Source organism: Sceloporus occidentalis, unplaced genomic scaffold (genome assembly GCF_023333645.1).
Source record: "Sceloporus occidentalis isolate IW3139 unplaced genomic scaffold, rSceOcc1.0.p SCAF_97, whole genome shotgun sequence".
Classification (NCBI taxonomy): Eukaryota; Metazoa; Chordata; class Lepidosauria; order Squamata; family Phrynosomatidae; genus Sceloporus; species Sceloporus occidentalis.
The window spans coordinates 3,049,351-3,121,439 of NW_028317077.1; the positions used below are offsets into that span (position 1 = coordinate 3,049,351).

The 72,089-nt window shown below is 40.7% G+C and overlaps 1 protein-coding gene across 1 annotated transcript; it reads left to right on the forward strand.

The window, feature by feature from the left end:
- The first annotated feature begins 28,200 nt into the window (after positions 1-28,200).
- Positions 28,201-59,317, forward strand: LOC149284233 (mucosa-associated lymphoid tissue lymphoma translocation protein 1-like). The gene is given in 18 exon segments (XM_089497006.1): positions 28,201-28,352; positions 33,999-34,165; positions 35,950-36,071; positions 37,404-37,548; positions 39,239-39,405; positions 39,944-40,057; positions 42,236-42,254; positions 44,115-44,144; positions 44,589-44,600; positions 45,902-45,916; positions 46,157-46,360; positions 54,881-55,058; positions 55,320-55,394; positions 56,149-56,276; positions 57,029-57,178; positions 57,707-57,864; positions 58,247-58,372; positions 58,958-59,317. Coding segments are annotated over 18 exon segments (2,322 nt in total).
- Positions 59,318-72,089: the final 12,772 nt, after the last annotated feature.

A 72,089-nucleotide genomic window follows, 5' to 3' on the forward strand; every position in this document is an offset into this window, starting at 1 on the left:
ATTTCTCCGGTGATTAATATGGATTTATATTCTGTTTAGTCACAGCTGTGGTTTATGGTCACCTTGCCAGGCCACCTTGCCTAAGAGGACCATATGGTGTCCACAACTGCGGAAATTGTGAGAGACCGAGCCAGCGTGGGCTGATGATACTGGTTTGAAGCTCTTGGTGTATCTGTTGGGTGTAACTGCTTGAGTTGCTAAATCAGCCATCAGCTGACAGGTGGCTAATGTCCTCAAGTTGGCCTGGCAGTGAATACGTGTTCAATAAAGCTGTGGCGAAGCCCTTGCCCACATATTTGTGTCTGATGTCTTATTGGGGAAGAGTAAAGTTATTCTACTGATATCTGTATGGATGCTATAGGCCTAAGCAGTCATGACATATTCAGAGACACCTTTGGAATAACCATTAACTAATAACCATTAGGATAGACACGAGAGGACAGAGGCCCCTTGAATCAATTGGGCCTAATTCTGGCCCAACCGTTATTACTGATCTTTGGGGATTCCTTCAGCTCAGGCATAGTTCCATTAGATTGGCGCAAGGCAGATGTTGTGCCCATATTTAAAAAAGGGATCAAAATCTCAACCGGGCAATTACAGGCCAGTAAGCTTAACATCGGTAGGTATACATTCAAGATCATATCTCGATTCAGAATCCAATTAGTAGAAGTAAACATGGATTTGTGAAAGACCGGTCTTGTCAAACCAACCTATTAGGATTCTATGAAGAAGTTAGTAAAAATATACGGTTCCGCATAAAAGGCTACTCTATAAATTTATAGAAATATGTTCAGGGTCAAATTTTTATCGAAAATTGGCTAAAAGATAGAATGGAGAGAGTTGTTGTGCATGGATGTTTCTGGTGGGGACTGGGCATACAAGTGGCAGATGAGGTTCAACATAGATAAATGCAAAGTTATGCATTACGGTAAAAGTAATAAAAATGCAACCTATACTATGAATGGAATATCCTTGCCGGAAACTACCAATGAGAAGGACTTAGGAATAATGGTAGACAACAGACTTGACAACAGTGGGAGGAGGATATTATCTTGCCTCTTTACAGGTCTATGGTAAGACCTCACCTTGAATACGCGGTACAATTCTGGGCACCGGTCCTTAAAAAAACATCATGGAACTAGAAAAAGTACAAAGGTGGGCTGCAAAATTAATACGGGATTGGGGCATACCACTGTAGTTATGAAGAGAGACTAAAAAAGTTTAAATTATATACACTGGAAAAACGACGTCTCAGAGGGGATATGATAACATTATATAAATATATGCAGGGCTAATATAAAGAACTCTTCAGTGACCTGTTCATTAACAGAAATATACAAAGAACAAGAGGTCACCCTCTGAGACTGGAAGAGCGCAGGTTTCATAGACGACAAAGGAAGGGATTCTTTAAAGTGAGGACAATAAAGGTATGGAATTCACTGCCGAGGGAGGTGGTGTTATCAAATACAGTAGGTGCCTTCAAAAGGGGTCTGGATAGTATTTTAGAAAGGCATGACATAGAATTTATATTTTAGAGCTTCTTGATCCAAGGGGAAATCCGATTGCCTTTTGGAGTCAAGAAGGAATTTTTCCCCAATGGCAGAATTCGAAGTAGCTTAATTAGGGGTCTTTTTTCAACCTTTTGTACTATGTAACTAAGTAACGCGGGTCCCTTCTCAGACCTGTTGTGGACTTTTCGGGTGTTCAGGCTTTTTGTTTACTGTTTTTGCCTGCATCTTTTTTTAAGACTGGATGTAAGTGTATTTGAATTTACAAGCGGATGGGAGGAGGAATCCTGCATGGAAAGCCTTACGGATACTTACTTTACATTATAAATTCAAGTTATGGAGCTGCATGAATAATACAGCTAATATTTATTTTAGGTATTATAAATTCAGGGGTGCCCTGTCTCTGCCTGCTTGTAAATGTAACACTGCTTGTGTTAAACTGTAATTTTTTATATCCGATTACATTTTTTTTTATTTATTTAGCAAATCAGGCTTAGGCACAGATCCGTTGGATGCACTTCCCAAATGTTTGTATCCATTGTATCGCTTTGTCATGTGAACAAAGTGATTGCTGGGATTGGTTATTACAGGGTAACATGACACAGAGCACTTCTGAATTGTTCCTGTGGGTCTGCCTCAGTTCAAAAGCAGCCAATCAAATCTACATTTTTAAGCTTTACAAATATGTATTAATTTTTAATTTTATTAATTTGAGGGTTAAACAATTATTTTATAGTTTTCCTCTTTACGCAGAAGGTGTTGTATTGAATTTAGGCTTTCATCTGGACCTCTTTATGTCCCAGAGAATGCTGAGCCTTTGGCCACGTGAGAGGTCTTTGGATGGTCAAAGTGTCTGACTGTGTCTGATTGGGGCATTTAGCAGGGCCTTGGAGAGAACATGGAACGTCGTAGCATAACATTGAGCCACTGATGGACCCACTCTCACTTCTCTCACGTGCATGTGCTGGAGATTTGTAGACTATGGAGTTAAAACAAATAAGAGGATAATGCTTTACGCACCAAAACTGTGAACAGCTTTAGCTTCTTTTTTAAGATATAATAGGTATATTGGAAATGGAAAATGTCAAATGCTGTCACTCTCCTAATTTCTCATCTCACCTTTTACTCTTATCTTCTCTCCTTTTCTCTTCTTTTCTTTCTCTTTTCTATCACTTCTCTCTCATCCTTTTTCTCTTTTCACTCTCTTCCCCTTCAATCTTTTTTCTCTATCTTTTTTCTTTTCTGTTCTCTCCATTGCGTTTTCTCTCCCTTCTCTTTCCTTCTGTTTTTTTTCTCTCTCATTTCATTATTTCTTTGTTTCCTCTTATATCCTCTCTAATCTCATTTCCATTTACTTTTCTGTCCTTGCTCTTTTCCATCCAGCCCCTTTCCTTTATCTCTCTCTCCTCTTTTTTCTCTTTCCTGCTTCTTTTCTCTTCTTTCACTCCTTTCTTGATTCTTCTCCTTCCTTCCTCTACTAAAGCTGTCATTTGTAAACCAAAGGCACATTTCTTTATAATCTCATGTGTATTCTTATTAATTTACATGTTGTGAATGAGGTCACTACTCTCCTAGCCCTAATGCCATAACATTTAGCAACAGGACATAATGGGATCCATCAGTGGACAGTGTAATATAATTTCATTTGCATAGAAGGGTACTAAAATAACATTTGGTTGTTGGATGAGCACTGCCTGGTATTATTCTGTAACAGAAACTCATACATATATCTTTTCATTGAATTTGCAAGTTGGGCAGTTTTTTCGAATGCACCTTATGTGTGTAGTATGGGAGCAGCCATCTTTACTTCCTGTTTTTATGATTTGCCTGATTTATTCCTCCCCATTATTTAGTTTTATGGGCGCACTAGATGGGCGGAAATATTCTTATCTGCCATCAAATTGTATGTAATCGGGTGCTCAGGGCAGGAAATTGATCAGTTAATTAATAGATCTCAGCTTCTAGGAAGTCATCTGTTAAATGAATTAACTCCAAAACAATGATGCCGACTGTCAAACAAATAGCACGAGCTATATGTACTTTTAATAAATCAATTGATTTATACTAAAGTCTACATTACACGTAACCTGTGCCCTTCTAATTACCGGCATGATTCTCTTGGCGGCAACTTGGCGGTTTTTATCCTTGCATGCTGGGAAACTTTTTTGGATCTGGCCATTGAAGAGTTACAACTGCTAGCAGTAGCTGCGCCTGTCTAAGCTTTCCAAGCCAGAGATGCCAAGGCGAATGTAAAGCGATATGCGGCGTCCTTTGTCTCCATAACTTCCTCGCGGGGACACTGTGAGTCTGCATGGTGGGGAAAGCATAAGGCGTAGGGATTCTAAGGACAAGTCAGCGTAACTGCAATCAACAACTAAGTCATATCCATATGTATAACGAATCTACCTTTAGAAATGCGCTGTTTGCCCCTTACCTCTGAAAGGGTTAAATACTATTGCAGTGACGGATACAGATGATGAGGCTTAGAGTTAATCCAATGGCATAGGAAGCATGCGTTCGCATGTCTGCATATTACACACACAGACACATTCCTGTTCTCCATGGCACAGGGAAGGGGCGCTGTATCCGATAACAAGGCTCTGAACATTAGAATACATGCCAGCTGCCCCAAATTTCTTCAGGCAGTCCCTAGCTTTGGGTCCGTGTCTTAGTATCTAACTCGTGATTTAAAAATTGTTGGTTTTTTTTGTGCAGCGCTTACTGAGTTGTGTATTTATCATAAAATAGTCAACCGATTGTAAAATCCATGGAGTGTGTGTTAACTAAATGCCAGATCCTGATTTCTCCCACTACTGCCGAGTTGTTTGTGGAATTTTGAGGAGGAAGGTACAAAGTTCTTATCTCAAGTAGCTTTTGCTTTAAATCAGTAGCTTCCCTGGTGCTGAGGTCAGGTTCATGTGAAGAGTCTTATTATTCATATAATGAGTCTTATTATTATAGATGATCGGACCCCTGCATCAGCTCAGCACCATCTCCAGACCATCCCCAAAAAAGTAGTGTTTTAGTGATTTGATTCACCAAAACCTTCTCAAAAGGTACATCCATAATCTTCATTGATGAAACCAAAATGCATCATTTTCATCAACTAACCAATTAAAACCAAACTAAATGTTCTCTATAGTGCCAGTCTTCGAGCAACGCCTTTTGAAGTCCAATTAAACCAAATAAGAGGAGTATCAATGAGGCTTAAGGAAGAGAAGAGATTGAGAGTTTACCTAGATTTGGGATAGCAATGGAACCTTATTCCCTGTTCCTCATGTTCAATTATGATTCCCATAACTATTCCTAACAAACACATCATTCAGTTCATCAAACAACTTCTTGAAATGTATCCAATTTCAGAATTTCAGCAAACAAGTTGACATTTCTAGAGCTACTACCATCAACAATATGGGCCACACATTTTGACCATAATGCTTGATCAATGATTAATGTCAATACCCCAGAGAAAATCTCGATCACCTGAACAAACACAGTTATTGTCTGGGATTCTCAAGAAACGTAGCAGAGATCAAACCAGCAATTACCAAACGCGAAAACAGTAGTGATTTCTGTTACGCTCTAGCAATCTGTCTTACTCAACGCAATTCAATGCAATCTTCCTATAAGTTGGCATTTTAGTATCCAAACAGACCATATACTGGATCCATCCACAAACAAACACTTAAAGACATCTCCTGCCATGAAACTTGCATTGTTGGTGGTACGTAAATTATGGGTTAGACATGAACTTGTCCGCCTTTGCCTTCAGAGGAAGCCCCTATGCCGTAATAGACATCATACTGCTTATGAATGACACTTCTGCATCTCCAAAGTTCAAAAGTTTTGAACAAAGTGATGTTTATACATACCTTGCATCTGATCAGTAGTTGATAAAAGACTCTGATGGAGGATACAACCTTTAATGCTTTCCCTGGATCTATTTTTATCTATTTGCCAAGTAAATGTAACTGACACCTTTAACATGCGTGCTTCTCGGTGTACACTTACACTGAAAATTATTTCAACGCCCGATGGATTTTAATCTTCATGGTACTAAATATTTAAAAAGATAGTCAGCTTTTATCAATATGTTAAAGTATTTTGGGGTTTTGCAGAACACAGCAATTCGGGGTGATAAAATGTCAATACATTGCAGTCGGAATTTTTTTTATTTTTAAGAAAGGAAAGAAAATGCGGCTCTTCCAAAAAACGTAAATGAAGAAAATATATCTAAATAAAAATGTGAAATAATTTTTTTCCATTTCAAGACTTTAGGATTGCGTAATTTTCACTTATTGGGCATTATCATATTTATATTATGTATTATATTTATAATAATAAGTACAGTAGTCATTTTGATTGGGGCACAATAGTTATGAATACATTAGGAGTCTGAAACTATTTTTGGACACTAATGGTTGAAACACATATAAAGAATGATGCATGAAGGGATGGATCAAAGAATACAGAAACCAACTTCATAATCAGTGCACGCAACAGGGCACCCTCTGACACATTTCACCCGTAAAGATGACCTCATAAACCATGATGAACAAAACTTCATTATTACTGAATCAATAAAGTGGACCTTTTATAATAGTGGTCTCTGTATTTTGTGATCCATCCCCTGGATGCTGTCTTCTTGCTTTAGGTCGGCTTTATTGATGAAGTCAGGGTTCTGGGACATTGACCGCACATGAGCACCAAGGGTTAGCCTAACAAGCTTAGTGCTGACGTATGCCTACATTAGATGGCATGTGCATTTAAAACAATCGTATGTCCTTATGTATTTAGAAAACTGAAATCATGGTATCTACATTTAAGGCACATCAAGATACTGAGAATTATTAACAGAGTTCATGTGAGCGGACAGGAAACATTTTGTCTAATGATCGTGTTCCTTTCCAAAAGAAGCTTTCAGTTTGAGTTTCTTTTATGTGTGGTCCGATTTCAAGGCAATATCGGATTCTGTGATACATAAAGTCGATGGTAATGTTTGTGCAGTTGTCTAGCGGCGAAACAGTAGGATCTTTTGTAAATGAAATGTAAGAAGGGGAGATGACCATGTTTATGTGTATTTTAATACTTGTGTTGTCACACAATCTCACACAAGAATACAAAAATGCACGTATGTATGATGTGTCCTTGTATCCTTCACTCTTTATTCTTATGTTTTCAGAGCAACTGACATACAGTACAAGAACACCGAATGGCAGGAAGGATGAAACCATAATCAAAGCCGTCATAGAACCAACAATGCTGAGAATGCTTGATAAGGAAGGCTTCCTGAATTGAGTTGTGTCTTGGGGTCTCAAATTAAAATAGATAGCTGGCCTATGATACCCTAAAAGCATCTATACATAGCTCAGCAGTCTAAAATATATACAGAAACTGCTTTGTATGCAAATTCGGGTTTACAGAATACACAGAATAGGGTTGTCAAACATGAGCCCCCTCATACAGACCCACGGCACTGAGTTGGTGGACATCCATGCCTGTGTGAAGAAGAAAGTCTGCTTTTTATCATGGCGCACGGTGAGGATGCGTGACTGTAACTGTGTGAGATGTGTGACTGCAAGTGCTGTGAGTTCAAGTGAGTGTTGAGTTATTTTGAGTGATGTGAGCTGTGTCCTTGAGTGAGTGCATACAAATGATTGAGTGAGTGCATGCCTGTGAGAAGGCCCTGACCGACCATCTGGCACACCAGACAAATGTCCATTGGGCTGGTGGCTGATAGGGCCAGATACTTACTGATACACATATGTCATTTGGTGGCTGCTGGCCCTAAAGTGCCAGCCCTGGCTGTAAGCTATATTCTTGCATTCCTCCGTTTTTCTTCTGTTGGTGATGGAAGCTTTAAGAAATAAGGTGAAGGTGAGGTTAACGGGAATCTTAATGTCAATGTAGATATCAACAATAGGAAAAACATTAAAAACATAGCCATTATAGAAGTCCAAGTGTTCATATATCAATTAATTTACAATAATCACCCGACTAGAGTCTCACGTTCCAAAAAATAAAGGAGGCTTGGGCATCCTCCTCTTCACCGTTTACTCTAAAGCCACGGCATTACCAACCTAAGTAGACTCATTTTTGGCGGTACCTTACGGACATTCAAGAAAAGGATGGGCTTCCAACGTCAAGCCTGACCTTTAACACTATTAAGTGTTCCACTTGATGGAAACAACTTTCTCAATGCATAAAATCCTATATTACTGCTTAAACGTAGATAAGACACAAAAATCACTGTCTTGTTGTTACAACCTCCTCACACAATGTACCATATGACTGTATGGGAAGAAGATTTGGGTAAAAACCCTTCATGCAGTTTCAGTGGAAGTCAGCTTTGGAAAATGCGACTTCCTTTTCACACTGTTGGAGTCCCATCGAACTGCAAAGAAAAGATTATACTCCGTTGGTATGTTTTCCTCTCTCTCTTATCGCACATGTTTCCAGGAGTGACTTGCTTTTGTTCTAGAAACCGTGGCCAGACCAGCACATTTGGTGGACATGTCCATTATTAGCTTAATTCTGGAAACAAACCTTTTGGCTTATCACCAAAACAACTTATACAAGAATACCTGGCACCCCGGCGAAAGCCCTTCTGCACAACCCAACAACCAACATTCCTAAAACATTTTTTTTTTATTAAGCCATATACTTATTGCAGCTAAAATTTAACTCGCAGGGCAGTGGAAATCGGTTGGCTTAGCTTCATTATCAGCCAGAAGATGTATTTCTATATGAAACACTAATGTTTATACTGTATCTTATTACATCCCCTCCTATATGAAACTAACAGTCCAGTTACACCCCTAAGAGGACATAATTAACAAGCGGTACTGTGAAAATATGATAACGTATCACCATTGTAATTAGCATTTCTATACAGTCATTAAACACATACATATACAATGTGTCTCCCATAAAAACAACATGACACCCCATAGGATAAGCCATAGTTTGTAACATAATAATAATAATAATGATAATAATAATAAAAAGGTTACAAGTACTAATGGTCACAAATGTATCCACACTCCATTCTGTAGTGACAGTCGTGGCTGGCTGCCATATGTCTAAAAGTAATTTCACACTTTGAAAAAATCTTTAATTACCCAATGTTAGGACTGACTAATACATATAAGAAGATATTAGTTTTCATACAGATGAGGTAGTAGACCAAGATACCCTAGTTAGTCATTCACTTTATGCCCATCCCATGAGTGTGGCACTTACCTAAAAGGCAAGGGTATCCATCTCAAGTACATCACAGGGAATAATGAAGTGTAAGAAAGACGCAAACTGGTGAGGACACAAAATCTGGAGACAAATTTACATTTTGTGTCAGGTTTTCTTCACTTTGGTTCTCCAGCTCTGCACTACGACAACTTGTGGTTTCCCCCATCATTGGGCTCTTCATCACCAGGTTCCGGTGAATCTTCTTACCTGGCTTTGCTAGTAAAATAAGTTTACCAGAAGGCTTATTCTCACATTGAGAGGCCACAAAAGCTTTAGTGAAAGAAGAAGCCGTTAGTAGGTTTGGTGACCAGGATCGGAGTCCTGCTACAGGTGAGGAGGACGCTGCTGGTGTTTGTGAAGACGAACCATTGAATCCAAGAAATACACACCATCAGAAGAATAACAGCCCTGCTACAAAAGTAACATTAACATGATTCAAATATTTAGTCCTAGAAGGAATTGGACCCTGATGCTCCCTGGACATCTATAACATATAACAAAAAGCAGAGAGACAAAAAGAAATGTGTTTACTCCCCTACTCTAATCAGTAACTTTTATCTTTGGACATTTAAATTGTTTTAGTGACTAAAATTGTTTAGAAAATATAAAATTTTTAATTCATTTGTAAAGCTAGGTTTAATCGTCCAGTTCTTGGTTTGAGAAGGGGAAAGACTAGGGTTGGGTGGAGATTTGTCCAGCCTATACCTCCAGATACTGTGACTGCTTGGACTTAGTAGCTCTATTCTAAGGGGTAGTAGAAGTATTATTAAAGACTCATCTACAGACACCAGACAAGCCAGAAGGCTTGTTTTTCCCTCAACCACAACCATAAGCATGCAAATAAGGCTAACAATTTCACCTTTGCCTCTATATCCACTTTATACATGGATCCCTTGAAAGTAATTGCCCGCTGTACAAGACAAAACTCGGGAAGAGGTGCAATAGCCAGATCACCATCACCTTTACCCACCATAACTTATGTAATGGTATTTCTTGGGTACCCCAAGCCTCAAGTATTAAGCCAGTATCACAACCTCGCGCTGACGAGTCCCATTAAGGATGAAACAGCTGTCCGTGAGCGGTGATTTGGCTATTGCACCTCTTCCCGCGTGGTGAATTGGGAGATACTCCAAACTCTTCTATAAAAGTGGGGACCTCAACATGGGGCTCAGATGGTCACCAGCTGGTTAATCAATTCTACTTCTTTGGTAAAACAATGTTATCATCTCTGCTGTGATACATTAAAGCCACCAGAGGTCGCATACATACAGGGAACTGTGAAATTGGAGTTGAGCATTGAGTCATTTCAAAGAAGCGTGACTGCTGAGCTGACATTCTATGCAAGTAGCCCCATAACCATACCAAGAAATGTCACAGCTTCTATTAACAATTAAAGCTACCATTAAAATCTGCTTATTCATGAAACCGTCCTGCATATTTATGATCATTTCTTACCAATTTATTTTTTATCATGGTCTGAAAACATAATTGTGTGTGTTCCAGAGTGAGCAGTCCTTGTTCTAGAACCAAAGGAAGCTGGCTAGGGTCAACCCCTAGGCCAAAGGTAATATAAATGGGAAAAAGGTTAGAAGAGGTAAGGGTGGGTGAGAGGATTTACAAATGTATTACATACTAATTCAAGATTTATTACATAGTGGATTACAATATTAATCTGATCCTATTAATTTAAGGGAAAGACCTACTAAGTAGTGCACGTTAAAGAACTTTTTCTTTATAGAGAAGCTGCAGTTCCCTTTCTCTGTGGCTGGAAATCTCTCTGCGCCCAGCGCTATGGGAGGATTTTTTTTATGGGAGGATTCTGCAGAATCCTTGGGACCACCAAGGAAATTTTAAGGGACCTCTCAGCTCTCCTATGGATTAAAGTTCATATGGTGACCTTTAACAACGAACTAAGAAACTTACTAATAACAGACCCAAAATAAAAGAGCCAAGAGATTAGCGTGTAAAAAACAGCATGTTCCAAAACCGTGGATAAACAAACTGATATGTAGGGATGACAAAGCTAAAACAAACCTCAAAAACAAGCGGTAACTTGCCGACAGAAAGGATGACAATGGCCAGAAAATATTCTAATCTAAAACCGCACAAAGGTGAGGATAAGAGAACATGTTTATCTAGATTCTGTAGTGATAATCATGATCTGTAGAAACAGCAGATGCTGTTACACTGCCCAATTTGTCAGCACAACTAGAAGCCACAGGACCCTGGTGCGAAAATTGCCCTGGAGCCCACCAACTTCAACAGCTGGTCTGTGGTATCATTGCCACTTGCCCCTCCCTTTCCAACATACACTCACTCATACTCACTAACATACACATTCATTCCAACACATAGTCCATCTCACGCTACTTACAGTGAGGCGGCTCAAGTGTATGCAGGTAAAATTTAGTACTGGATGGACAGATCCAGAGACCTGTAGAGGTAAACTGCAGGCTGGAGACCCAGAAGGGTTCGGTAGACTAAACGAGTAGTCATGCAAGCCAGAGGTTGGTTCACAGAGCAGGTAGTCAGACAAGACAGGTATGGCAATACAGGAACAGAGTCACTAGGCAGAAGAGTAGTCAGGCAACCCAAGGTTCAATAACAGCAAATTTTGATCTCCAACACAGCAAATGCACTAGCAGGACCACATTGGGGTATCTGCTGAGCAGGTAGACATTTTTAAATCCGGCACTACCAGCCACACGTCGCAGGCGCACCCTGCCGGCAGGGACGCACAGATGACAATGATCAAACAGCCAGCCGGGACTAGGTAATTACACGTCACTCTGGACCTCCATGCTGGCTGGCAGCAGCCTGTCTACCGGCAGCGGGTCCCGGTGGCGTGACACCCAGACACACATCCTAACATAACCACACAAACCCAGACACACACACACAAACCCAGACACACACAAATCTACACACAAGCTAACATACCCAGACACACCACTAAACATTTAACACTTACACACATGTCCAAATGCTAACACAGGTTTCTAAATTCAGAGTCTGAGGAAAGAACCACAACTAAGTGACTTTGAATGTCAAAACCCTTCTTTGCAAAATCTCATTTTACATTGTGGTTTGAAGTTGTAACAGCTGAGCTCAGGTGCCAAATTCAACCTAAATAAATGTTAGTAAAATCCCCAAGATTTTCAGAAAGAAACCCCATACCATAGGCTAGTAAAGAACAAATACAGCGTGGTTTCCTGGCTATACGTGTGGGTTCAGCGGCTTTAACTCTTTTTTAATATATCACAAGACAAAGGAATAAGGGAAGTGGGAAAGACGTCTATCACATATACCATAAAAGCTTACAACATAAAGCTTACAACATCTCACGGTTTGCATTCATTCATTTAAAGAGTTTCTTACTGAAGGTCAACAGAAGCAGAAAGTCAACAAGAACACCAAGGGGACTTTATCTGATACAAACACTGAAACGTTCCTCACGGGGAATAGGATATGATGCAGAAATACAGCCAAAAAGTGTGTGCGTCAGGACACAACGGTTCCATTACATTTATTTATAGAGTGTCAGTAGATCCCGTAGCGATATTAACAATAGCGAGAGAATGAAAATGATCATTAACATAAAAACGGACAATAATTTGAACACGTGTTAAGATATACTGGGGAACCTGGGAACATAGCTGCTCCAGTTCTCCTAGTCGACACCCGAGTCCTCCAGGTTACAGGAGCGGGGTCCTGACACACACCACTCCCTGCCCAATTCCCCCTTCAATCGGGGGGTGTCCCGCAACATCAGCAGTAACGCACTCTGACGAAGGGAGCGCCCACTGACGTCAGCGGGTAGTCCTGGCCACATCCTGCAAGGGTAGGCTCCGGGAAGCCAGAGCCCAAAAATTGCCAGGTATGTATACTGGTACAGAAGAGGAACAGGTCCCTGCTCTTACCAGCTTACAATATTTATCCCTGTAGAATACTGGATTCTCTATAAATTATTGTTGGAAATGCACAATATGGCCGAGGTTATATCTTCTTTCCATAACCTGAGCTCGGATCTATTACCTCTGCAGCCAACGGTGTCTGTTAAAATTCTTCTGAAATGTTAGTTAGCTATTCAGATTCTTGTACTTGGCCAGTGATCTCCAAGTGTCCACTCAGTAGATCTACTTATGATTAATTATTTTATACCAAAAGCTACTAAAAAAATGCATTTCAAAAGGTTTCATAAGGAAACGGCCGTATGTGTGCTATATACATGGATCCGCCATAACATTATGAGTGGGTGGGATACATTAGGCAGCAAGTGAACATGTTGTCCTCAAATGATGTGTTAGAAGCAGGCAATGGGCAAGTGGAAGGGACTTTGACAAGGGCCAAATTGTGATGGCTAGATTATCGGGAAGGAAAAGCAATGAACCGGCAGCAAGGTCATGAGCAGCCAAGGCTCATTGATGCGTCACTTACCTGGAGAACGTAGTAGAAAGTGGCACACACCTCATTGTATCTCTCTGGTCACACCTCATTGTATTTGTGCAAAGTTTAAGAGGCCCCACACTGAGCAGGATATAGACATTTTAGAGAGAGTACAGAGAAAGCCTATTAAAATGGTGAATTATTTGTAGGATAAAAATTATAAGGAAAGACTAAGATTTCTGTAGCCTTAAAGTGCCAGGGACGCCTCATCACCACCAGTCTGGCCCAGCACACGATACGTTCTCAGCCAACATAGTCTTGGCTTTTGGTTTTCTTTGGAATACAATGGCATGTTATACATCCATGCGCACACTCTCTTGTGGAAGTTTAACTTGGGTTGATTTATAAAATGTAAACTAGGTACCAAAAATGTGATAGATGCTGTGTTTGTAGATTAATGGTATTTTAGAAAGGTAATTATCATCCTTATACATATTTCTGTTGTGGAACTGAAGCAAATGCTTTGGATGTGACAGTTAATTGTTTTACTTGTGATTTTTGCCAAAAAACCCCAGACAAATCCTTAAATGTGGTGAATTCATCATCTGATGACATGCTTGTGCACTTTTCTACTTTTTCTGTTCTGCATTCTGGAAATTGTTTACTTTGCATGTTTTCCCCCAGTTTTCATGTCTGTAATACAGATCACTTCCTTTATATGATTTACTGTAATGCACATATGAGTTTAGTTATTATTTATTAAAGTGTCATTCAGATAATTCCTTGAGGTTGTATGATATAAAATGCATTTTAGGAAATGAAAAAAATCAGCTGCAATTTTTTTTTATTTTTACAATTTATGCAAAATTTAGTTTTGCTTAATATAGAAAAACTATTTAAACCTGGAAATGGTGTTCCTAAACAGAATCTTCTGTTACGTCTTCGTTAAATTACCTGGAGCAATTTAGATTTAAGAACCTTTTGAAAGTTTCTTAGCTAAATTAGGAGGCAAAATAAATTAGAGCAGCAGAAAGGCTCCGCAACAAAATTTTACTGTAAAATAAGGTTATTCTATTTCTGATGCAACTTCATTTAGCAGAAACAATTTTGCTAAGTCAAAGTTCATTCCCGCTATCACTCTATAGATACATATACTTTAATATACATTACTCTCTCTCTTGGCCATAATAATTACATTATTAATAATATTTATTATTATTACATCCTACATGGCCCTGTACTTACTGCTGAGCCCACTGATATGGCAGTCCAGGTTGGACTCTTCCTTTGGGGGGGGGCAAATATGGCACAAACAGGCTGTTTGAGGGGCAACGATGGCACAGGCGGGCTGATTGGAGGGTAACGCTGGCACAGACAATCTGGGGCACTGACAAGGTGTTTGGTGGCAAAGATGGCACATGCAAGCTGGATGAATTGACAAGCTATTTTGGGGACAAACATGCCACAGACAAGCTGTTTGTGGGTACTGACAAACTGCTTGGGGGCAAAGATGTCACAGGCAGGCTGTTTACTGGTACTGACAAGCTGTTTGGGGCAAAGATGACACAGACATGCTGTTCGAGGGGTAAGATGACACCAATAAGCTGTTTTGGGGCAAAAGGTGGCACTATGGGACATGTTGCTTGTGAAGTTGTGGTCTCTAGTTATGCCCCTGTGTGAAATTGTATGAACTAATGAAAGTGAATGTCGAACTTTGTATGGATGTGAAAATGGCATACTAAATGAAGGGTATTAAAATAACGTGGGTATAGAGATGGTGAGAAGTTATGTTAAGGAGCATGAAGATGGAGGGGGATGATTTTGGTGCAATATGGAGTAAAAATGGTAGGGGATGTAAATGATGGTGGGGAGGAGTATGATGATAGGGGTATGAATATGGTGGTTGGGGAATAATGATTGCGGTTGGGTATTGGTATGATATAGAATGTGTTTAGGTTATGATGATGGTCAGGGGCAACTCTACACTAAAACATACATACATACAGCCACTCTAACACCATAAACATACATACACACAGAGAAAAATGTTGGTGCGCTAAGCTAGTCTCAGGCTCAAATAATAAAACTGTATAATACGAGGCCTACCAAACAGTGTGAGCATGCTGCAAATACAGAGTATTGGCTGTACAATGTATACAAAAAATGAAAACTACGCTTCTCACCCTAATAAAGTTGGCAACAAATATACCGTATTTGCCCGAATATAGGCCGCACTCCCCCCCCACACTTTAAAGTGGGGGTGCGGCCTATATTCGGGGTTTAGCGCAGGAATGCGCAATTCGTATCGCCCGACGCCCGGGACATACAGTTCCGGGCGCCGGGCAGGCAGCGGGGTTAGGATACAGATCCCCCGCAGCGGTGCAGGGGACCTACATCCTACTCTCCGATACACTGAGACAGCCTCCCCTGCCAGCATTTCCCACAGGAATGGTGGGGAGGAAAAAAACACCTAACTTTTAGGGTGTGGCCTATAGTCGGGTGTCGCCTATACTCGAGCCAATACGGTATAAACATAATATAAATGAGAGGTTTGGGTAGGCCTCATTTTACACATTTGTATTATTTGAGCCTGAGACTAGCTTAGCGCACGGGTGTTTTTTCTTTTCCCTGTTTGCACATATTTGAGGTTGTTGGCTCCTCATCAGTCTGGTTGCAGCTTGCTGTCCAGGGGTTAAATGGGAGGAGGTTTAATTGCACCTCCCCCAACACATTAATCTGGTTTTGGTAGCCGTATAAAATGACCTAATACCGTCTGTGTCCGACTGGAAAGCCCCAACTTATGAACTTTCATTTAAACATTTTGTGGGTAATTTTAAGCATAACGAAGGCTGCACATAAAGTATAGTTATCTAAAAACATACACAAGGACTCAATGAATCATAGAAGCACTGGAACCTGTCCATAAGGGGAACGAAACGGTGAAGAGGGTGCAGGTGTATCCTAAAATAGGTTATGATCCCGAAACATAGATTGCACGCTAAGTCTTTAAAGTGGGGGTGCGGCCTATATTCGGGGTTTAGCGCAGGAATGCGCAATTCGTATCGCCCGATGCCCGGGACATACAGTTCCGGGCGTCGGGCCGGCAGCGGGGTTAGGATACAGATCCCCCACAGCGGTGCAGGGGACCTACATCCTACTCTCCGATACACTGAGACAGCCTCCCCTGCCAGCATTTCCCACAGGGGGAGTCCCGGCAAGGGAGATTGTTAGAGCACATCGTGCAGATGTGCCTGCTTGCCGGTGAACGTCTGCGCAATAAGCTTTAACAATCTTTAACAATCTTCCTTGCCGGCACATATCTATTACACTTTAAATTAAAATTTTTCTTTAAAAAAAACACCTAACTTTTAGGGTGTGGCCTATACTCGGGTGTCGCCTATACTCAAGGCCAATACGGTATAAACATAATATAAATGAGAGGTTTTGGTAGGCCTCATTTTACACATTTGTATTATTTGAGCCTGAGACTAGCTTAGCGCACCGGTGTTTTTTCTTTTCCCTGTTTGCACATATTAGAGGTGGTTGGCTCCTCATCAGTCTGGTTGCAGCTTGCTGTCCAGGGGTTAAATGGGAGGAGGTTTAATTGCACCTCCCCCAACACATTAATCTGGTTTTGGTAGCCGTATAAACTGCTTTGTGTGCCCACTATGTAGGAGGTGAGAGTAGGTTCTCACCCTACCCTTACGAAAAAATTACTGCCGTTTTTCTGAAGTAATACTGCAGTTTTTTGGACATGAAAAAACTGCAATACTGCACTTTTACTGCATTTGTACTTCACTGTACTGAAGCCCACGGGGGCCAGAATGGACTAGAGTGGGCCCTGACAGAGTGCTGAGCAGGGCTAGGCGAAGGCAGGAATTGTGGATTTTAGGGGAGGAGTTTTGGTAGGAGGATATTTAAGTTTGGTGGTCACAGGGGTAAGGATCCATTTTGTTTAACCTTACCTGGTGGTGTTTGTCCCACCCACCCTCCCCTTATGTGGTTGAGTTTGTGAAGTGGTGTTGCTGCATTAGTCACAGTCGTGGGCGGTAGCTTGCCAGGTATCCAAGGGGTTAATGTGGTGGTATGATCATTGGTGGTCATAACCGGTGGGAGGTTCCTTGCAAGGAGTGGTGCTCGGAACCTCAGGTCCGGGTTGGGGCATCCTGGTATGTCCCCTCCCAAAATTGGTGTGTGGTTTGGTACCTGGATAACTTGGCAAGCTAGGTTGGTTTTGGTTACATCATTGTCTCTGTTAACGCATCTATGTTTATTATTTCAGGTTTTACAGGACAATGACTGTTAAATAAAACGGCTGTGGCCTTTTCAAACCCATCTTGTGTGTTGGTGTTTTATTTAATTGAGCAGCTGAGCCGAGCCTGGCCCGTGAGTCGAAGCTACATCTGTCATGCCGTTTTACTGCAGTTATTTTTGTACGGAAGTACAAATGCAATAAAGCTGCGGTACATTGAAGCACAACTGTAGATTTGCAATATAAAAAAAAAAAGTGCAGTAAATGTGCAGTAAAACTGCAGTACAGAGAAGTACAAATGCAGTAAAACTGCAGTAAATGTGCAGTAATACTGCAGTAAAAGTGCAGTATTGCAGTTTTTTCATGTCCAAAAAACGGCAGTATTACTTCAGAAAAAACTGCAGCAATTTTTCGTAAGGGTACTGAGAGTGTGCCTTGACGTGGCGGGTGAGCTTAATTATGCTTTGGCCAATTCATATAACCAAAACCTCTCATTTATACATACATACTCACTAACACTTTTACACATACATGAATACACACACTCTTACAACATAAACATACACCTATAAATACACACACATCCACTCTAGCACCATACAGTTACAATAATGCTTCTTTTTTAAGGGATCACTGACTTGATCTACTGTCTTCTTTTGTAGCAAACCGCACACTGAAAGGAAACACATCCATAAAACCTGATATAGACAGGAACAGTGGGAACCCTGGATCATCCCGGGATCAAACATGCAATATAAGATTCATGGAAAGTACCTGTATCCCTCCTGCTGATACCAGAATCTTGGCAGTCGATATAACTGTCTCCTCAAAATGATCCATAACCGCAATCAAACATCAGTGAAAATGAATAAAGCAGTACGAGATATTCAGATACTTTTCACACTACTAGCATAATATTCCAAGTGCTCAAAATGACCTAATACCGTCTGTGTCCGACTGGAAAGCCCCAACTTATGAACTTTCATTTAAACATTTTGTGGGTAATTTTAAGCATAACGAAGGCTGCACATAAAGTATAGTTATCTAAAAACATACACAAGGACTCAATGAATCATAGAAGCACTGGAGCCTGTCCATAAGGGGAACGAAACGGTGAATAGGGTGCAGGTGTATCCTAAAATAGGTTATGATCCCGAAACATAGATTGCACGCTTGTTCTTCTTCATAGTGATGCTATCTAACCAATATAGATCATTCTAAGTATTAAAACATATATACCTACATATATATATATATATTTGTTTTAGAATAATTTATTGTTGTATAGGTAATATAAGCATTTTTTAATTGTGAACAATAATTAGACTGTGCCTTTTTATTGATCCCAAGGTGAGCAAAGCCTGATCAAAGGCTGGGCTTTAAATAAACGAAGGTGTATAACCCGCACGCTTTTAGTTGCCTCTCGCTGACTATATATAGATTGCCGCTTCTTGGTTTTCTAGAACGTTGCCAGCTGCTTTGTAATCAATCCATCTCAAGATGCTCCTTACAAAAATACTGTTTGACTGAAATGCCTCGACAGATTAGCTCGTCAGCTGATGAGGTCATTGCTCGGAATGTATGTTAAAGGTAAAATATGCATGTATTTCCGCACAGTTCCATTACATTACATTTATAGAGCACCAGCAGATTCCGTAGTGATATCACAATAATGATATAATAATAATAATACTAACAAAATACTAGACTTGGGCACCAGGGGGCTCTTCGTGTTCGTCTTCGTGCTCGTCTTCGGGGAAAAAAAAATCTTCGTATTCCGCGAATATTCGCCCGTTCCTGTCTTCTCTTCGGGCGAATATTCGCGGACATTCTTCGTGCTCGTTTAATCTTCGTTTTCCTCCTGGTTGCCTAGCAGGGGTTAATACGGGGTTAATAACACATCACAGCAGCAGCAGCTGCCGTGAAGGTACGTGTGTGCAGCTCTATTGGTCGTTTCGGCAGGGGGCTGGTCTGGCATCAACGAGTGAATTGCAGAACTGCAGAATGCACTTCATTCGTTGATGGCAGGCGAGCCCCCTGCCGAAACGACCAATAGAGTTGCACACACATACCGAGGTGTACTGTCCATAGATGTTTAATAAAAGAATAGGGAATATTTTACATTTTTAAATTGATTTTGGACCACTTTACATGCCTAACATTTGCTACCTATTTACAATGGCATACTTTGCAACAACCCAACTTACTTATTGGACAGGACTGGAAAATAGCAGGACTGTCCACCAAAATCTTGGGTGTGTTGGCAGGTATGCTGATGGAAAAATGTTGGACAAGAACTAAAAAATAGCTTAGGGTTAATGTACGGTTATGTTTAAGATTAGTAGCAGTGCACTGGTTTGGTTAAAGATGGATTATGTCTAAATAATAATAATTAAATTTTAATGTTTTTTTTTAAAAAAAAATAGGGGTTTATTTAAATGTATTTTAAAGTTAGATTTATTATTTAGTACTTGATTATATTTATTAAATGTTTATAGTAGCGTTACCTACCGAGCTATAACTACCTATGTGTATTTGCATTTTGCATACCTAGTTTAGCTAAATTAGATGGGACAGGACTGGAAAAAAGCAGGACTGTCCCTGAAAAAGTTGGGTCTGTTGGCAGGTATGTGGATGGAAAAATGTTATAGGGTGAAGTGTGAGTTATAGTGTTAATGTAATGCTATTAGTGAGTGAAGGCCAGGGCAAATAACAAGGAAAAGGTCCTTGTGTTTTGTGCATTGTAAGTGTGTGTGTATGTGTGTTATGTGTGATGTCACTGTGTGTTATATGTGTTATATGTGTTATTGTGTGTGTTATGTTTGGTTGGTTGTGTATCAGAAGGAAAATAATGAAATGGAAAAGGAAATGGGAAAGGCAAATGAGTGGGCAATTGGCGACCCGCTCACCTGTTTCACCCCAGGGCAAAGCACCCAAACACTGTCAGTCTTAGACGTTTGGCAGCAGACTTCCAGAGCTCAGACACAAGGCCCTAGCGTAAGCTGGCCACTCCGGCGGAGGTAGCAGGCGTTGCCACACCGCAAACAGAGGCAGCCAGGGGGGAGAAACTGCCCTTACCATTAGGGACATTTTGGGCATGACTCTAGCCAGGAAGCGAACTGGCAGAGAAGAGATGCTGGCACCACCACCAGCAGCAGCATTGAAAAGGCGAATGAGTGGGCAATTGGCGACCCACTCACCTGTTTCACCCCAGGGCAAAGCACCCAAACACTGTCAGTCTTAGACGTTTGGCAGCAGACTTCCAGAGCTCAGACACAAGGCCCTAGCGTAAGCTGGCCACTCCGGCGGAGGTAGCAGGCGTTGCCACACCGCAGACAGAGGCAGCCAGGGGGGAGAAACTGCCCTTACAATTAGGGACATTTTGGGCATGACTCTAGCCAGGAAGCGAACTGGCAGAGAAGAGATGCTGGCACCACCACCACCACCACCACCACCACCAGCAGCATTGAAAAATTGGAAAGGCGAATGAGAGGGCAATTGGCGACCCGCTCACCTGTTTCACCCCAGGGCAAAGCACCCAAACACTGTCAGTCTTAGACGTTTGGCAGCAGACTTCCAGAGCTCAGACACAAGGCCCTAGCGTAAGCTGGCCACTCCGGCGGAGGTAGCAGGCGTTGCCACACCGCAGACAGAGGCAGCCAGGGAGGAGAAACTGCCCTTACAATTAGGGACATTTTGGGCATGACTCTAGCCAGGAAGCGAACTGGCAGAGAAGAGATGCTGGCACCACCACCACCACCACCACCACCACCACCAGCAGCATTGAAAAATTGGAAAGGCGAATGAGAGGGCAATTGGCGACCCGCTCACCTGTTTCACCCCAGGGCAAAGCACCCAAACACTGTCAGTCTTAGACGTTTGGCAGCAGACTTCCAGAGCTCAGACACAAGGCCCTAGCGTAAGCTGGCCACTCCGGCGGAGGTAGCAGGCGTTGCCACACCGCAAACAGACGCAGCCAGAGGGGAGAAACTGCCCTTACCACTAGGGACATTTTGGGCATGACTCTAGCCAGGAAGCGAACTGGCAGAGAAGAGATGCTGGCACCACCACCACCACCAGCAGCAGCATTGAAAAATGGGAAAGGCGAATGAGTGGGCAATTGGCGACCCACTCACCTGTTTCACCCCAGGGCAAAGCACCCAAACACTGTCAGTCTTAAACGTTTGGCAGCAGACTTCCAGAGCTCAGACACAAGGCCCTAGCGTAAGCTGGCCACTCCGGCGGAGGTAGCAGGCGTTGCCACACCGCAGACAGAGGCAGCCAGGGGGGAGAAACTGCCCTTACCATTAGGGACATTTGATTCATGACACTAGCCAGGAAGCGAACTGGCATCGAAGAGACACTGGCACCACCACCAGCAGCAGCAGCAGCAGAATTGGGAAAGGCGAATGAGTGGGCAATTGGCGACCCACTCACCTGTTTCACCCCAGGGCAAAGCATCCAAAAACTGTCAGTCCTTGGCGTTTGGGAGCGGACTTCCAGAACTCAGACACAAGGCCCTAGCGTAAGCTGGCTACACCGGCGGAGGTAGCAGGCGTTGCCACACCGCAACAAGTGCAACCAGGGGGGAGAAACTACCCTTACCATCAGGGACATTCGAGGCATGACACTAGCCAGGAAGCGAACTGGCATTGAAGAGAGACACTGGCACCACCACCAGCAGCAGCAGAATTGGGAAAGGCGAATGAGTGGGCAATTGACGACCCGCTCACCTGTTTCACCCCAGGGCAAAGCATCCAAGCACTGTCAGTCCTTGGCGTTTGGGAGCAGACCTACAGAACTCAGACACAAGGCCCTAGCATAAGCTAGCTACACCGGCGGAGGTAGCAGGCGTTGCCACACCGCAGCAAGTGCAACCAGGGGGGAGAAACTACCCTTTCCATTAGGGACATCTGAGGCATGATTTCAGCCAGGAAGCGAACTGGCAAAAGATACTGGCACCACCACCAGCAGCAGCGTTGGAAACGGAAAAAGGTGAATGAGTGGGCAATTGACGACCCACTCACCTGTTTCACCCCAGGGCAAAGCATCCAAAGACTGTCAGTCCTAGGCGTTTGGGAGCGGACTTACAGAGCTCAGACACTAGGCCCTAGCGTAAATTGGCTACACCAGCGGAGGTAGCAGGCATTGCCACACCGCAGCAAGTGCAACCAGGGGGAGAAACTACCTTAAACATTAGAGAGAAAAAATTTAACTTTCCAAGCTAAGAGCTGGGTAACCCAATTTGGGCAGATTGAATTTAAGAAAGGCAATCTGCTCCATCAGATGAGGTGCCATGCGTGAGCGCTGTGGACTCAGTATGTTTCCAGTCATAGAAAACACGCGCTCACTTTGAACAGTGGTTGGCGGACATGATAGAAGCTGCTGCGCAACCCATGAGAGTGCAGGCCACACACTCTTCTTTTCATCCCAGTAGCTAAGAGGATCAACATTAGGAGCAGAAGGAACTTCACAGAGGTAAAGTTTGACCATTTCAGCAGCACTACTCTCCTTTCTGCTGCTAGCTCTGTCAGATGGTCCAACTATACTGCCAAGTGCCTCTTCCCAAAACGCAGCTGCTCCACTCAGCTGTGTTGTGCTGCTTGTGGCACTGCTGCTGATGCTGCTGCTAGGGGTAGCAGACCACATCATCTCTTCCTCCTCCTGCACCTCACCCTCCTCGGACAGCATTCCCATTTTACGCTGCCAGTCACGCACCTTGTTGACCAATTGCTCCCGGTAGCTACTGAGAACATTGAATTTCAAAGCTAGCTTTCCCTTAATTCTTGGATCACAAAGGCACGCTAGCATCATTTCGGGACTCTCTTCCATTCGCTTGCGAAGGTGTACTTTTAGCAGATCCTTCAGCTTCCTGACTATGGCTGCTACGTCAGGATGTAGAGTGCCACCTTGAACAGCCTCACGGTTTCCAAGGAACACATCCATCTTGCTGCCTAGATGGGAGAACACTGGGATTACCTGGGCCAGACTGGCAGTGTTTGAGCTTAAATTTTCTGTGGCATCCCTGAATGGTTTAAGGACTGCCACTAGCTGGGCGATCACTGTCCAATCCTCCCTATTCAATGGAGAGGTAATCCCAATATTGTGCTCTGAGGCAAGATTATGGATTGCCCTCTGCTGCTCCAAAATCCTCTCTAGCATGTCTAACGTGGAGTTCCACCGTGTACTGACATCCTGACGTAGGCAGTGTACGGGAAGACCTGACCTCTCTTGCTCTTCCCTCAAAAGTTGGCTAGCCTTAACACTATGGTGAAAGTGCCCAGCGATCTTTCTGCAGCGGGACAGAACTACTGCTGCCACATTAGTTCCTTCTGACATTGCTGCCTTCACTACAAGATGGATGATGTGGGCTGCACAGCGCACACCAACAATATGAGCATCTCGCAGCGCTTTCACCATATTGGCACCTCCGTCAGTTACCACAAAACCAACTTCAACATTGGTGCCCGCCTCTGCTCCCACCCAAAGGCTAAACATTTTCCTAATCGCATGCAGAATATTTTGGGAAGTGTGCTTTTCATCCATCACTTCTGCATGGAGAAGGAATGATCGGTAGCCTGCTGCAGCAACTTCCTTAGACACACCGGGCTGCCACCAGTGTGCTGTCAAAGAAAGAAAGGCATGCTGGGCGCTAGGTGCACTCCACAAATCTGTAGTGAAATGAACACACTGACCAGCAGCCTTGGAAAGCTCCTCTTTCACTGCTGCAACACAGGACCGATACAGCGAGGGGACAATGTTCCTGCTGAAAGTGGAACGTGACGGAACTGTGTATTGTGGAGCCACAGCCGCCATCAATTGTTTGAAAGGCTCCCCTTCAATCATGGAGAAGGATGCCCCTCCAACAGCAATGAACTGACCAATAAGTCGCGTTACTTTATTGGCCTGCTGTTTGGGCATCGTTCTCTTGGAGTGGAATGCCCCAAATTCTTCCAGGGTGGGCTGGGCATGCAGTGCTCCAACCTGCCTTGGTCTCTGGCTGCCAGCACTAGTTGCTGCTGCTGCTGCTGCTGCTATTGGCTCAGAAGAAGAAGCTGTTGGGGTTTTTCCACGGCCACCAGCTATGCTGCCTGCACTAAGTTTTACCTCTGCATCTTTCCCCAATAGCACAGCGTTGTGTTGAGTGCTGAGGTGATGCTTCATGCTAGCACTGGTAAAATGGCCAGACACTTTCCCTCTGCTTATTAGCTTCCCACAATGTTTGCACTTTCCATAGCGCCCTTCTTCAACATTTTCAAAGTGCTCCCAAATTGGGGCGCGCATAGCCTTGGAGTGTGCCTTGGGTGCTGCTCTTACTGCTCGGGGTGGATGAACAGAGGCAGAACTAGTGGTGGTGGGACTGGTGGTAACAGTACTGGCCATAGTGGGACTGCTAATTGCTTTAGATTTGCTAGGTTTTGCTGCTGCTGCTGGTGGTGGTGATGGTGATGATCGTAGCGGAGAAGGTGGAGGCTCAGGGGAAAATTGTGCACTAGTCATTTGGACACTGCTCCCTGAGGAATCTGATTCCTGACCACTCATCTCCTCTACTTCCTCTGGCTCATAGTCTAGCTCTTCATTAGCCAGATCGAATGGAATTCCTGCTAGGCTGGAGCTAAGACTGATATCGTCGTGAGACTCGTGACTAGTAGTAGTGCGAGCAGGAAGAATAGACTCTGCACTTGGCCTCTCAGTCTCAGGCTCCTCTGCTACCTCGCTAGGTGGAGTTCCACTATGTGTAGCCCTCTCTCTAACTGTCTTTACAAAAATTTTGTAAGGACTTGGTGGCTTGCTAGAGGTACTAGGAGGACATGGCGTGGCGGTACCAGTGGGAACAGTAGGCGCAGCACTAGTGGTGGTAGAGGCGGGGGTGGTGGTGGTGGTGGTTTTCCCTACAAAGGAATGAGATCGCTTTGGTTTGGGACCCCTCTGAGTCTTGCTGCTAATTTGGCTCTGCTTGGTACCTTGCATGCTGCTGGTGGATGGGGAAGATGCTGCTTGGTGCAAAAGGCACTTCTTTTTAGTCACTGGGCTGGTACTACTTGTGCTACCCTTTAACTTTGAACGTGCTTCTGGTGCTTTAGGCTTTCCGTAAAAAACCATAGAGCTTGTGGGCCTAGCCGCACTACTACTGCCTGCTTTTGGTGCCTTTCCTTTACTTGATGATCCTTCAAGCAATGCTTCCCCAAATGATAAGCGAGAGCTTGGCCTACTTGGCCGACTAGACTGACGCAAAGGCTGCATCTTAGAGCTGGTGGTGGTGCTGGTGGTGGTGCTGGTGGTGGTGGTGGTGGTGGTAGATGGAGCTTGTCCCTCCTTAGTCCCAAAAGGAGGATCCATTTCAAATTTTGTGTTGTGTGTGTAGTGTAGTGTAGTGTAGTGTAGTGTAGTGTTTAAAAAACTATAAAAAAAAAAATAAAAAAATAAAAATAAAAAAAAGGAAAAACGAATTAAAGACAAAAAAATTAGAGGAAGTTCTCTTCAGTGCTACTGCTTAAAAAGTAAAACTATGCACTACTGCACTGTGCTGTGTGCAATCTGCCAAAATCCTAAAGTTATTGAAATTATTAACTCAAGATTAACTATTTAATAACTAGCAGTATTTTATTTTTAATTTGAATTTACACGGGCCTAAGAGCTTAGCCTACCACTATGCTAGCCTAAAGCTATATTTCCTTACTATAAGTCTACCTCTAGGCAGACGCTCTCAAACCCACTAAGCTAAAGTGAGGTTAAATCAGATTCAGTATATGATTTATTAATTAATATTAAGTTATATAATATTAATAGATTAGAACTAATTTACTTATATATTATGTATTATAGATAGAAGAATATAGATTATGAATTAGAATTTAGAATTAGAATTACTTATATTATAGATTATGAATTAGAATATTATTATTTATAATATATTATAGATTAAGATTAAAGAAGATTAGAATTATTTTAGTACTACAGCTAGTAGCTTGAAGCTTTGCTTAGTACAGCTCGTCACAGTCAATTTTTCTTGAAAAGAATTAGAAATAAAATAAAATGTCACAGCAAAACAGTTATCTTCACTGCTTGCTGCACTCACTAGCCCAACAAGTTCACTTCACTGATGGACTGAGGTGAGCAAAACACTAAGGGTACTTTTAATAAAATTGAAATAAAATGTAAAATAAATGAGAAAATCTTTGCAAAACAGTTAACGTCACTGCTTGCTGATCAAAAAAAAACACAGCACTTATGCGGCTGCACTCACTAGCCCAACAAGTTCACTTCACTGATGGACTGAGGTGAGCAAAACAAATGAAATAAAATGAAAGATTAATTAAGAAAAATTGACTTGGTCTCTTACTGTTGCTAAAACAAAGCACAAACTATAGAGCTGCAGCACCAGTACTAATAAGATTAGCTGAACTATACGCTAGTAGTAATTAATTAATATTATTACTTTTATTTATAGCTAATTTAATTAACTATTAAGATAAGAAAGAATTAGAGAATTATTGATATTACTGATTTTAGATTAGACACTAGTAGATGTTCTGAATGTCTACAGTACACTCTACACTAGTATACTATTACTAACTATAACTGACAAATATATATATAATTTTATAATGAATTCAATTATTAATTATATTAATTAATATTACTGATTTTAAATTAGACACTAGTAGATGAATGTCTACAGTACACTCTACACTAGTATACTATAGTATATATATATATGACTGACAAATATATATATATATATAATATTATAATGAACTATTAAATTATAGATTCTATTAAATTGTAATTTATAAATTCTATTTAATTTATTTAAGCAGGACAGGCAATAGGCACTAGTGCCAGCCCAGGGCAAGGGCACCCCAGTGCCACTGAGGCACTGGGTGCACTGTCAACTCAACAGCACTTACACTAAAGTTGATGACAAATTAATTTTAAAAAAATTAAATTAATCAAATTATTATTATTAAATATATTAATTAAGTAGCACTGAAGTGAGGATGAAGTACACAGTGAGAAATGGCAGGCTAAGGCTTACCAGTCTCACACAGAACAGAACAATCTCTCTCTGTAACGCTCGGATGCAGCACAGCAGTGTTGCCAAAGCAGTCACAGCGAAAAATGAATGGATCTCTCAGGCAAGCTCTGGTCTTATAAAGGCGCCTTCAGAATTCAAAAAACAGCAGCACAGGCATTGGACGAGACCCTTAGCGTTACGTCACAAGAGTGAGCTGATTGGACAGACGAGGATCAGCTCACTCCTGTTTGAAATTTTGGCGGTTGCGCGGCAAAAACGAAGACGATCACGAAGAATCTTCGAATCTTCGTGATTGTGAGTCTTCGTCTTCGCCTACGGTTTGCCGGCACTGTATTCTGTTCTACGTTCCTTCGGAACGAACAAAAAAACGGCCTCTTCGTGCTCGTTTTCATGTTCGCCCGAAGACGAATGCACAAGTCTACAAAATACTAAATAGACGATAACATCAACAAACTAGTGTTCAACCGCTGATATACCAGCGAGAAAAGCTCCAGCTGAGATGTCCTAGAGGTTGCCCCCCTAAATCACATTTATTCTTCACAGGGCAGACCCCATGCGTTTCACAATACAGGTTTTTATTTAAGGGAAATAGTTTCACTTTCGGTTGGCTGATCCCAAACGACGTCAGAGGCAGAAGTGAAACCTGTTTATTTTTATTTTTCTCTCTCTTTCTCTCCAGAAGATGTCACTAACGAGCGCGGGGCGAAATACAAAGTAAGTCTAAGCAGGAAGAAATGAGAAGGAAATGTTTTGCCAGAATGTGTGCAGAGATGTCGGACTCGCAACAGTTTCACTCACTTAACATAAACTTATTACAAGAACCGATTCTTCAAAAAGTGAGCGGAATCCTTGACCAGACGAGTGACAGAGGTTGGAAGAAGCTTGCTTCGGTGATCGCGAGCGACAGAAGGTTCAAACTAAGGTAACCCACGTAAAAGACATAGTATTTAGACGACAACTCACGAGACATCACACTCCAAGGACCTCCTACGCTTCTCGCTCTTGTTTGGACACTTCAGGTAGCGCGGCCGGCCAGGTGTAGGCAGCTTAGAATTTCAATTATGTGGCCACCATCCATCAAAGATATCCAAGGATACTTGGTGTTCAAACGTATTATTTTCTTCTTCTGACGCACTTTATTTTGCTATTTCTATATATTTTTTGTAGAATGTGTGTAAGTGTGATAGGCAGGTCTATGAAATGAAAGATTTGTACAGCGGAATATGTTGGAATCATTCCCAATATAATAAACTTAACCGTGGTCTCTTTGGAGAGGGTTAAAATAAAGCATTACTTACTGTATAGGGTATTTCTTAACCCGTTGTGTGCCAGTCTATAATAGGCTTTGCGGTATAAAGGCTTGCTTTTTGGGGTAGTTTAACACCATTTGGTGCCCCATTTTAGCGTCTTTCTAGTGGGGTATTTTTGGATATTTGAGTAGCTGAATACCCTATTGATTTCCGATTTGATTATTAAATATATTTGATGGAACTGCAACATTGCCGAAATCCTCTTAATGGAAAGAATACATACGTATTTGCTTTGTTTACTTGACGCAGCTAAGCACAATTTGTCATAATTTAATAAATTGTGAATTTACAGAAAAGTTTTAAAATCCCATGGCTTCATTATTTTAAATTTGAATTTAAAACAAAAATTATAATTTAATTTTATATATATATATATATATATATATCAGAATAATCATTAGTCTGTATTCTACCGCATATATCATAAACTCTTTGTTTGATACAAAATCCTTATTGTTTTCAAAATACTATGAAAACAACAAAAAAAAATATTTTTACTCTTATATATATTGCAGTATTCTAAAAGCTGTTTTTCCAATGGGTTTTTTTAGGGGGGTTTTTTCTATTTGGATTTGCCGACTTGTGCTTAGAGTCACCTTCCTTCATCATCCATAAATGTTTGTGTATGGATCCCTGGCAACTATAAGAAACATATTAGTTACTGTTTATTTTAGATTAGGTAATAACGATAAGACGCTGTTGTTAGGCTTCTATATACATTGAGATGTTTCTGAAATGAGTGTGTTCAAATATAATGGGAACATTGCAAATTATGGTGTAATGAGAGCTAGGGAGTTGGGGAAACGTTCCACTGAATATAACTCATAGTTTACTATTTACTATTTTTGCTGCCTACAAATATTATGTTTATAAAAGGATTTTTGAGTGTCTCCTGGGTTATAAACAGCAGAAGTAGCTGGTAGAGATGGTACGCTCAGGGGTCTCCTGCTAATAAATATACATAATTGGTAAACCCCGCAATGCCATGTGTTTAGGGTTTCCTTCTTTAATTAGGTTCGTCTTCTTCATGCACCACTTTATGAAATTCACAAAACACGTTGCCTTGTTTCAAGCAGGTTTACAAACATTCACGCCCTATAGGAGCTTTTCCAAGGCATCCATGCCAGATGTGGCCAAAACGGTGGCCAATAGATCACCTTTTGTCCTCAGGACTCCAGAAGGTGGTCTTCAGGATGATAAAAAAAACTGTGTAAAAGAGATAGCTTTTGACTTATCTGTACATCCATGAAATAGCAAGTGGGAACAAGAAGGAACTGCTTCAAAATTTGCTTTCTTCCTATTTTTTTTTTAATTTAATCTATTTTTTATCTATTTTTATTAGATTGCCCATGACTTGGCCTATGCCGGGGAACCTTTTGCCCAGCATTTTCTAAGTGTGGTCCCCAAAACATAGAGCCAACAAATTATACCATTTCATTAAGACGCAATGGGATAATATTCAAAATTAAACAATAATTAACATTAAATCTCTGATGTTTTGGTTAGTGAATATACAAGGTTTACTATACATCTTTTATAGCGTACAGCCAAATATAAACATCTCCTTTTGCTATATGGTCAATGACACAATCTGTACCTTGTACTTTGTATTTGGAATGGCCATGAAAAAATATTCTTACTATATTTAAAGTCAATTAGTCATAGCGCACGCCATAGACATTAATTATCTATATAGTCCTTTGAGTCACGTTTATCTTCTACGCGCTCGTTATACTATACTTTACCTTGACCTATCTGGATGAAATGAGCAGAACTAAACTTCTAATGATGGAACTTGGAATAAACAACTTTAATGATGGTGTTAATTATATAAATTGTTAAATGATATGTAAACTGTCCCTGGATCATTTGCCTCCACCAGTCACCTCCTGTCTCGATCAGCTCCCTTTCGTATCACGCTTGGTCTTTTAAATGGAAGCCTGTGGACCAGAAAGCTTATATCTGACTCTTCATCCAGTCCACAACTCCATACACTTTATTGAACTGGATCATCTTTATAGGAACATGAGAACATATAGCATATGGATGTATCCTACCCGCCCCATGAAAACTGGGGCACTATTGCTCCATGACCTAATTGCTTCTGCATCTTAATACCATGATGTAGATCAGGGGTTCTCAAACTGCGGCCCTCCAGCTGCTGCAGGACTACATCTCCCATACTCCTCAGCCAGCCCCTTAGCTGAAGGAGCATTATGGGAGATGTAGTCCTGCAGCAGCTGGAGGGCCGCAGTTTGAGAACCCCTGATGTAGATGGACCTTTAGTGTATAGAAGCTATTATATATATATATATATATATATATATATATATATATATATATATATATTGTATAATTATATAACCAGATCAAGACTTTTTATTGCCCCCAGTGCTCTATAGGCCCCCATCAGAGGATCAAATTACTCTTCATGTACTAAAAACATTCCTTTAGATGGAATAAGTAGTGTGAATTCTGCTGCCGATATCATTATAATGTTGGGGTCTTCAAATAAAAAATAAACAAATACAAAAATGCCCTCCAACTATTTTAAATAAATATATTTTAAAATAGTTTCAATAGCCTTTAAATGTATGATCATGGAGAATTATAGCTTTCTGCCCAATTCCATCTTTGAGATATTCATGAAATTAGTTTATCTATGCATGATGCAGGGCAAATATCCCTTCTTGCATGGGGAGCTTACTGGCGTTGGCCCTTCACGATGTATATAACAGTCAGCAAAGTAAAATAATATTATTTATATATTTTATATTGCGCCATCATGTTCCGTAGAGCTGTACAATGGGTATATTTGAAACCAACGTTTAGTAAATAAAGCCCCAGAGGGAAAAAATGTGTGCGTTTACATTTAATATCAATTGCTACATTTGTGTTGATATTTTTTTATGTTGATATTGTAACATGCAACATATATAGTGAAAAAATGTTACGTTAGACATTGGTTGTTTGTGTCTATCTCAGTGGCGCGTATATAATGAGAATTAGGGTTTTCCTACTTAACGCGGTGACCACCGCTGTGTCGATCAGCACATTAGTCTCTTTCATGACGTGTCTGTGAATACTCGCAGGTGATTGTTGTCAATGAAATGTTTCATCTCTGTAGCGTGAGCTGTGTGTGTTTGGCATGTTTGTCTAGAACTGATTAGAAACATGGAATCCGATCTCATAGATCAGCCCACCTATTATTCTAGTATTAAGCAGGCACTAGTTTATTCACCCTCACTCTATCAGCCTCTACCACTTCTGCTGGGAGGCTGTTCCACTTAACTACAACTTCCTTACGCTAAATCTAAGCCTCTGACCCTCTAGTTTTATGGCCCCCTTGTCCTCACATACCTTTGAAATATACACCTCTCCTGTACCTAAGTCCTTCTATGATTATTTGGTTCATTTATTTGGATGAACGTGAAAACCATACATCAAGATACATAAAACAATGTCATAATTCATCAGAAATTCGGTGAAATTGTCAGGCGTTTGATATCTTGCTCCTTTGAATCATAGGAAGGAAATGGTAGGATTTTTTTGATAACTCTTGATTCGTAAGACTGTATTTTCTTCACTTTTCTGAAAGCGACGCATGCCTGCTGGGAAAGCCAGTGAGTCGGATAACGCCTCCAGAACCAGAACTAAACGGGTTACCTGATCCGGTTTGTAATATTAAATGCCCCGTGGTAAGGGAGACTATGTGATCTCCTATGCTTTTCTAAACTGTATTATTAAACTGTAGAGAAGCTGAATCCATTATCACCGCCGAGGGTAGTTAAAAGAGAACTCATTATGAAAAGTGCCACAGCGCGGGCACAACCGGACCTGCTTTGCCTATTCAATGGCCAGATATCTCTTTCATAGAAGCTTAACTGTTTCAGTGCTGGAGCACTGTTTCACCCACCTGGCATAGTAACATTGTGTATACATAGGGAGATAATAATTACTACGACTGTACACAATCTACGTTACAACACAATACAATAACCATTAAATGCTACAAATAAAGAGAAATGTAAAAGCGTTTGTAATTATTGATGGAAATGCTATCTGGCATATAGGCTAGAATAATTTTTTTTTTGTTGCAAAAAGAACGTTTTTTTTTTTTTTTTAAATAAAACAGTGTTTAAGTATATATTTACTAAAATAAACATAAATGGTAAAAATGAATGGCTTTTAAGTTTTTAGCTCCGGATTCTAGATTTGTATGTAGTTAGGATTTTAATAACGTACTTGCTTTGAAATGGAGGAATACGTTTCTTTTACAATAAAACAAACATTAATTAGGATTCTCAATTAATAATTTTAAAGAAATGCCTGGCTCACAAATGGTGTAAGACCAACAAACACACAGAGAGGACCGGCTGATCTGACCCAATCGGCCCCATCTAGCCTTTCCGTTATTCCTGATGTAAAGACTCAGACTGTAATCAGTCGGTGGCCTCATGTTAGATTGACGAGCCATGTCATCCCATCGCGCGCATGTTTTAATTCCATCACTGTATTAGCCTCTATGACTTCTGCCGGAACACATACCTATACTTCCCATTGCCATGAATTGTCTATACAATTCTATGATATTGTTCTATACTATAACACATGCAAAGCTGTGACCCCCTATCACTTTCAGCCCATGTTATATACGTGGCTGTGAAATGTGGTTGTATGGCAATGTACATACTAAGCTGCCGGCATGTGTGGATCACTAGTATTTTACAATTCACAAAAAAATTACTATAGAAATATAGAATATGACGGCCGTTAAGACCTCTCTGCCAGTTTTCCTGCTGTAAAGACCTTAATCAGTCTTCAGGGGAGGGCTAGCATCTTCTGGCTCGGGGAGGCAGGCAAAGCCCACTGCCACACATTTACACACAATGCTGTACAATGGGACAACACAGAACTGTCCACTGATGCCGTGACCCTGATCCTTAAGTACCCCCCATAGCGCAGGATCCCTGACGTTCATTCCGCAGTGATGGGTTCTTAAAGACCTCCTCACGGAAAGACAAGCACTGAACGGTCCACCAGCATTAAACTAAGGAGATCCCCAAACCTCTCATTGTTGAGCAATGACGTCGAGACCTTGTGTAGTACAGAATTGTTCCACTCATTGAGTGGCAGCATCGGGATTTGCAGGCAGCCGTAGGTCACACAGAAACAGTTGAAGGCAAAATTCAGATGGATTTTCCTGCTCCACACAATCCTTTCTAGAAAACAACAGAGATAATCCTATTTTTTTATAGTTCACAGGAAATTCATCAATGTTCCTTGAAAGTGTTGGATTCAGAAGGAAGCCCCACTCGCAGTTTACTGAGATTAATGGGGGATCGTGGATGTACCACCAAGGAGCTGTCAGAGTTTTTACAAAGTATAGGCCAGTCAGAAGCTATTACCATCCTGAAACCCCCAGGTGAGTTCCTATGATTATTTATCTTGGTGATATGGTCCATGCGCAAAACAGACACATTGAATTTAACAGCAGACTCATTCGGCCCATCAGACCTTAAAAAGTCATTGGTCTCGCCTTAGAGTAAGGTTAGCTACATGTGTATCCCATGCATGTTTAAACGCCCTCACTTTAGCCTTTACCAGTTCTACTGAGAGACTGTTCCACTCATCTACCACCCTAAAACAGTGTTGGCTCTTACATGGGTCTCGGTGGGTCCACGGGACCCAGGAGGCACTTTGACAGGAGCGTCAATTTGCTGCCCCAAGCCATGTTTTTTCCGGATAGATTTGTCGAGAAGGAGAAGCGTTTCTGCATTTCTCTTTCTCCCGGAATCTATCTGCATTACTCAGGACCTCTGGGTGCACGTTCACAAATGGCAGAGCCAAGGGGATAGCCTCTCGCTTGTTCCTCCAATTGGGGGAAAGGGTGTGCCCTGAAGCTCCACCCTTTTGCGCACCGGGAGTCCAAGTTCACACACTGGGAGGCAAGAGAAGAAGTGGAACTGTGGGAAAGGAGACACGGAAGCAGTCGGCAGAGAAGGAAGAAAGACATCGAGGGAAAGCATGAATGAGAATGTGAGTGTGAGAGAGCATGAAAGACTCAATGTATTAATCATTGAGCATAATTGATATGGGCGTGGTTTTGGTGGGAGTGGTTTTGTTGGGGGGGGGGCAGCATTTCATCCTTTGACCCAGGCAGCCCCGAGTTTCAGCAAAGTAAAATTTCCATACAATTCATTGAAGCCTCTGAGGCTCTAGTTTTAGATTATGATCTCTTCTTCCTCTTCTTGCTCTGATTTTGCCCAGCAAAATTTGGATTAAATAACAATTATCCGAGCCTGAGGTTTAAAGTGGCCCTAATGAGACTTCCCCATGACGAGAACCAAACAGACCTTTTAAGATCCTTAGTGAATACCTGTAGATGATTATCTCAGGGGTATTCTTGGGCTCTTACTGAATACACTCCACATAACCTCTGAAACTGAAGCATCGCAAATAAATGTAAAAAAAAAAACCCTTGGGTCTCTAAAAGAGAACATAGAGACCCTTTGGGTGCATGTTTCCTGTGCTGACACCATCGTGGGAAAACAGGAGGTGCTGAGCGAAAGTTATCCGCAGATAACCATTCACCCCATCTAGTCTGCCCATTATTCCTACTGTAAAGACTCAACCCTTAATCAGTCCTTGGTCTTTTATATTCAGAGCAGCCATATGCCTAACCCGTGCAGGTAAATTCCCACGCTGTATTAACCTCTACCACCTCTGCTGGAAGACTGTTCCACATATATATCACCCTCTAAGTAAAACTTCCTAACATTACATCTAAGACTTTGACCCTGTAGTTTTATATTATGGCCTCTTATATCCTTTTTCAAACTTGTCTAATAAATCTTATAGATTAGTTATTCTGTTTTGTAAATGCCAGCCTAGGATGTAAAATTAAAGTATTTATCAAATAAAAAATAACTAATATTGATTATGGTTACTAGAGTAATATTTCAATTTGCAGTACTGTATATTCTTAGCATAAAATGCATTATTTTCTTTGGTCCCCAAAATTATGATTGACAGTCAAATTCGTTCTATTTGCCTTAAAAGTTACAGTCAAAAAAAATAAAAAAAATGATACATACAGTGATTTATTGTTATTTTTTTGTATAGGGATGGTCCATAACTTTACTTTATGGTGTTAAAAAACATTATTAATGATTTAATAGTCATTTATTTTGCATTTTTTTCCATTAGGAATAAAAGTTACTGTACAACCGGGTTCAATGGCAGTGTTATCGGGACACATGGTGAAGCTTTGCTGTGTAGCAAGTGGTCATCCTGTTGTCAACTATCAGTGGTTCAAGATGAATAAGGAGGTAATAATAATAATAATAATCTATATTTAAATTAGGAGAATGAACACATAGAGTTGGCTCCCTTGATTTAGGGTTTTTATTTTTTACCACTTTTTTATGGAGTGTTACTTTTATATATATATGTACACCGACAGGTGAAGTGAAAAACACGGATAATCTTGTTACCATGGCGCCTGTCACTGGGGGGGTATATTAAGCAGCAAGTGAACATTTTGTCAACAAAGTTGATGGGGGCCAAAATTGTGATGGCGAGACGACCAGGTCAGAGCTTCACCAAAACTGCAGCTCTTGTGGGGGGTTCCCGGTCTGCAGGGGTCCAAGGAAAGAAAACCAGTGACAGGATCATGGGCGGCCAAGGCTTATTGATGCACGTGGAGGGCCAAGGCTGGCCCTTGTGGTCAAATCAAATATAGAAGCTAAATATTAATATGAATATCGATGTTTACATTTAGTTTGGATTCTATATAATGATATATATATATTTATATATTATTATTATATTGAATGCACTGATTCACCAATGCAATGCACAGGGAACTGAGCATCCGATTACCTTCCTGTAACAAAAAAACAAACAGAAAAGACTTTAATTTAATAGAATCTTTTTTTCTAAAGCATTTCGGCAAACATAAAGATATTAAAGGCATTTCTCAAGTGATGGTTGAAGGGGGGGGGGATTTTTTAGATTAATAATAAGGAATGTGTAGATTTACAACAGTTCATTATCCTCTGCAGTGTCTGGATACTTTGTCATAGTCCCAAAGCCAGCTTTTAACATTAATGCTTGGTCTGCTATTAAATGCGCAAAACATTGTCTGTAATATCTCAAGGGAATAACCCTTAGACGATCCCGCGTTTCATTGTTTCCATTGAAAGTATAATCAAAAACATATAAAGAAGAAAAACATTAAGAAGACCTTTTTTCAGTTTTTATGGCAACGGCCTATCAGTGCCTGCTGTAGTGTCACATGATAAAGTATTCCCGGCAAAAAAAAAATATAGGAACCATACAGACCATCTAGTCCGCCAAATTCCCTGCTGTAAAGATTTATTTAGTCCCTGGTACTGTCTGAGATTCCGGAGCCATACGCCTATCCCATGCATGTTTATGTTCCTTTACCATATTAGCCTCTACCGCCTCTGCTGGGAGGCTGCTACATTTATTTACCACCCTCTATGAATAATTTGAATAAACAAAGTTCTTCATCTTAAAACATTAGTATGTGATTGATTATTATACGTTATTTCAGCGAAGAAAAGTAATTAAGTTAAATTTTTTTGGTCCTGTAACGAGAGATGTAATGGCTCCTCATTTTGATATCTGGCTTATAGGTTCTACATGGGAACTCATCGGAGCTGGTTTTTAACCCGGTCCGCGTAGAGGACGCTGGTTATTACATCTGCAGAGTCAACAACGGATATTCATTTAACTTCAGTGACTGGGCCCTGCTGGATGTGTTTGAAAGTAACCTCAACTGTTATGGTAAGTTGGGCTCCGTTGGGCTCCGCCGCATAGCATATTCATTCTGAAAGGATGGATTCAAATAATTACAATCTTACTTGATGCATATTTTATCTGTTTTGGAAAATAGAATGTTTCCTGCAAAGCAACAGGCACTAAAAGAATAGCTTACTTTATTTTCACCCATGATTATAGGCCGTATGATGCCCAGACTGGCCATTGGCATACTCGGCAAATTGTTGGGCAAGTACAGCATCCACCACAGAGCTGTCTTAGGCCTGGCCCCCCACCACGTACCACTGCACCCACTGTCCCCTATGCTGAGTGCTGGGATATATCATGACATCACCAACGTCAGCTGACCCACCCACAACATCAGCGGGACTTCCTGCTCACGTACCGGTAGAGGGGGTCTGGGTAGCTGAAACAAAAAAAGTTCATGGCTTCAGCTACCCAGAGCCCTCTCTTTTCAGGATGTGGAGTGGGCGGTCCGATGCTGTCAGTGGGCGGTCCGATGCTGTCAGTGGGCGGTCCGATGCTGTCAGTGGGCGGTCCGATGCTGTCAGTGGGCTGCCACCACCCTGGAACTGCCACCCTAGGCCTAGTCTGCCTAGGGCCGAATATGCCAGTTCTGGCACATACCATTAGTGTGCAACCCTGTAAAATTATATCATGCTGTTTGTATGTGCTTTATTACCCACTGGCCATCAAGTGCCAGTCTGGTACCGGGCAGCACCCATACATTTGGCCACATTGCAAATAAAAATCATTAGGCTTAGTAAAATCCTGTTGATAAGTTTTTATAATCAATACATTTCCGAAAGATGCAGGCAAATGCTTTTCCATTGAGCAGGGCCACCTATAATAATAGGGGCCAGCATCGACATGCTTGCCTTTGAGGAAGTGCGTTGCAATAGCGCAATAAGGAAGGAAGAGTAAATGTTGGAGGGCAGTAAAATAACCTGATTTTATTCAAGTTTGGAACTGATCTTTGCACTAGAGGTAGAGAGAACCTCTGGTCTCTGTAATAATTAGCCGCGTGAAGGAGTTTTTTTTTTTAGCAGTATATAGCGATGCAAAACGCGTTGGGATGTATAAGAGAGAAAATCAGCATTATTATTAATAATTAGTATTTTATTTTTTCCATATAACTAGTATAAACTAGTAATAGTTTTATGAAATGTGATTCAAGATTCTACAAATTCAGTTGTATGAATTAAATTAAGATAATACCCCCTGAGCCCTAAACCACAGTGAATAATAACGTTATGATTCAAAGGTACATAAACCCTGACCTCCTTATACACTTTGCTCATGTATCGGCTGGTTCTACTCCACCTTAGCGTTCTTTTACTATTTGGATTACCTGTGTTCCAGACCCTTTGCCTTTCTATTAAACCGCGACTCTGGCAGCCTGCCTCAACCTCGGCTTCGTGACCAGATACCGCACCTTGCTCTTTTTCTTGTGTGATCTCCTGCCAAAAGGAACCGACTCTGTTTACCGGCTTATGGACGGACATGACATAAGGACAGGGTTAGGCGTAGGGCAGTGCTGATATTCGATTTTAATTTTTGGTTGTTTTTGATTTATTTTTATTTCGATTTTTTGTTGTGTTTAAAAATGTTGAATTGTTAATAAAATGTGGCAAATGTTTATATTTGGAGGCTACTAAAAATAATGATTTTACCGTCTTGTTATCCATAGGAATACCCAACAACAAACTCCACATCCATACCCAGCCAAAGCCACAAAAACTAATCACAGGCGACAGGCTGCTTCTGGAATGTATAGCAATTGGGAAGCCCCTTCCTACCTACGAGTGGTACCGAAACGGACTGGCGCTGCAGGACGAGACTAACAAACAGTACACGGTACGCATAGAAATGGGATATCTAATAAAAATGTGTAACTTAGCAGACATGGCACCAAGAATCGAACGATGCACCTCCCCCCCCAAAAAAAAATCCACCAAAAACCCCTCCAACCAAACCAAGCCAATGCCTACTATGTTAAAGCACATATATTGGTGTCCAGTGATTATCACTCCAACATTGAAATAATAACTAAAATAAAGCTAATTACTGGACAAAATAAGCATGTAATCGCTAACAAATGAAGCCTCTCAGCTTTAACATTCAAGTCTGCATCTGAAAATTTACAAAAGACACCTGAATGTAAAATAAATGTGGAAAACACCAAATTCTAGCTCTGTAAACGCACATTTTGTGCCATTCAACTCTAAGCTTTGATTTCCGCAGAAAAATAAGAAAATTCCATTTTGCACAAACTTTAAAGTTCCCTTTTTGGTTTAGTTTTCTCACTAACTCTGCAAAACCACATATTGTTCTATCACACTGTTAAATACACATTTTGTGAAAAGTTTCTGTTTTTTGTTTTTTATTGTATTAGGTTTTGAGTGTCTCGGTGGAACATCGTGGAGTGTACCATTGCAAAGTAACCAGCGGAAAAGAATCTGAAGACAGTATTAAGGTTGATGTGGAAGTTCTAGGTAAGAATTTTGAAAACAGATTGAAATAACCATCTAGATTTGCAATATCTATGTAATACCCGTGGCACATGTATGGTGCAGTCGGTACTGTACATGTGTAAGGTATGTATCCGTAGTTGTTTTTTTTACAGGCAAGGTGCCACTGATTACGATCTGAGAATCTATGGGTCCAGTGAGGGCAGTAAAGCTCTGGAATTTGCGGAAGGGGTGGCTGGATTTGTTTTGGATCATGGGGGTCATCAGAGTATACATGTTTATTTTAAAAAGGGCTTGACCCAGAACTAATTTAATAAACTGTCATGAAGATAAGGGATCCCTCAACAACCAGCAGTCCGGGTGAGGTAGTGCCAACATCTCGTGCTAACCTAGGATTCACACCTTGGTCCGTCAGGGACCTGGTACTGACTGCAGTACTTTTGGACTATTGGGCTGGTATAGTGAGGCAACTGATTGCAGCGGAAGGAGCTAAACAAGGATCCCACAGCCTAATAACCTTAAGACTGAAAACATTCCTCAGCCACCCCAATAGTCTGTAGGTGCAGCAGCCAGTATCAGAACCCTTATAAACCAGGGTTTGAATCTTGGTTGAGTACCAGGTATTAACACTACTTCTTCCGGACTGCCTGATCTTCATAACATAACTGCTAGTGAAATTTCAGAAGACCACCTGATTTGCATGTAGACCCACTAAACTTTCACCAGGGTTCGACAAACCCCAGGTACCAGGTCGCCATGGTGACCGGAAAGCCCTTTCTGGCACCTAGGGTTTTGGGGAGAGCTGTCACCAGCGCCTCACCAGCTCCACTGAAACCACTCTCCACCGGTCCCTCAGCCCCTGCATTGCAAGGTGGGAATCGAACATCAGCGGCACCAAAGCCTTCCCCACCAGGCAGTATACCGCCAGGCCAAGTTCACTCAGTCCCCGCACACTGAGTGCATCTGAGCGCAGGGATATGACTTCATTTCCTGGCACTCAGAGGCAGCCAGCATGTGAGGACCGCGAGGGAGCAGGAGGCAGAAGATCCGGTTCAGAGCCAAGGTAAAGGTTAGGTGTGTGTCTTAATGTATGTGTCTAAGTATGTTAGTGTCTGTGTCTAAGCATGTTACTGAGTGAGTGTGTGTTAGTGAGTGTGTGTTGGTGTGTCTAAGTATGTTACTGTGTGTAGGAATGTTAGTATATGTTACTAAGTGTGTTAATATCATTGTAAAAATAAAACTGGTGAAATTTTTTGAAAACCCATTCAGTTTGGACTATGCTTTATGCAAGGCCAGCTCAGCTCTTCTTGTAGGAGATCATTGCCTCTGACCGTAAATAACGCACACAGCGCAGCTCTCCTGTAAACTCCCTCTTTTAGTGAATAAAGCCCTAAGTGTTCGCTTTTAGCGGATAGGGAAAGAGTTAGGAGATGGAAGCAGCTTCTAAGCCTTCTGAGAATTAAAAGAGGCGACTAAAAATAATGTTGGTTTCCTAAAAGGAGGAAGTGTGTATGAATATTTCACTACTGTAACAGTGTGCTTCTGTTGCTTAGCTTTACTATATCACGCACAAGTATAAAGTATGCCGCCGCTTCCGTAATTATTCCCTGTCTATATAAGATGGATCTATATTGCTTGATTACTATAAGAATAAAGATCTCCGCTATCTGGTATAACATTATATTTAATAATATAGAGTTCTAAATATTTCTTGTATTAAAATATTGGGGATCAGTTTTTCCATCCCTAACACCACATGCACAAATACTAATGCTTTTTAGCAGAATCCGGGCGGAAATTGCCCCTTGTTAAATCCATTAGGTGAATATGTCACTGGTGGGGATGCTACTGTTTCAGTTTCAGCCTGTTCATATAATCCTTTATTAAGAATTAAGCCATATTTAACGAACACTGGTCAGTACCAGATCTAGGAAGGAACTGTTAATTGTTCTGCACAAATATATATTTTTTTATCTTATTTTAAATGTGCTATTTCTTGGAGGCGGGACAGCAAAGTCTGGCTTGAAATTCAGAAGTTAAAATGTTATTTTAAATGATTATTAAGCCTTTAAAGAGATTCAACGTGCTTTCCAGCACTACCCATATTTGTATCTGTGTCACATTTTCAACAAAGCCTTTGCGTTAAACGAAAACAGGTCTTTCAATGGTGTTTTTCTCTTAAAATAAAAGGATCTGGACAGTACATGAAAAATGTTGCGGTGGAATGCACAGAAGGTAGCGTAACATTTCAGATATTGTGCATGTTTTTTGGATCATTGGCGATTTCACCCTGCTAACATTTCATTGAGATATTCTCTACGGTTCTTTGCTACAGAACAACAAGCAATCAACGCTATAATGTGAAAATGAACAAAAAAATTAATAAAATGCATAAAACATATACAGCAAAAGATCAAAAAAGGCAATTTTGTAACTAAACGTAACATAAGAAACATCCTATTACTGTTGAATGTCCAGGCCATTGTCAGAAGTAATTCTTTAATCTTGTAAAATCGAGCCTTATTCAGGCAGGCTGTATTAGATTGTTGCCATAGAAACTAAAAGGTTAAAGAATAAAATGACAGACCTGTTAATGTCTACAGTGGGACAGCATCTTTAAAAGATCTCCCCAGCCCCCTTATAAGTAAAATACATATCTGAGTCTATATTACATGCACTCCAGATGAGACAATAGTCTTATCTTTTAATAATCTTTATGGGCTAAAAAAGTAACAGATATGCCCAGTTGCGCCTTTGTAAAATTGACTCTAAAGAGCTAGACTGTCTCTTTAAGCTGCTCAGTTTTCCAGCTCACTTAATTTAATTACTTTCTATTTACATATTGCAGTCAAATTCCCACTAGCCAGGGAATTCTTATAATAAAGGTTTGTTTTTTTCATTTGGCCTCTATGGTTCAGTACTTACAACATGTCAGACAGCTGTTTTAGCAGCCTTGTCCACCTTATCAGAATCTTATGTCCAGCAATGACCATCACTTGGCTGTTCATCCATTAGTATGTTCCTTTAGAATCTTGAGTTGCTGCATATTCATTCATTCATTCATCATCCATTAACCTTGCTCAGACCATGAGAACCATTCACCAAACCAGTTGGGTCTTCATCCTTCAAATAGCCTTGCCAATTCCAGAGCCATCTATATCAGATGTCCTTATTCAACCCATTAGTGTCCTCTCCAGCACTCTTCCCGCTCCATTGTACTGTCCATATCATTCATTTCTATAGGTTCATTCCAAGAGTTTGTTGGTCATCCCTATAGTCTTGTCTATTAAAACTGTCTTTTGGAACAAACTTTTAGTCTACAATTAAAAGCAACTCAGCCCCTTCTTGAAAAACATTGACTACACCACAACCTTTTCTTGTCCAACCCCAACTACAGCAATTGATTAAGCGCATCCAATTAGTATTTAGCATTAATGAGTAATTTTGTAGAATTAGCTTCATCTCCAATAAAGCCTCATTAATCTTTCTTTTGACGTTAATATGAGTAGATATATTTTCTAAACATCTGATTTGTATAGGAGAAAATATAAATATGAAGATATAAAGATGAAAAATATAAAAATATAAAGATGAAATAGCTGGGTGAAAATCTGTCATAAATCCAAATTTGCAGCTGGTGAAAGACTTCTTACATTTCCAAGGTGTTGCTTCTTTATTCTTAAAGTATCTCTTGGTTTGGGTCTATTAACTGCAATTTGCTTGGCTAATTATCACTGTATTTTTTTTATAATGTGTGGAAAAACTTGTAATAAACCTGATGCATGAATAGTATCAGCTTTTGTCCATGTGTGACTTTTCTGTTCAGTCTAATGCTAATATGAAATGAATCTTGTTACACTGTTGCAAAACACTGATAATAATTTCTACGTTCCTAAGAAAATATTATTTATTAAAATAATTATTTATTATATAATACATGCTTAGCGCACCATGGTATTATTCTGTACGAATGTTACAGGTGTAGTCACTGGAGAAGGTGGAGGTCATTGGCGGGATGAGGGTAGGGAAATTGTGATCCTCAGTCTAATATAAAACAGAACCACCAATACTATTGGGATTGATGTTACTCGGTAGATGATGTTAATCTTAAACAGCCTGATAAAGGTATATGCCCTTCCAACTCTTATTTTAGTGAACAAACACCAAAATCTTTAAATCAGCCAGCCTTCCACTAATTGTACGGCCAACAACTGCTTCACTGAATTCTAGACTAAAGATGCCAAACATTCTCGTTTCTATTGAGAATATTATGGAGAATTATTTTTAAAGATTAAATTGTAAATATAAATTGAATATAGTAATATGTATAGTATATAAAATACTTTTGTTAATTCAACAAAGCAGCAGCAAAGGTTAAGTGAGTGGTGCCATTATATATATATATTTATATATATATGGGACTAAGGAGACCAAGGAATACACGGTATAATCTGTAAATTCCTGTAGATCATGCAGAAACAAAGTTGTTTGCATTGTGTAACAATGTCATTTTACAGTCCCAAAATATACAGTTTTAACCAAGCATACTATGTTTTTTTTTTTTTTTAGAGGAGTTAACGAGTGTCCTTGAAATTGATGGTAAGTGAAGATTGCCAGAATTATTAAAAAATATAGTAACAAATGTCATCTAGTGATTTAAAATAGTGCAGTAATTTGTTTTACCATTTACAGCTATCCAAACACACGTTTTGGGTCACATGCAGCAGTAAAAACTTCAGTCTCCATTTACTTTGGAAACACAGACAGGCAGAACTATTCTACTTATCTAGTTTGCCCATAACAGGAGGAACTTGCCACAATCTAGGAAAATGCTTTAAATTCAATTTAATTGGGTCCCAGGCAAATTGTCCTTTTTGATCTTAGGACAAAACTTAAGGACCTCCTACTGCAAAAGGCTATAGAAGTGTTTAGTGCCAGGCTTTGCTAAATCCATGTGATCCAATAACATTGTTTCTTACTTTTTGTGGTAAGCCTGGGTTCCAAAATATAACATTATTTGGTTCTTGTTGGTTAAAATAATAATGTACTTGTGGAACTTGGATAGGAATATTAAGAAATGCAATTGCAGTGTTGCTGGAACCCCTCCATTGGCCACCTCTAGACCACATCAGAATTACGACCCCCCCCCCGCCAAAAAAAGGCTACCATCTATTATTTTTAGAAACAGACCCATGTTAAGATATCCCATTAGAGGTGGCCACACTGGCAGAAAATCACTTAAGCGGCCCAAAGGCTGACCTGATGGGACAGCTGCTTCTGGCCATCAGGTTGGATCCATGCTCAGTGGAAGGTCAGTATGATGACTGCTGGGCTTTTACCAGAGACTCCTCCAAACCTAGTTACAATCCAAATGTTTTGGGGATACAGCGTTGAGTATGCAAATCTTTTCTTTTTATAGCATTCTGTTGGATATTAATTTGTTTTCATCTGTTTTATAGAGAAGGAAGAAGACACGTTTTTTGGTAAGCATACACAACGTTACATGAACAACTAACTTCCGTGCATAGGATTTATCTTAACATAACATTTACTATTTTTATACATGAATTTTAAAAAAAATGCATCGAAAGATGTTGTCTAAGGAGACAGGTTCTGCCTCGTTGACCACAAGTATTATGTATATGTAATGTAAAACTAAAAATCAGCTAAATTATACAGTTATTATATATATAACATAATAGTGAATATTGTAAAGGACAATTACTTTTAAGATGGAACTGTTTCATTTAACGGCACAACAGAGCTGCTTTACTCAGTGGGCAAAAGCCAGTCACCCCCGTTTCTGCTATTGTGATTATTTGACACTTACTAAAATATGCAAGGGATGAGAGAGGGATTGGGCCGCAATTAAAATACAAAAGCAGAGCCGAATTTAGGTGAATATTTGCTTTGATTTAATCGGTTCCTGCCATTTTTATTGAGCTGCCAGTGCCCGTGCATGGATCACCAGTCAAATTGGCCTGGCTATGACCCTATGCTATGACTCTTGTTTAGAGGAAGGGAACAGTCTACCCAACCCGTGCCATCGCAGTCCCTTTCTCATGAGTTAGAAAATCAGGCGTGTCTCGTTTCTTCATTTGTGAAGGCAAGATGTGTTTTATATTTTATCTTTTCAGCCACAGACAAGGTTGCACTACTCATTGGGAATATGTCCTACAAGAACCACACTCAGCTCAAAGCTCCAATGGTGGATGTCTACGAACTCACTAATCTACTCAGACAACTAGATTTTAAGGTCGTGTCTCTACTTGATCTCACTGAGCTGGAAATGAGGAATGCTGTGAAAGAATTTTTGCTTTTACTCGATAAAGGAGTTTATGGTAAGTAACTGTTTTGTTTTTAATTGATATCCTAATGACAGTTCATTTTAACTACTATACTTACAGGATGTTTTGGTAATTTTAGGTTACTTTGCATGATTCTAGTACCCACATACTTCCTGTGGTAAAGCTTTGCAAATTGCCTTAAGAACTTGGTTGAGATATTTACTTCCTTTTCTTTCTTCTGGCTTTTCTTACATATTACACCAATGTTTTCTTTTTTTATATATATTTATTTTTTTATTTATTTTAGATTTTATATAGAGGTGTCAACCCACTAGTTGTGTTACTAGAAAGAACATTCAAAAATAAGAACATAAAAATTAATGCTACTATTTTTTTGTAATTAATCACATAAGGGCTTATTGTAAACTAGTTTTAGAAGTTAATATAGAAGTCACATTTGGCATATGCTATAGACAGATAGAGCCAGGGATCAGTACATGGAGCAGGCAGTTTAGTATAGTTGCCTGCTGTCATGGTAATAATATCATTGACAAAATTGGAAATCAGAAATACATTTAAAAAATCAATGCATTTAAAAGAAAATATGAGATTTTGTTTGTTATAGAGTTCAACATGGCCTCTCTATGAATGTACAAAAGGCAAACAGCGATGTATCCTCTCCAATCTCCCCATCAATTATAAGTATTCGGAACAATGCAAAATAAAATGCAAGGGATTAGCGCTACTGACGCTCCATAAATTGCAAAAAGATTATTAAAAGAAAATATCTCTAAAAACAGCTAAGCCGTTAAAAATATGCCATTTCTATATTATTTTTTATGGCCATTGGATAAGGTAAAGTTGTAACCGTTCCCATTTGAGTTAAATTGGGTAAAAATATGTAATTATACTGTGCCCTTTCACAATTGTATTATATGATTTTCTGTACTACTGTACTTCTGTAATAATAATATGACAATATGGCAAGATAATTATATAGAGATGCTATGTAGATAAAAAATAAATTCTAGGAATTGGGCGTGGCTACGCACGAGCGGCGGATGGCTGTGTGCTGACAGAGCTCCTCACACACGATACCGCTATCTTAAGCATCTGAACCCCGAGAGAGATCATGGGCAACAAAAAGAGAGACCTGGACCACAAGCACACTCCCAAGCTGTCGCAGGGGCTTAAATCGGCCGCCTTGACGGCTTACTTTCGCGATCAACCGCCACCGCGGAGTGATAATACAGGCCCCAATATGGCGCCGGCGGCGTGCTCAGCTTCTTCCCGGGCGAGTAGTCCGGTCTCGGATTGCTCTCAAGCAGCCCCGGAACAGGACATACGAGAGATGCTCAAACGCTTACCTTCTAAGGCCGATATGGCGGCTATGATGTCCAAGCTGGAAACTTCCTTCCACGCCAAACTGAATGAGCTCTCGGCGGACATCACACAGATAGGGTCCCGCGTAGCGGACTTGGAATCTGATAAGGACCAGGTGTATGTCCAGTTGCAGACCATGAATCACCGGCTGGATCATATCACTGACCAGGTACATGCACAATATAGGCATCTTGAAGATCTAGACAACCGAAATCGGCGCAATAATTTGTGCATCCGGGGCTATCCGGAAGAGGAGGCTGAAGATCTTAATGTAGTCATTACAGAATACTTCAATACCATACTGGGTCGTCCCCCCTCTACACCACTGCCGTTTGATAGAATTCACAGGGCGCTTCGCCCGAAACCTAGTGACCAGGCACCTCCCAGAGACATAATCTGTCGATTGCACTACTTTGTAGACAAGGAAGCCATCCTCAAAGCTTCCCGGAATGCTGACATACAAGCCCTTACGGGAGTGGATGCACGGATTTTCCAGGACTTGTCTTGGATTACTCTTCAAACACGTAGGCATCTTAAGCCTCTGACAGATGAGTTGAGGGAACGCAACCTTAAATATCGATGGGGCTTCCCTTTCTCCCTCACGGTGATCCACCAACAGCGCACTTATATGATAACCAAGGCACAGGAGATCCCGGCCTTCACCGAAGCTCTGGGCCTTCCGGATATTCTAATACCGGACTGGACGGACTTACCGCTACAACCATCTTCCCAGCTGCTGCCCCAGAGACAACGCTGGCAGACGACACAACAAAAGCGCAAATCGCCGACTCCGCGTCTGGGTCCTCTCTCGCTCACCCAATCCTCACGGGTTAAGATCTCTTGAAGGTAGATTGCTGGCATTCATCTGGGTTCTGAATCTGCGCCTTGTCTTCTAGACATTGGCTCTGCTACCTGACTGAACGCTTCCAGTAATATGGTTTTTCTTTTCTCTTCTTAATATGTTATGTTTCTTTTACACGGGTTTTTTGAGATTTTACGCAATTACTTATTGCTTGACACGATAACTCTCTCTCTCTCTCTTGTTGCCACTTTGTATTAGAGGGGGTCACCTGATTCATATATATACTATACAGCACTCCTCTATGTAGTTGCGTGACCCCATTGTCTTTTGCACTCATGGGTTCTATACATATCCACTCTCTGGCCTCGGGCCCATTTTTACTGTGTGGTATCCGAGGTCGAGCTGTTTATTGTTACACCTGCTAGCCCACCCCCTCAGCAGTGTTTGCCCTCTGACACCTGCTGCTGCCTGAAACTACTGGTTGATTCCGGCGGCTGCCGCTGCGACTTCATGATGTATAGTTTGTTTTTCTTTATGGTTTTGTTTCCCTGTTTATTTCTTGTGACACATTTTATCGAGGTTTCTTGCCGAGCGGTGTTCTATGCCTCTATTTCACGTCTGATTTACATAAATGGCTAACTTTAATTTGATGTCTCTTAATGTGAGGGGGCTAAATATCCCGGAGCGGCGTACTATGGCTCTCCAGGAAGCTAGCCGCCAAAAGGCAGACATTATATTTTTTCAGGAGACACACTTCAAAGCAGAGAGTGCTCCGTCACTCCGCAATCGTCATTATCCGGTGGGGTACTTTGCTAACTTTACTGCAAGCAAATCTAGAGGAGTGGCAATTTTGTTGCGAGCAACTCTCCCATTTACTTATGTTGACCATAGATCTGATACGGGTGGCCGCTATCTCCTCCTGAAGGGGAAAATTGGTGATACTTTGTTCACATTTATTAATATATACTTACCCAACTGTTCTCAATGTCGTGCGTTGGCGACGATCCTTAGGATTTGTGATAACTTTGCTGAGGGGCATGTAGTATTTGGTGGTGACTGCAACTTCACTTTAGACGGACACTATACTGCCGCAAGCGATGAGACCCACCAACCTTCTTCTCTCACGACTAGGGCTGCGGACCTCCTACATAAAGCACAGCTGACGGACTGCTGGCGCATAATGCACCCGACTGATACCGATTATAAATTTTTTTCCGTTTCTCGACGTTCGTATTCCTGCATAGATATGTTATTCCTTTCCCATTATGCTTTGCCCATGTTATCCGGGGCTGAGATTGGTAATATCACGTGGTCGGACCATGCCCCTATATTCCTTACTCTAAATGTGTCTGCGCTGTCGCGGCCTCCGAGACATTGGAGACTTGACGACACCTTATTAAACGAGGCTACTGTACTATCACTTCAGTTTGGGAGGAGTTAGGCCATTACTTCCGCACTAATGCAACAGACGATGTTACCCCTATGACATGTTGGGAGGCACATAAGGCAGTTATCCGTGGGCGCTTGATTCAGCTGAACTCCCGGCTTTTGAAATGTAGGGCAAAGCAACTGAAAGACTTAGCGGATAGGATTGCTGTACTTGAGCATTATAAATTGCTGACGGCCGCTCGCACTGATTTACACATTTTGCTCTCTGACCGGGCCAAGCGCTCCCTGTTGCATAATAGACACACCTTCTACTTACATGGCAACAAGAGTGGCAAATTGCTCGCTAAAGCCCTTAAGGCGAAAAGACAATCCTCATATATAGCGAAGCTCAAAGCCCAAGACGGGTCTCTCAAACACTCTACGCCTGACATTGCCCAGGTCTTTCATAATTATTACCAAACCCTTTATAACTTATGGCCCACCCCGGCCCCGTTGCAACACACGCAGGATGTTGCGCTTTATTTGGAGAGACACCTGCACTCTACTCTCCCACCAAATGTCAGACACCATCTCGATTCTCCCATCTCCTTAGATGAATTTTACGCTGCACTCAAGGCCACTCCATTAGGGAAAAGCCCGGGCCCTGATGGCTTTACAGCCAAGTATTATAAACAATTTGCACAGGACTTAGCCCCTCACTTTTTACTAGCCTATAATTCTTTACGACTCCACCCCACTGCGCCTCAGTCTCTTACTGAAGCCGCAATCACAGTTATTCCTAAGCCTGGCAGGGACCCATTGTTCTGCGAAAATTATCGGCCCATATCGCTAATTAACGTTGACTTGAAAATATTCGCCAAGGTGTTGGCTCTCCGACTTCGGCCGTTTATGGGGGGACTGGTCCACCCTGATCAGTCGGGGTTTGTCCCTGCTAGAGAAGCCAAAGATAACACCACTAAACTCATTAACCTTATTCATGCTTCTCACGCCCTAAAAGACCCAGCTCTGTTGATGGCTGTAGACGCTGAAAAGGCGTTTGACAGGGTGGGCTGGTCCTTCCTCTTTGGGGTTGTGCGGGCCATGGGCTTTGGGCCAGGCTGGCAATCTTGGCTACAGGCGCTTTACTCTAACCCCTCCGCGAAGGTGGTGGTTAATGGGGAACGCTCTTCTCCTTTTTCGATTCAAAATGGTACACGACAGGGATGTCCCCTCTCCCCTTTACTTTTTGTTTTGATTCTCGAACCCCTGCTCCAGGCTATCAGATCTAATGACTCCATTAAGGCGTTTCGCTTAGGACAATCTGAATACAAGACATCGGCCTTCGCTGATGACCTTTTATTTTCGTTATCTAGTCCCTTGCACTCTTTACCACCTCTTATGCGTGAATTGCATGAGTATGGTGTTCTTTCGGGTTTCAGGGTTAACCTGGAGAAGACAGAAATCCTTAATCTATCGGTCCCGAAGAATGAGGTGTCTCGGCTTAAATCTCTATACCCATTCACTTGGGCTAGTGCCTCGGTTAAATACCTGGGCGTCCAACTCCCTGCCGCTACACAATCATTGTTTGACTTAAACTTCCCTCCCTTACTTAATTCGATTAAGGCCGATCTCGTGAAATGGAATATGCCGCAATTTAATTTAATCGGCAGGATTCATATTATTAAAATGAATATATTGCCGCGGCTGCTGTATCTTTTACAGACGTTACCCATACATATTCCCCCTGCCTTTTTTGCCGAGGTCCGTGCAATCTTCACGAAATTTATATGGGCTCATAAACGCCCGAGGGTCCGCTATGACTTGTTGACTCGTCCCCTGCGATTGGGGGGTTTGAATCTGCCTGACCTGAAATGTTACCATATGGCTAGCCTGCTTACGAGACTGTATCTATGGGCTAGGACTGATACCTGTAAACAATGGCTAGATATAGAGGACTCTTTTTCCAAGGTTCCCAGACAGTCCCTTCCTTGGCAATCTGCCTCGTTAGCAGCTCTGGGGTTGGCCAATCACCCCACTATTACCCCTACTTTGCTGATGTGGAGGAAACATAAATTGGACATGAATTGGTCTTCGGCCAATTCCCCACTCACTCCGATCTCCCACAATCCCCTTTTTCTCCCTGGTGTAACGGGTCTGGGCTCCTTTCAGGATCCTAAGACACCTTACGTTTCTCTGCATGATATTGTGGATGACGGGGGTGTTAAGTCCACCTTTCATGATTTGATTCGTAAGGCCATGTACAGCTCACCTCCCTTCTATATGAGAGCTTGGGAGCGAGACCTTGGCTGTGTACTTTCCCCTCAGCAGCGGCGTAGGGCAGCGTCTCTGATGTCCTCCTCGTCCCCTGACTCCTATCTCCGCCTCCTGAATTTTAAGCTACTGTGTAGATGGCATCTGACGCCCGATACACTTCATAAAATGATCCCTGCACAATCAGCTAACTGTTGGCGATGTGGTTTCTCACCCGCTACCCCTGCCCATATATGGTGGACATGTCCTAAAATCAAGACCTTCTCACGCCATTGTCTTTTCGGAAATACAAATTTTCCCTTATACCGCACCTCCTTAATGCGGCGAAAACACTCATTCCCAGGCACTGGAGGCAACCTGAACCGCCTACTTTGCAGGAATGGATAGTAGAAGTTGAACGTATCCGTTGCTTGGAGGAACTTACCTTTAGCTTGGGTAAGAAGTATCACCTGTACCTCGCCACTTGGTCCCCTTGGCTTCGTTACACTTCGTCCACGGGTGATTCCACCAGATAGCTGACCTGTCGCCTCCCTGTGCTGGAAGTCCCTCCCCCTCACTGAGACATATACACTTGTACACCATTCGCTCAAGTTAGCGCTTACAGTGATTCTCATTCGTGATGATTTATATATTTCTTTTTTCTCACCGCTTTTTTTTAATTTATTTTTATTTTTATGCTCTTGTCACCCATCTGTGTGGGGTCTCTTCATTTACTGATTCCATGCAGTGTTTTCCGTATCTGAGTTCTCGTAGGACTACTCGTCCCATCCTAGTTCATTATGGCTTGGGTATTGTGTCACGCTTCCCTGTTGTCTCTCTCCTCCTTCCTCTTCTCTTTTCTTGTACTTCTCTTCACTCTGGTATTTCTCTCTCTCACCGGGTTTATTGTCTCTTCCTTATGCTCAGTACGATTTTACTGTTCTGGTGATCGAATGTAACCTGAACTGCCTTTACCACCTGCGAGTGGTTTATTGGAATGTATTGTTCTTCCCCCTTACCCTCTTTTCTTTTCTGTACCCTTATTTGAAAACCCTTGAATAAAAATATATTTAAATAAAAAAAATAAATTCTGCAGCCTGCTCAAAATCAATGATAAACACAGCATTATAATCTTTAAATATTATTACATACGGTAAGCAAGATAATTATATATATATACACGGCAAGGATTATGTTATCATCCACTGTTGATAATAGATTAGAATCTTTTTAAGAACTGTGGTATTGTTTGTTTTTCCACAATGAAATGCTTTTACGGTCCGCACACAAGGAATTTGAGGTCAACTGAGTTGGCTTAAAGGAACAGTCATGTCATTTACCGTAATTTAATTTTTACGTAGTCTATTAGTCTATTATGGTTGCAGGCTCTTGTAGCTCTGCACAGTGTCTCTGCAAGGTTTCATGTCTCCAGACCTCTCAGGCTAGTGTGCCATTGGCGTGAATGGATACCAGCAGGGTCCAGTCCTCAACCCTGCCATTGGCATACCTCCCAACCATCTCGTTTTTGGTGGGACAGTTCTGATTTTTGGACACTGTCCTGCTGTCCCTTGCAGCTGCCTCGCTGTCAAACTTTTGCAGAATCGTGGGGCTGTTGGGCATATCCTTTGACCCCCCCTCCCCACTCCAGTTGCCCCCAACCACCTGAAAGGGTAGATATGCCCTAGTGAGAATGTATTGGACGCATACAAGTGAAACGTCACTTACTTAACTGAAACAAAAGTGACGGGTGGGGGAACACTGTCTGACATACTGATTACGGGAAAAATTAGCACCATTTTAACTAATTCATAATTTAATTATTTAAGTACTGTATCTCTCTTTAATGCGCATAGATTTAAAAAAATAAAATCGGATTTTTTTTTTTATTAAAGGGTGGGAAATGTAGACAAAACAAAAGAATTAAACAGATGGATCATTTTATTGTATCATGAAATTCCAATGTTGAGTAATCTTTTACATGCGTGAAACTGATGTTGCCAGAAATTTTATGGGCTTCCTTGGTGTCATGTTATGTATGACAGGCACAGGTGTTTATTACCATACATTCTGTTTAAACTAGTACAAAAGGGACATTTCCCATTAAAACTGCCAGTTTAGCTAAAAAGACCCTTTGCCAAGACTTCTTCTAGTGAACTGTATACCTTTTTGAAATGTTATTTTATTGTTGATTTTGTATTCTCCATCGTTAGTAATGCCTTTTATCGGACCAAGACAGAAAATTGGTTATAGCTATGTTGGACCAAGTCTGAGTCTTTAGTTGAAGTTGATATCTTTTATTGGGCTAACAAAGAAAAAAGCATCTAAAAGCATCTAAAGACTTCCAAGGTCCATCGAAGAAGAGACTTTTGGGGACCGAAAAAAGGGGATAAGTCAGCAGTGTAGCCAGGAGCAGGGGTTTAGCAACACTTTACATGGCATTGTGACCTATTAAGGGATCTTTATTATTGAGTAAGGCAATTAAAAAGATAATAATGTGTTTTAGTTTATTTCAATTTATTTTATACACATTATTGTGACTTTTGAGGCTGCAGAACAGTGTGATACCCTCATACCCAGCAAACATTTTGAGCTCCTCGAAAAGAGGGGCATCAGGGGAGGAAAGGGGGATGTAGGGATTTGGGTACCAGGGGAGATAATTGGGAGGTGTAACATAAAATGCAATTACAGGTGAATTGGAAGTCCTTTAGTCACACTAATTTCATACATTCATGCTCACACTCCCCTACATACACTGTTTTTTTGTCTTTTAGGTTTGTTATATTATGCAGGCCATGGATATGAAAACTATGGGAACAGCTTTATGGTGCCTATAGATGCACCCAAACCCTACGGATCTTCAAACTGTATGTGTGTGCAAAGTATATTGAAGCTGATGCAGGAGAAAGAGACGGGGCTTAACGTCTTCCTACTGGATATGTGTAGAAAACGGTGAGTTTTGCTGTCAGGAATCATCATCACAGATAGTATTAATGCGTTCCCCTAAATCACCCTAGTAACATTTGTAATTATTATTATAATCTAATATCCTACAAGTCTACTCTGATTAATCTGTTTACGTGGCGGTACCTTCTCGGAATATAGCTTCACATTATCATATATTTGCATATGTATTGATTATTTTGTTTTATAAGGAGTGCCCCTTTAGCAACCTTTGATTAGGATAACATTTGATGGGTTTTTTTATTGTAGGAATCAGTATGATGACACCATAGTGATCCCAGACAGTCTGAAGGTTACAGCTAACATCGTTTTTGGATACGCTACGTAAGTTTTATCACCGCTTACTGACTATTGTATATCATTATTGAGAAAATACTTCCCTTATTGCTCCTAAAATGTCTAAAAGTGTAAATTCACTGCTGAGCCCATGACCTTTTTTGCCCATACTGCCCTGAAAAAAGTATCAGCGATTTGGTTTATTACGGCATCTTCTCGCCTGCGGTAACCTCAGACCACTATGTGACCAAGTGGTAATTTACTTCAAACATTGCCCTCATTTGAAGATCAGGTTGATCAGTGATAAGGCTGCTTTGAGTGAATTTGTGGTCCGCAGGACTGGATGATACAGTATTTTTTGACAAAATGAGCAAAGAGCTTAAAAAAAAGGATCCAACCATAATGTAAATGCTGCCTAAGGGGCTGGCTGAGGAGTATGGGAGATGTAGTCCTGCAGCAGCTGGAGGGCCGCAGGTTGGACACCCCTGCTCTAGGACACCCCAAGCAAGAGTAATCTTGTGTTCCTCTCTTGCCATTGTTTCCCCTTTTAGGTAGCATTTTGTTGTTACACAATTATTGCATGTTTATACAATTTAGTTTAAAAACATGTTTGGCCCTGCTGTTTTATCTAAACTTTATTGTGGCTGCAGGACAATATAATACATCCGTACCCACGAAATATTCTAAACTCCCTGGAACGGAAGTTTAAGCTGATATGGCCATAGTATGGTGGGCCTAGGGGCTGCCACCACTTCGGACCTGTCTCCCTGAGAAACATACACCAAATCCCCATTTGTTTTAGGTGTCAAGGAGCAGAAGCTTTTGAAATCCAACGTTCTGATTTGGCAAATGGAATCTTCATGAAGTTCTTGAAAAAGCGCCTTTTGGAGGAAAAGAAAATCACTGTTCTACTAGACCAAGTTGCAGAAGGTAGCGAATGTTTTTACTTAAAAAAAAAACTTACAATGCTTACAAATTGAAATCAGCATTATGTCTGAATCAAGAGACGTTGTCTGTATGCAAAATAGCATTTATCATATCTGGGAACAGCCCTGCTTCCTCGGGTCTCTACATCGGTTTCTTCTCTCTCTGGGCGGAAGAGCTGTGTTTGGCCATGCCCACTCCACCCCACCCACTTTCCACAGCACCCTACCCAGTTCCCTCCCACTAAAGCCTGGGTTGCCACACCCATTCCCAAAGCCAGTCCCCCAGACAAGGGTGACCTCCAGGTATGGTGGTTATCTGTTAAGAACAATTATTGTGCAGAGTGGTAGAAGCGGAGCAATTAGCAGGAAAATATAATTGGTTGCTATGGCTATTGCTTGATTTTGATTGTTTGCTAAACAAACCAATATAACTATTTTATAGGATTTATATGATCTGCCCTTACAGTTTAACCTGGGAACTCTGACTCTGAAACTCCAACTAAAATGATTCAAATTCAATTACCCATAATGCATAAGAAAACGTCAAACCGTGGATAGATTTTAATAATACATTTATTGGTGCTAAAAGCTGTGAAGGTGTCGATCCATGTTAGAGGTTTCTGTAATTCATGTGGGGAAAGACACTGTGTGTTCGCAATTCCATATTCCAACGGCAGTAACCTTTTTCTCACATGTTGGCCAACATCTCCTAGTGCGAGCAACTGCTAATGGTCATTCTTTTTATATTTCTTCCAGACATGGGCCGGTGCCAGCTTACTAAAGGGATGCAAGCTCTGGAAATCCGCAGCAGTTTATCAGCAAAAAGGGCCTTAACTGACCCCATACAACAATCGGCCTGTTTTTTGGAATCCTCGAAGAGTAACCTACACTGGGCAAAGGCTAATGGTAATATGCGTTTGTAGCTCAGATCGTCTGGCATTCCAGATCTTCTAACTTCCATAAATAGGACAGGGAGAGCATCATAGAAATTGTTGTCTATATAGCTACATAGTAAGGTTGAAAAAAAAATAAATCCATTAAATTCAAGCTGTTCAAGATATCTGAAATTGCACTAATCAAGATGAAGATGAAACCCACAGTCTTAATCTGATTTTACATAGAATGAGAATAACATTTCTGATCAACAATATTTAAAAAGTACAATCTAAAAGAATAAAGGCAAAGCCTCTACGGGTGGTTAATTATTGTGAAGAATGTCCTCTGTTTAAGATGGAACTATGGCTCCTCCAAACATAGTAAATGGCCTCATTCCCTGGGGGTCAAGATTTGCCATGCCAGATCCATGTGTCTTTGGACTAAAAGTCTCATCATCCCCTGGTTGTTAGAGGGAAATTAATATTAAAAATTGCCCAGCTTTGGAAGTAGACACTAAGGCCAAACATGTAACTAATAACAACATCATTTTTTTTCTAGAACTCCCGGAAAGCATGTGCATCGAATTTGAATGTGGGGTTAAAATCCAGCTTGGTTTTGCAGCAGAATTTTCCAACGTCCTGATAATCTACACAAGGATAGTGGAGAAGCCATCCGATATAATTAACTGTAATGCAAATATCACCAACTTTCCATTAGTAAGTAACCTTTTTTTCATGTAATTTGATGTAAATGACAGAGAAAAACCTGCCAAAGAATTAGTGTAAATGTAACGAGTTAACTCGCCTTATTGACCCCTTAATGACAAAGCCCGTACATGTACAGGCTCAAAATGCATTGTTTTCAATGGGTTTAGGGACCGCCCATTGTCCTTAAGGGGTTAACAAAAAAAAATAAGCTACGATTAAAAACATACACCCCTCATGAGAGCAGATGATTTATTAATCTAGTTTTGGGAGAAAATGTAAATTGTATGTTATCTTGTCAAATATATCACTAAAAAAATCATCCCATAGAAGAAAAACAATATAATGGCAACTACGACTTATGATAGTTTTCTTTCAAATGATTACTTAACAGGACTTATACGTGGACCCCAAAGAAACAAATAAACAAACTCCGGAGGAAACAGGGAGTTTTTTGGTGTCTAAAGACCTTCCCAAGCACTGCCTGTATACGCGTCTCAGTTCTTTGCAGACACTAAAGGTTGGTATGCAGACTTGTCCGGCTTCTTCTGATAATGGCTCACCCTATATTGTCATCTCCTGTCTATCCCTTAAACAAACCTCCGGTCGCTTTATCTTTCCTGCCCTTCACTATAGGCTGATGAACATTAAAAAGCCTCATCTAAGGCAATGTCTGGTGCAGGTGTATGCCTGGCTTACAGCTCATCCCAAAATAAAGTGTGGAAGTTGGGTTGGACTGTGGCCACGTTCGCCGTGAGGCACGCAAAAGAGATGCTTATAGGACAGCTTAGATGTTTTGCGTGAAAGTATTGGAATCTGTTCTTGCTCTCAAAATGATTTAATATTATACATATAAAAATAAAAACTATTTTATATGTAATTACCTGGCTCTTGTGCCCCAGTTTGATAGCGGAGAAGACCCATTCGGGCCATCTAGTCTGAACATTTGTTGTTTGTCTTGTCTTTCAATTCAGGAGCCATATGCCTATCCCACATATGTTTAAGTCCCCTTACTATATTAGCCTCTAACGCTTAAGCTAGCCTCTGGAACTCTTTATATTATGACCTTTTATGTATTTAAATGTTCAAATGATTGCATTTTCAGGAAAACCTGACATTCACAGTCTGTTTAAGCTACATGTATCACGGAATCGAAGACATATTGGACGAACAAAAGGAAATTGACGTAGGAAGACCGCTAATTTCAAAGTTGGATATTCATTCTGGAATTCAAAATCCATGCTCAAAGAGCTGTCTGTTTCCGGACAGCCCGTGTCACGTCCCTGAATACTTCGGGGCGACGTCACACCAAAGACGCTACGTTCAACCTCCAAGCTATTCGCAGTCTATGTACTTTAGGGTCTGTCCAGATTCTAGACTGGGTTACTTACCGGAATGTTCAACATCACCGAATATTCCAGAGGAGAATGCCGATGAATACAGCGACTTTGCTTCCGTCATGTAAGAGAAAATCTGCCAACATAGCATATTCAGTATTGTGATTAACCCTTCACTGGCCCTCTGAAAGCTGTGGTAACGGTGTCTCAAATACCCCAGTTTAATAGCAGTTTATGTCTCATGAAATATTTACCTCGGGCACTTCTATAGGCCAGACTCCTCACTGTGGAGCATCAGTGTACAACGTCATATCCCAGATGTTTTTAATGCATCTTATGGGGGCCATGCCAGCTCGGCAAAGTCTTCCAGAGTTTAAAGGGGTCTCTCTCCCATTGGGTAGTGTCATCACGGGAGCCCTGATTGGCCAAGTGGACGATCCGTTCCCCAGTATTCCTGCTGCCACTTCTGCTTAGTTAACAATAAATGTCCCCCAAATACATTTTTGTGGTGCTACACCGTTCATAAGTCCCTTATAAGTCCCTGATATATATAGCTTTGTATACATTAAAAATAATGGCCTCTATTTTCTCAATTTCTCATTTGAAAGAAGGATACCCCTTAGGTACCGTTCTACTTGATAGTTAAGATTAAAAGGGGCAATATATAATATATATATATATATATATATAATATATATTTATATATATATATACTCAATATAAAGTGCTTATAGCATAGGCACTGACTCAGTTGGGGACTACTAGGGCATTCTGTGTCTCATTTAATTTAGTATTATATCAGTTGAATAGAATGTGTTTTTGAGTGGATGTTATTTTAATGGAAGACGAAATCTAGCTGATATATAAGTGAATATTACTAACCATATAGTATGACTAGTGGGAAAAATATTGATGGTTCCATCTTCAACCATGTAGTATAATATAACAAAAGAGAGATGTAGGAAAGTTATTTAAAAATGTGTTAAATGGGAAATCTCTTAGTTATGACTCTGAACGTTATATTTGTCTTACAGTTTGTCTTAGTCTGTCAATTCTAGTCTTGTCAGACCCCTTGAATATATGATTTGTAAGAAGCGCTGCGTAAATTGTTGGCGCTGTATAAAAGATAATAATAATAACATACAGTGCAAAGTTACCATGGAATAGTATAGGCAGTTGTTTGGCTTTTTAGGAAAAGTGAAAGCCTCCAAGGTACTGCAATATGTTCCTGTACTGAGGGGGTGTAATATAAGCAGAAGAGCCTCCCAGCAGAAGTGGTAGAAGTTAATACAGTAAGGGAGAGATAGTCTAAATCAAGGCCAAGTAAGTAGTGAGTGTTTTTATCTACAGTTTCCATACCACGTTGTACAGCACTATATATAATAATAATAATGATAATAATAATAATAATAATAATAATAATACTCCATGGCCAACTGTGTGTTCTTTGGCTGGATATATTACAGATTAGGCTGCACCTTGCTGCTTTGCTCCCATATCCTTTAAGGTCAGTCCTATTTGCCATTTTCCTTCCCAGTGTCAGTATTCCAAACCTTCGTTCCATTTAGGAAGGAGACCTGTTCTCAAACTGTTAGCACAACATAAAGATGTTTTTTTACTGTTTTGTGTCCATTTTTATTGCAATATTCAGTACTTATTTATCAACTGTAGACCTAGGTTGTACAGATATTGAAATTATCTCATATCTATCTATCTATCTATCTATCTATCTATCTATCTATCTATCATGTTTACAGATTGAAAGCTAAACTATATACTATATAGAAATGGTTTATTAATAATGTACTAGATGGCTCCTTTATCTATCAATACCGTTAGCACCTATTGCTACACCTGGCCCTGGAAGATGCATATAGTGAAATTCGTAGTATACTTTGTCCATTTTCTTTCTAATAATATATTAAATTGTTTCGGTCCGCACAAAACTTGATGCAATGAGATCCAGAGATTGTATGCGTGGTTTGCAAGTATTTATCCTGTTCTCTGACTTATGGGGTTTTAAAGTTTGAGGGTAATAGAATTCTAGATGTCTTGACTTTTTTATCATATGCATTAAATTCTTTTTTTTGTTTTGTTATGGTGATATCTTTTGTAGCTACACAGCCAATGGATGAGTTCTCAAGATATTAGAATAAATATATTGTTTTTATCTATTTTTTACTTATTTCTGCATTAAAAATAAATCCTGATCTTATTTTATTATGTTCATGGTGATCTTTTATTAAGCCTTCTGTATTAATATTATTTTGGGCAATACACCCTCTGCTACTAAAAGGATTGATTTTTACACTATGGGGGGGGGCATATCCATCGGAAAATCACTCCATGCCTTCACTTTCAAAACTAAAGTTCATATTAGGGGTTTATTTAGTAAATGGTGAATATTAGGATAATTATATAATATATATATTTTAATAAAACAAAAAAAAAACTATTATTTTTTAAGAAGTTGTGTGTTAAATGTTGTTAAATTGTTTTGCTAAACACAAAATTATTTATTAACCAAACTGACTCTTTAGTTTGTCTTTTTTTAGCCCTGAGGAAGACCTGTGGGTCAAAACGCTGGTTTTCTCTTATGGGCATGTAAATACTATATTTCTTTTGATCGACATTTAGAGAATTTCCAAGTACCCCAAAATCCTGAGTATAATACACAAAATGCACCCCTTCTTCAAGAGTTCTGAAAAGGAGGGGGGGGTGTGTATTATACCCCGAGTACAAATTCGTTCATGCTGCATGATTACTGTATGAGAGCTATTGTGCAGTGTTAACTCCTTCAATGATGATACAATCACCATATTGAAGGGGTTAACTTTTGTGTCTTCAGTCCCCACAGTATGCACATGTACCTCTGCTGGTTTGAGTGAAACGCTCCCAAGCCCCGCCCCTCCTACGTCCCGATTCGCCGGGGACAGAAGTTGGGAGGCATATATTATGCAGGACAAGCTGTACAATAGCTGAAACAAGTCTCTCCCGCAAATTCTCCCTTTAGTGAATAGACTCCAGGGAGTGGAAGCTACTGCAGATTTCCACTCCAGCGAGCCGTCCCCTGGATATATAAGTTGCCTTTCTCCCAGGAAACCGATCTGTGCTTGTTATTGCGCGGCGTTTCCTTCTGACGGCGTGTCTGCTCACTTCCTGCTGTGTCTCTGCGGTTCACAAAGCGTCTATTTTAAAATACGTTTCCTGCTCGCTCCCAACAGTCTCGGCAATATGGTGGGCCTGCCCAACGAGCCGAACATGATTCATTTTTATTTATATTAAGCATCATTCCCTATTTTGGGAAGCGCTTGATTGAATGTTTTATAATTATGAACATTGTAGTCATGATATTGTTACTGTAATGTTTACATTATTAGTATTATTATTTTTGCCGAGGCACGCCCGTGCGTCTGAATTCCTCGTAGAACCTGCCCAAGATGGTTTTAGAGCATACAATGTAAGCCATGCCTGCCTCAAAGCACTCAACGCATGAAGACGTCTGCTATTTTCCCAGCTATTATTGGAGAAGAAAGAGGGGTTATGACATACATAAATGGGTTTCACAAAGTACAGGAGGGAAGATTATTTGAAAGGAGGAGAAATGTTAGAACAAGAGGTCATAATCCGAACCTAGAGGCTGAGAAAGTAGTAGATAAATGGAACAGTCTCCCAGTAGAAGTAGTGGAGACTAATACTGGAGGGAATTTATCGTCACTATGGGACCCAGACCAAGTACTGATAGGGGGTGTGAGCCGAATAGTTCTTATCTGCTGTCTATGTTTCTATGTAGGTCAGTTTAATTACAAAGCATATTAAGGCCAGCTTTCTTGGTTTTTTTTTTTACTTTTTTACTTTTTATTGACGAAAGAAATACATTATTATTATTATTATTATCTTTTATTGATATAGCGTCAACAATTTACGCAGCGCTTAATACAATACATAAATTCAAGGGGTCTGACAAGACAAGAATTGACAGACTGAGACAAACCGATACATTAGGTGGCAATAATCAGACATTACGGCAACAGGATACAAGTCATAGGAGGGATATGAGGCAACATACTGTTGTAAATTTATGTGTATGTGGTTAGTATCCTAAGGATGTAATCTGATGGAATGCAAATTATCATAGGAGTTAAACAACAGTAACAACAGTAACATCAACCAGAATCAGATACATATCAAAGAATAAATGAATGAATATTCTGCTCCTTCATCTGAGACCCAGAGCCCTCCCAGCATAGCTGGGAATTCTCCGGGTTTTGCCTGGAGACTCTGGGAGAAGCCCCACCTCTCCATATTGACACCCAAATCCTCCGGGTCACGGGAGAGGGGTGCTGACACGCCTCACTCCCTGCTTATTCCCCCGTTAAATTGGGGTGTTGCCCGAAACATCAGTGGGACTGTTCACTGACATCAGTGGGCCAACCTGCAACGTCAGCAGGCACCACCCGTAACATCAATGGGATGCCCCCTAGACGTCAGCGGGCAGTCCTGGCCGGGTCCCATAAGGTTTCCAGGTATGCCTCCTAGAATTTTTTTTAATTATTGAGATTATAATCCTCGGAGTAAATTAAAGCCAATAAAGGCTGTTTTGTTTGTCTGTATTAAATTTGAGTAAGGAATCCAAAAATAACTTAATGTAGGTATCTCAGTCTTAGATATGTCTATATTGGCATGTGTAGTCAGAAGAAAGAAGACGTGGTGACAAGCAGACAAAGAAAGAAGACAGAAACAGGAGACAAGAAATAATGCAGATAGATAAGCAGAGAAAGAGAGGTGCAGAAACTATTTTCTTTCTCCAAGAATCTTTACCAGAACATGCCGTGGGGCGCCTTATGTACAGGGATGTCTATAGTGCTCCAGTACTAAGTCATGAGGCCTGTATCAATTGTGTAGTGACAGGATATGATGTCACAACATGACGTTCCCCATGTACGGGTATATCTGTTAAGAGTGCAAAGAGAGATGTGGACCTTCCTTGACTGACTACCCCCAGACAACCTTCCACCATGAAGGGCCGGTGTTAAGGTAAGGGCATGACAGGCAAAGAATTATGGTGGAGGTACCTGGATTTTTGAGGTACAGGACACTCAGCACCCATGATATGCCACTGGCTAGTAAAAAAAATCTGTATCTGTATGTCAACAGTTTACAAAAAAAATTAGTCTTAATCTAAAATGGAATTTCTCTCACCAAGTGAAAATGTTTTTCTGGACAAATAAAAGTTGTAGAATTACACAATCAGCATTAATCTCAGTCAGTCAGACAAAATATCTAACTGATTAGACTCTTTCCTGGTAACGTACAAAGTACAACATGATTCAGTGTTATGTAAAAGTCTAAATGGTTTATATACAATTACATATACATTACTCAAGGGCACCAAATAATCAAAATGCTTTAAGATCTAAAGTACACTGTATGGACAAAAGTATTGGGACATCTGACCATTACAGCAACAGGGACTTTGATGACATCACATTCTAAATACATAGACATTAATATTTAGTTGGTCCCCCCCTTTGCAGCTATAACAGCTTCCGCTCTTCTGGGAAGGCTTTCCACAAGATTTGGGGGGGGGGGTTTGCCATTCATCCATTAGTTAACTGTCCCCACTATCCATAGCACTGTCCAAAATGTCTTGGTATGCTGAAACATTAAGATTTTCCTTGAAGTAAGGGTCCCAAACCTGATTTTAACAATAAAGAGATGTGTCCCAATACTTTTGTCCATATAGTGGTTCACAAAGCAAGGTCCATAAAGACAAGTTTGGATGAGTTTGGTGTGAAAGAACTTGACCGTCCACAAAGAGCCCTGACGTCAACCTCATCGAACGCCTTTGGTATGAACTGGAATGGAGATCGTGAGCCGGGCCTCCTCATTCCACATCAGTGTCTGACCTCATAAATGCTCTACTGGATGGACGGGCAAAAATTCCCACAGAAACACCCCCAAAATCTTGTGGAAAGCCTTCCGAGAAGAGTGGAAGCTGTTATGGCCGCAAAAGGGGGGGACAACATAGAATTGTCTATTTATTTACAATGTGATGTCATTAAAGTCCCTGTTGGTGTAATGGTCAGGTGTCCTAATACTTTTGTCCATATAGTGTCTTTAGCTGTAGACCATCGTTTGGCCAAATATTCTGGCTACATTTGTTGCAAATTGACAAAAGACAGATCATTTTAAAACTGTACAATAGTTTTGTTTGGCAAACACTTTAATGATCTAAAATTTTATTTTGTTTTAACAAAATCTACTAGAATGAAAGTTGGCCACTTACAGCATAAACTGAAATGGAACAGAAGTGCTGTGTATCTTTAGCTGTATCATGTAATCACACTTTTTAAATGATCTTCAATCATTACGTAGTCTGGATATTGTTAAATTATGTGCCGTCTTTTTACCTAATGATGCACAAGGCAGTCCCCGATGCCCCCATACATGAGTGTGAGTGGAGATCTGTGTAGTCCTCTCATTTAGTGGTCTGTATGCCTCCTGCTGCTGTGATTCAGGTTATAATGTCATCTACATTAGTGCTCCGCACCACGTTATGTGCAGGACTCGGGGAAAGGAAGAGTTAATGGAGAGGTCTATGCTGCCGCTTGTGCAGTTGGCCACCTCAGGACTATGGCATCTGTTGATAGCCCCATGGCACAGTTGCCATCAGCCCCTAAGGTAATAAGGGCAAATGCCCCTTATGGCTTACGTTAAATTTGGCTCTGATTACATAAATAATGACAAATGTTGAAACCCCTATAAGATAATAGGCAAGTAATTCCAGAATTTTTGGCCTATTATGTGTTAAAATAAAAAGATCCGTAGAAGGCAATGAAAACAATTTTGGCAAAAAACATATCATTATCCATGCTTGGAGACCTTCAAGTTTAAGTTGTTCTTACACGTTGTTACATGACACACGCGGTTTTATAGCTGAACGCTGGACTCGGTGTATCCTGCCAAACCAGTTTGGCTGGTTTAGTACAATCTAATTAAGAGGGTGGCAGACAGAAAAAAAATCATTTACATAATGTCTATTTTGATAATGTCTGTTTTGATATATTGCTCTAAAACTGGGTTTGTTGCTTGTTGTTGGTTGCGTCGATTACACTCTTCATAAAAACAATGGCACTTCTCCCTCTAACAGGTTTTATGTCTTTATCTCTTTCTACGTTGGCCCAATAAAAGGTATGACGGTAGATAAAAGAATTGGTTCAAGGTGGATCTTTACATTGGCAGCGTCAATCGTTGTGTCATCAAAAGTGTAGCTTTTAATTGCCTTATGACTTATGGTCATAATATTTTATTATAATTTTTGGTTTGCATGGCACCATCATATGCCAAAGAACTGTACAAATGGTAAATATGAAATAATAAGTAATGCATAATATTAGAAAACAAGTTTACAATGTAGAATATACAGAATATTTTGAAAATGCATTAACTGGAGTTTAGTTTTGGATTTATCTTTAGAGCCGCGACACCCTCCTTTTCGCAGTGGTTCTTGATGCTGAGCGCCGGGATATGACATCATAACTCAGCACTCTGCCATGTAAGGATGGAGTGGGCATAAATTAACTATGGAGGCTATACTGACTCGCCATAGTGTAAAAAGGCCAGGTGGATAAACGATTTCCCCCGCCAGGCATTGAGCACTGGTGATACTGGGGGGCTGATCATCCAAAGGCGCGATTCGTTCCCTGACCTACAAGACGTGGCGTCATAGCCGTATTCAGCCTAGTCCAGTATACACCACCGCCAGCGTTACCACGCTGACCTTATGCCACAAGTGAAATTACCTGAAGCCTTACATCACAAGCGTTCGCATGACATAGACTTTACAACGTTTGTGATGTACCTGTCAATGGAAACTCACAGTTTCAGCGAGGTGAGCGTTTCCGCAGGGTAGACAGTGTTACTCCTCACCTATTATCTTCCTATCACAACAATAACAATGACATTCTTTAAAACGCTCCTTTACATTAAAACTGGATTAAACTGGTCATGGGCATGTTTGGGAATTTCAAGCTACTACTGATCGCTGTCAGAAAACACAACATTTGTTTCTTTGTTGATTAATGTAACATTCTCATAGGTGACCTTCTCTAAAGTGCTTTCCCCGTCGCAGTTCACTAGGTAAGAGCCACATTTAGAAACCCAACGCTTATTTTCTTACTGGAAACTCTTCAATAACAAGCTTTACTATAAAATGACTCACATATCTGTCACGTGTCATTTATTTACTGATGACCTGACCTACAAACTATATATACCTACTTTCATGGCATGTACGTATTGTCTTATAGTGTCCTGTGTGTTTTATGTTTATATATATATTTTTTAATTGTATTATGGAATTTGTGAATAAAGAGGAATATACCAGCTTTCAACTTATTGACATAGACATATGCCAAGTACAACAATCATCTACCTCTGATATCCATTTGGTGTTATTTTAACTGGCAAAGCATGGTGAGAGTTAAAGCCTATTCCTGAAATTTGGGAATTGGCTGTCTATTATTATGGTAGCTCTGATAAGAGTAGTATTGATCATACCTGGGAACTCTCAGGGTTTGGCCATGGGCACTCCAGTTATCCAGGATTTGATGTATGACCAGGACAGTAGTATGTGGTTCCACTCACTGCCCTGTAACCACTTAACGCTTGAGGCTACCTCTTTAGGGAAGCAGTTGGGGTGAAGATCCACCGTTGACTAGTTGATCTTCTAGTCCGACAGTGGGTACCTGTCCAGAAACGGACCAGTCATTTTCCTAAAAGGATTTTTATACGTAAAGTGCAACTATGTAACTGATATAAATACAAAAAGTGCATCTGATTAATCATTTTCTGTCTGAATGTGATCATAAATTAATCTGTGACATCGTAAATGACAAAAGTGAGCTGCCATCTATAAATAAACCTGGTGAAGTGCACACAAGTTCTTGTTTACAATATAGTAATTTGCAAAGGGACAATTCATGGGCTGTGACTGCCCTCATCAGTAAGCAACGAAACTAACAGCTACCTAACACTTAACTGGTGCTGCAAAACATGCCTGAAGAAAGCCGTTCTTGTTCTTATATATATATATATATATATATATATATATATATATATATATGTGTGTGTGTGGGGGGTCACTAAATGGGTGAGAAGAAAATTACAGCTAAACATGAGCACCGTAAAAGTGTTAAAACAGCCTTGGTCAAGAAGGGTACAAAAAAAAAGCCTGGTCCTTAAGGGGTTAATGAGTGTTTTGTACATTTTTATATTTTTCAATTTGGAATTGTATTCTTGGTTTAGGCTGTGTGTCTGAAATGTCCTGTTCTGTTCTTTCATGTTATCTGAGTTCTCACTGGACCACACACTTTCCACTTTTTGACCCACTTGCGTTTACCGGTAGTGGTCTCTTGTGATATGAGCCATTCCTTTCTTTAGTTTACTTGAACTCATATTTTCCTCTTTACTCCCTTTGTACCAGTTTGAGTTAATGTGTGTTGTTTTAAATTATTTATTTTTACTGTTTCTTATTGTAGGAGCACTGCGTAATCTGTTGGCGCTATATAAATAAAGTCATTATTCAAATATATAACCAGGAAGGGAACATAGATCTACGGGTTCTTTTTTGGGTCTGAGATCAATTATATTTGATTGTGCTTTCTATAATTACTGAAGATTATGATTCTGGAACAGCTCCTTTTTATTTAAAATCATTGTGAGACCCTCACAGCCTAATTTCTACTACTACGTCTTCAAGTAATTAATATATGCGTCCCCAGTCTGTACTTTTACTTGATAAACTTTCAAATGGATTACTATAATAAAATCACTTTTTAAAAGGCAGGGAATTGGAATCAAACTTTTCTACTTTCAATAAAAAAATAATTTAATGATCACATGGTGAAATATAGGCCTTACTTTAGAGCCATGCGTCCTCAAACAGAATTTCACCCATTGAAGGCTTCCATTTTTTTGCAATTGCAATAAGCTTTATAAAGCATGATGTTCAATAAAGGAATGTGAGTATCATTATGGGTTTGTCACTTTTTTTCTGATATTTTTACATCTAAATTATCATACAGCTAAACTGAATATGCTGGAGCTTAATATACATTCTTAGTACAGAATATTGGAAGTGTAATTCTTCTGACATGCACTAGAGGGCACTGTGTTTCTGTTATTTTCCAGACTAGATACCAATCTGAATGTTGATGCTTCTAAGAAATGTAGAAGCGTTATTAAACACTCATCTACAGACACCAGACAAGCCAGAAGGCTTGTTTTCCCCTCAGAAATCTCATGGTCAGGGCCGGCCCGACAATGGAGCCAAGTGGGGCAACCGCTCCAGGCGGCACTTTTGAAGGGGCGGCACTTTGCCGCCCCAAGCCCTTTTTTTTAAAAAAAAAAAAGCGAAAGAGAGAAAGGGGCGCCGAGTGGTTTTCGCTTACCAAGCTGTCAGTACCCGCTCGGCGCCCCTCTCTCTCTCCTCTGTGGCGAGTCTCCCTGTTCGGTCTCGGTGCCGGCTTGTAATGCTGAGTGCCGGAAGATTTCCGGCGCTCAACATTACAAGCCGGCACCGAGACCGAACAGGGAGACTCTCCGCAGGACTGCTGAAAAGTAAGTACAAGGGGGGGGGGGAGAGGAAGGGTAGATAATGGGGGGGGGCGGCAGGGACGGAGGGAGAGGAAGGGTAGATAAGGGGGGGGGGGCGGCATTTTAAAATTCGCCCCAGGCGGCATTTTGCCTTGGGCCGGCCCTGCTCATGGTGCTGCCACAACTACAAGGGATTCTGGGTAGCCACATGCAAATAAGGTTAACAATTATCAACTTTTGCCTCTAAATCCAATTTATACATGGATCCCTTGAAAGTAAATTCCCACTGTACAGGACAGCCTTAAGACAAAACTCGAGAAGAGGTGCGATAGCCAGATCAGCATAAGGTTGGGATACTGGCTTAATACTTGAGGCTTAATTTTATTGGAAGGGTTTTCTATCACCTTTACCCACCATTACTTATGTAATAGTATTTTTTGGTTACCCCAAGCCTCAAATATTAATGTGGATACAGAGGCAAAAGGTGATAATTGTTAACCTTATTTGCATGTGCCTACCCAGAATCCTTTGTGGTTGTGGCAGAACCATGAGATTTCTGAGGGGAAAACAAGCCTTCTGGCTTGTCTGGTGTCTGTAGATGAGTGTTTAATAATACTTCTACCACCCTTTTAATTTTAGTGGAAGGGTTTTCCATCACCTTTACCCACTATAACTTATGTAAAGAAATGTGGAAAAAAGATACTTTGAGGTCTGCTCAATATGTATAACGAAGGGCAAACCTCCAGTGAGCTTTGAATTAAGAGCTAAATTGGCCCTGTGAAACGCATAGTTTAGATGGAAAGAAGCCTACTCGCTAATCTAACTATGCAATACACAGCACCAGATCCGCCCTTCTCGCAGGAGAAGCTCCTGGGATTTGTCTTGAATAATGGACTCATGTGCTCTTTTATCTCGTTCTGGTTCTGGAACACTTTCCCTATTTCCTTTAGGAGATCAGCCATTTTTGGAGCTTCTGTGTACAATCTAGATTGTGAAAATTTGGATGTGTGTGCTGCGCCCCCCTCTGGTGTCTCAACCAGCAACAGTGCAATATGTATATAAAAGAGGTAATGACACTCAGAATGCTGTAGGCAGTGGCCACTCACTCTGAATGGAGCAGAACACTTATCATTTTATCCAGATCAACTGGAGACCCATAAGGTTACTGTGTTCCTTGCTTCAAACACCAGACCTTGACACTCAAGAAGATAAAAGTAGCTCTGGCATTAAAAATCTTTTATTCCTAAAAACAATTCAGCAAATATCTTACAGTAAAATCAGATGATATCCTCTAGAAGACAAGGTAAAAGGTAAGTGCACATGAAAATCCTCAAAACTGGTGCCAGGTTCCTTTCCCTCCACAACATGTTTCACCCGTTACTGTGCTTCATCTGGTATGACACGGGGAATTTTTTTTTGCCTTCGAGCATAAATTACAGTGTTATATGCAATAATGTACGTTACCATTTAAGAAAACGTGATCTTATTTCATTTAGTTTCAATAAACTTCATTTATCTGCAGACCCGGAGTAGTTTATTGTTTTTTTTGCCAGCTTTAACACCAATAAACATTTAGACAGGTCATTGAATCTTGCCCATGGTCCCTTCTACCTAGGATCCTATCTGTGGATGGCTATACAAAACTAAGCAGTGAGTCTGGGTTTAATCACCTAAAGGGATCAATATAAAATGCCATTACATCTGATGTGTTTCTGATTATTTTAAATCTGCTTTCTATAGCCTTTACTCTTTCCCAGAGGGGGTCAAATCCAATTTGAAAAAAGCTACTATAGTGATTCTTAGAAAACAAATGGCACCAAAGTGTGTGAAGAAAATAAACTTTTGAAAAAAAATGGTTCTATTTGTTGCAACCTTATTAATGCCGGTAACTCCTATCTTTCCAGTACTTTGTTAAATGAATGTGATGATGTGTAGATTTATTTTGGAAGCATACAGAAACTGCAAATGATTGATGATTAAATATCAAATATGTAACAAATACATACAATTTTAATATTACACTCAGCTAAAAAAAAAGCTTAAAATAAGTTAAATGTTAAGTTAAATGTTATTTCACCTCCAATGGAGGCTAAAGCGTTTATTGCAGTTTGATGGGGGGTAAATTGAACTGACCAGCTTCAAAGATGTCCCAAATAGGACACGGATTTGAAAAAAAGGTTTTGAAATAGCAAAACGCTACTTGTACTTAATGCCCTATAACGTGCAAAAAAAGGCAAAAAAAACATTGGGTATTTCTAAATTGTATAATATATTGAGCATAGAGGCTTCGTTGAAAACAAA